Source organism: Euphorbia lathyris, chromosome 6 (assembly GCF_963576675.1).
Source record: "Euphorbia lathyris chromosome 6, ddEupLath1.1, whole genome shotgun sequence".
NCBI classification, from domain to species: domain Eukaryota; kingdom Viridiplantae; phylum Streptophyta; class Magnoliopsida; order Malpighiales; family Euphorbiaceae; genus Euphorbia; species Euphorbia lathyris.
In genome coordinates, this window is record NC_088915.1 from 64584340 (window position 1) to 64656428 (window position 72089).

The 72089-nt window shown below is 37.4% G+C and overlaps 2 pseudogenes; one reads left to right on the top strand and one right to left on the bottom strand.

Moving 5' to 3' along the window:
- Positions 1 to 20115: 20115 nt before the first annotated feature.
- Positions 20116 to 22578, top strand: LOC136233721 (rop guanine nucleotide exchange factor 7-like; annotated as a pseudogene).
- LOC136233347 (ethylene-responsive transcription factor ERN1-like) lies at positions 21920 to 22842 on the bottom strand (annotated as a pseudogene).
- Between the last annotated feature and the right edge of the window lie 49247 nt (positions 22843 to 72089).

A 72089-nucleotide genomic window follows, 5' to 3' on the forward strand; every position in this document is an offset into this window, starting at 1 on the left:
TCGCGATCCAATTTTTTTAAGTGCATTTTGGAAAAAATTATTCGAACTGAGTGGCGCCAGGCTTAAGTATAGCACCGCTTATCACCCGCAGACAGACGGACAATCTGAAGTGGTCAATCGCGGCCTCGAACAATATTTAAGGGCTTTTTGTTCTCACAAACCGCAATCCTGGTTCAATTACCTTGCCTGGGCTGAATTTTCTTACAATTCGAATTTTAATGCAAGCATTGGCATAAGTCCGTTTCAGGCACTATACGGTCGCGAGCCGCCCCTCATTCCTCGGTATCACACTTGACAGTCATCCATTCAAGTTGTTGATGAAGCTCTCCTAGACCGTGACGCCTTGCTGGAAGAATTAAAAGACTCTATTCGCACCGCGCAACATCGGATGAAGCAGAAAGCTGATAGTCACAGACGTGAGGTTGAATTTGAAGTGGGCACTCTTGTCTGGGTAAAACTCCAACCTTATAAACAGAAATCCTTGGCTTTAAGGTTGAGCAACAAACTGGCCCCGCGCTACTATGGACCCAACAAAGTTCTTGAAAGAATTGGAGCGGTCGCGTATCGTCTCGAATTACCCCTGAATACCAAAGTCCATGATGTTTTTCATGTCTCTCGGCTTAAATTGTTTCGCGGTGAATCACATGGCGACGATGTTCACGAACCAGTACCTATCGAGCTGTTTCCATCCCAACCAGTGCCTTTGGTGGTGTGTGCAGTTCGTCCTATGACTAATGGTGACGATTCGGATCAGGAAATTCTGGTTCAGTGGGAAGGGACAGCCTTGGAAGATGCTACGTGGGCTCCATTGTCATCATTTATTCGGGATTATCCTCATTTTGAAATCAACCTTGAGGACCAGGTGTTGGTCGAAGGGGAGAGAAATGATACAACTCCACTTGGAAGTTCCGTGGAGATTAATATTAGCGAAGAGGACGGCAACAGGGAAGAACCGCCGGACCCCAATCAGTCTGTGCGCCGATCAGCAAGGGCAAGGAAGACTCCCGCGTGGCAAAAAGACTTTGTCCAATAGGAATATGTTTTATTAGTTTATAAGTTATTCTATTTTAGTTAAATAGCTTTTCCTTCTTCTATTTGGTTACTTTAGCTTTTCCTAATTACAGTAGCAATAGGATTATTTAGCTTTTCCTAATTACAGTAGCAATAGGATTATATTTTCTATTTAAAGGCATCACATGTAAACGTTTTCAATTAAGCAAGTTATTAATACAATTTCAGTTTGCTCTTTGCTAGAAAAAGAGTTTGGTGTTTTGTTCGTTTCACCCCGGGGTTTGGTGTTTTGTTCGATCCCCGATTGATCGATTCCCATAGTTAGGGTCGTATCAGCTTTGTGCATTCGTATTCCTACCTTTCCACCAAGGGAGACTACTCTCTGGTTCTCCATGTCCATTCTGGTGCATCCCTCAACAGATCAAGCTTGAATTATATTGCATTACTATTAGTTGAAAGTTGAAATAAGAAACAAATTAAGACATTATTTAAGCCAAACACCATGGGTATCGGCATCCTTTGGTACCCAATCCGCTATTAAAGTTCATAACTTGTTTCATTTTGCAGCCACTAAAATCGTATTGCGTAGCATAATTCCATTAGCATCCTTTAACATATGCTAAAGATGCACGATATAAGTCTCCCTCAACTATCAAGTAGTCCAAATAATAAATATCAACACTGAACTAATTGAAATCTCTAGAATTTAATAGAAAAATTTAGGAAAAAGCTAATAAGATATTTACATCAATAATTGCATCCGGAAGATGCATAATAATAATAAAAAAAACAAAAAAAAACCACATAATTTCTGTGGTTCATGTGATAGTGTCAACCGACATATATTATCACTATAAATAGGAGGTTGGTTTGTTTTTCCAAGTGAAGTGAGAATATATACAAATAAGAATTGAAATAAAGTGTGAGGAGAATAGTGAGAAATTAATTAAGTGGTGAGTGTGAGCTAGTGGGTTGTAAAATTTTATTCAATCTAGTCCTCTACTTTTGGTTAACACCAAATTATTTCAAAACAGCTTCTTCAAGATTCTCTTCAAACAGAAGAAATATCTCAAAAGTGTTTCAAATATATAACATTGTATAATGATTTTTCGTGGTGGCACGCAAACAATTTCATGTGGAATCTCTTATTGAGGACAACTACTAAATTCATTTAGCAGAGGCTATAACATTAGGTACTTTAAGTATTTACTCAATAATTTGTACATAACATTTCAGAACTAGCAGAAGCTATAACATTTCAGAACTAGCAGAAGCATAAATAGCTTCCAGGAACACAAGTAAATGCAGAGTCATTAAGGAACATAATATAATGAAAATAGATACAATAGCAAGTTATAAAGAACCGCAACAACATTGTACATTGTACAGGACATAAATATGCAGAAAAGACAAATAGAGAGAGAGACTGTTTTCTAGGGGAACAAAGTCTGCAAATCAAATGCTTGGATTAAGAAGGAAAAAACGAGTAGCAAAACAGGCAAAATGAAGGCCATATAAAACAAAGCCAAACAAATGCACAATTATATGAGTGCCATTTGATTTAAATATGTTTTTGAGCAACAGATATTGAGGGATCTTATAAGACTAAGCACTGTGTTACGTAAAAAAGAGAGGACTAATAAATTATTTAGTTTTTTTTTAAGAAATGTTAGTAACACATTTAAATATATTAGACATAATTGATGTTTATATTAAATAATGGTTAAACCAAACTTCTCAAATTTCTGGCTATTTTAGGGATAAAATTGATCTTGTTTGAAAATATTAGGGTTAAATTTCTAAATTTGCATCATTTTGTATGTTAAAACCAAATCTACATTTTCTCAAAAATATTAAAATTCTCCGTGCTAAACATAAAAATTCATCGGTAATTTCATTATTTACAAAACTACAAAATAGTGATTTGCAATAATTATTTCTTATCATTCTCTTTCTAGTTCTAATTCCGACTTCAAAATTTAAACCCAATGCACATAAATTATTAATTTGAGAATGTTTGATTAATTGGTTTTTGTTCTCATATCTTTTCTGGTAATGAATTCGAATCCACACTCTCTCATCTCTAAAACTAAAAGTGTACCAATTGAGTTATGATCTTTTGATAAAATATTCCATTTATAAAAAAAATAAAAACCTAAATTGATAGGTTAATTATCAGAACCCTTTTTATTAAATTGTTTTACAAATTAGTGTCTATTTTAATGAATTGAAATTTGAAAAACATCAAGAGTTTTCTTTTTTCTCCCATGTAATAAATTATAAATTATTAATAAAATTGTTCTAAAGATAATCCAATTATTCAGTTAAACTTCTTTAAGCAAATCATCTTCCAATTACAGAAAAATGAAATTTAATATGAGCAGACAATTAATTTTTTTTTTTGGTAGGAAGCAGACAATTAATTTAATAAAACTGTACAACACACTTTATTTGCATGTGCGAAATTGAGTTCGATTAGTTTCCAAACAGTCACAGAGTATATACTTTGAGTTTATTTGAATTTCATCATATAATTTTAATAGAAAAGAGGAAAACCAAATGAAGACTCTTCAAAAGCATCGGCATGCTCATTCTTCTAAGGGTATTGTTATATAACGCAACTTTTTTTTATCTACCGCACCCTTTTGACATTTATGCCCTCCTCATTTATTTTTTTCAAAAACTCAAATTTTTTTTTCTCTCTTTCTCTCCCAAGCCTAAAAACCCAAATTTGACGAAAATGGAACCGAGCATTCCCGAAGACCATGATTTTGAACACGAGGTAAGCTTACGATATAAATTTAAATTTAAATTTAAAATTCGTTTTTTAAATTTTTTAATTTTTTTTAAGGAATAAGCCTAAACGGGCGGCGCATGCCGCTCGTCCGCAGGCCGAACGGATGAACTACCCGTTCGGCCTGCGGACGAGCAGCATGAGCCGCTCGTTCCACCTGCGGAACGAGCGGCGCGCTGCGCTCGTTCCGCCGTGGGACGGGCAGATCACTTTGCCCGGTGGAACGAGCAGGTTGCCCATTTAGGCCAATTTTGGCCCGTTTTTTGCTTTTTAACGGGGCAGCTTGTCCGTTTAGCCTATACAAGGCCCAAACAAGCTCGGAATTGTAATTTTTTATATTTTTTAATTTTTACACGTATTGTTAATACCTATTATGCACCCGAATGCTATTTTTTATATTTTTGCGCGTATTGTTAATACATATTATGCATTTTTATATATTCAGGAACCGTTAGAAGATTGGCAACCCGACGGCATTGATTACAGTTCCCGTTTTATAACGGACACTATTTTCCCTTTGTGTGAAGATGTTGTTATTTGGGCAAAACAAGTAGCTATTCGAATTGTGTTTGAGATTATAATATCTTCGCATAAACATGGTGGAAAGCAAAAACAATTGAGATGTTCACAGGGTGAACGCTACAGAGGGAGAACAGATGATGCAGAGCTAATACTAAAAACTAAAACTAAAGCGTGCAGGTGTAAATTTGAGATTAAAGCCTATCAACGGTCAGACCTTACTGGTTGGGGGATAAAGGCTAAGGCTGGATTAACTGGTCAGCACAATCATTCGTTACGTGTGTATCCAAAGGGAAGCCGGCAGATGAGCGGACTCAGTACCGCATCTAAATTAATTGTTCGTGATATGAGTTCGGCTCAAGCAAAGCCTTGTGCAATTTTAGCAGCCGTTAAAGAAAAGCATCCCGAAGACAACCCAACAATTAAACACGTCTACAACTATAGGGATAAGTTGAGGAAGGATGGGTTCGAAGATAGAGACTTGGCTAGTCAGTTCTATCATATTGCTCTCGAGAACAAGTATGCTCATTATACGCAAGCTGATCCTCATTCTGGCGTGATTACACATGTGTTTATGGCACATCCAGAATCAGTAGATTTATTCAGGACCTATTACTGGCACATCGGCATTGATTCAACATACAAAACCAACAAGTACAAAATTCCATTTGTTGAAATTGTTGGGATGACGCCTTGCATTAACAATTTCAAGATCGCATATGCCATCATTAAAGATGAGACTGAAGGAAGCTACTATTGGGTCCTGCAGCGGCTGGGGGTTTTGATTGGGTTTGATCTCAACCCGACTATTATCGTCAGTAATAGGGAGTTGGGATTGTTGAAGCCGATCCTGGTGGTTTTCCCACATACAGCACACTTGCTATGCACCTGGCATATAAACAAGGATGTAGGAGATCAGGTGTACAGAATTACGAGATACAAATCATTTGCCAGTAAATTCAAGAATGGAAAATAGAGAACAATCATTCGATCTTTATCCATTGCGGAGTACGAGCAAAATGTGAGCAAGATGAAGGATTCGATGAGTAGGTACCAAACTCTTATCTCGTACGTTGAGGATACGTGGTTGGTGCATAAGGAGAAGTTTGTTGTTGCTTGGACGAAAGATTTCCTACATTTTGGCAACACAACTTCTTATCGTGTGGAGAGTGAACATGCGAGTCTAAAGCAATGGCTCAATACAGCCACCGGATCTCTAGATACGGTATGGTGGAAGGTTCACAAGTAGATAGAATCCCAGACAACTAATATCAGGTATTTTCAATACGTTCTACTAGAAGATGTTTATATTCTTATCAGGTATTTGTAATCTCAGTCAACTGATAGTATGTTTATCTTCTTATCAGGTACATGCTTGAGCAGTCTAGGCTTCGTAAAGGAGTATTTTACTCCGGATTCCCCCTTAACTACCTGGTATGCAAAGTCTCCCACTACTGCATGCAACTGCTAAATGTTGAGTTAGTTCGCATGAGAAGTTTGAGCCATGAAGTGAATGCGCTTTGTGGTTGTGTATTGAGAACCTCTCATCAGATACCATGTGCATGCGAGATCAAACAAGCTTATGAGATTAACGAGATGATCAGTATTGAGAGGGTTCATATGTTCTGGAGAACACTTTTAATTAATTATGGTCAGACTCATGAAACTGAAGGGTGTCATGATCAGACGGAGGATCAGAGATATTTTAAATCATTGGTCGACCAGGTCTCTAAAGGTGACCCAGCCTTACTGCGGAACATTTCAATACGTATACATGATCAACTACACCCTGATGAAGTATGTTACACCGAACCTGATGTCAAAATTAACGTTCGAGGATGACCCAAGGCGAGTAAATCCACAAAACGTACGCCTAGTGCCTGGGAGTACAATGAAACTCGGCATGGACGTGCTCGTTTTAGTAGTTCGTCTATGAGCCATGGTAGAAGTGGTAGGAGAAAATCTTCATCATCTGTCCATAATTTTGCATCCTCAGGTAATACAGTTTTGCAATATCTAATTCATTTACACTTAACATAAGTTCTGTGCGGTTTACAATATCTTATTTCACTCAATGCAGATGGAAATACGTATGAAGTTAATGATTTCGTACATTCTGACAAAATAATTGGGATCATTAAGTCCTACATTGAAACATATTACAACGTAATCGGTGATGGAAATTGTGGCTTCCATGTTGTTTCTACCTACATTTTTGGCACCGAAGAGTCGTGGCAATTTGTTAGGCATAACCTTAGGAATGAATTAATTGCGAACCGTTTTTGGTATGAAAATGTGTTACTTGACGATGTTGATGCAGCAATTAATAGGATAAGTTGGGACGGTGGAGGTTGTTCGCAGGAGTATTGGATGCTCGTTTATGATGACTTGTTTTCGATTCATACATTGTACAATGCTGCTGTAATGTTTTTCAGTTTCATGGGTGGAATTACACCTAGCTTTTGTGGTACTGTGTTACCATTGTATGCCGCATCCACTACTACAAGACCAGACCGAGAGATATGCATAGCTCATTTGGGTAATCACTGTCGCCACTATATTCGTTTAAATTTATCTCCTAATTTTCCAGTCCCCCCTATACTGGCATGGTGGTCTAAACACCATGATCATAGCGTTGAAGGGTGGGATCGCTTGTATGCTGATAGGAGAGCACAATGGACAAGATAGGTTAACCTTAGATGCAATTAGCTGTTATTGTGTATATTTCAGGTCGAGTCTGAATTGAGTCTGTATTGATTCTGTAATGTTCTGGATGGATCCAGTTAGCTCTATATATGTTACAGGTTGATTTTGATTGGATTATGTAATGTTCTGGATGGTTACAGTTACAGTTTTGATACAGTTTTATTGAGTCGAGTTACAGGTTGAGTCTGAATTAAGTCTGTATTGATTCTGTAATGTTCTGGATGGATCCAGTTAGCTCTATATATGTTATAGGTTGATTCTGATTGGATTCTGTAATGATTCTGTAATGTTCTTCGGTTTCAGTTATCATACATAAACATATTTCATACACATACACATACTCAATCATTTCTAGCAGTATAACTCATAGGTGTAAGAGTAGTGTCAATCTCAATGAACATTCAAAGCTTTAGAGCATGCCTAATCAGCCACATGCTTAATGATCATTCATACATAAACTCTATGAGTCCTAGCTTCCTAAACAGTTGTATCTAACCAATCAGTTCATACCAATCATTTCATCATCACCCACAACATCATATATATATGTAATCGTACAGTTCAAACCCACATAACAATATATATACTAAATCCGACTAGTTTCCTAAATAAATGAGTTATAGGTTCCAAAACAGTACATCAAACATACACAATCACTTCTAAAGGCATGACCAATCAGTTCAAACCAACATAACATTAATATATATTCAGTAAGTTAAAGAAATCTTCCCATATGCTAAAGGTATGAACCGATTAACAATCTCTTCAGTCAGCCTTCCCATGTACTGAAGCATTCTTACTATCCCTGCAAATAGTGTTCAAATAAAAAGAAATCAAATGAGTTCATACCATCTACTGTATCAGGCACTATCTTGCCCTAGATTAAAAAAGATAAAGACCCAAGCTTTACAGCAGTGAATCTAAATACAATAAAATCACTATAGCTAAGCGAGAGATCTAAACCTTTCAACTATAGGTCTGAAAATCACAAAATCATTATACCAGTTGTTGAAATCGACATACACCAAAGTAAATCGGATGAGGAAAAGATAGAGTAAGGAACAATGATACTCTAATACAGCTAGGAACGAAGAAAATATGGCTTACCAGTATCGTGTTTCGAGCTCACCCAGTGATTGCATGTTCAAATCAGCCATGGAGATAGAGAGGGATGAAAGGGATGACGCTTGCATAACCTAAACTGGGGTTTGGGATTGAGAGAGGGTTTATATATCAGCTGAAATTTCAGTCAAATGATATAGAGCGCCTAAAATTTGTTATGGCCGCGTAAGTGAAATTTCATTTGCCGCTTTTTTGTTTTCGGCATACAATGACATTCATTTATTAGAAGTGTCATCTGTTGAGCGCATCAAATTTAACGAAAACGCGTGTTTTCTTTGGATGGCAGGATTCTGTAATCGTAATGTCATCTAAGAATCGAGCGCATTTTTTATTTTGCCTTAAGATGACATACAGTTAAAATACTGTCACGAAAAATATTCAAACGACACGAAAACAAATATCTGTCATGTATCTTGTGTCATGTGAAAGGGAAAATGGCATAGTGCAGGTTGATTCTGATTGAATTATGTATTGATTCTGCAATGTTCTGGATGGATCCAGTTAGCTATATATATGTTATAGGTTGATTCTGGTTGGATTCTGTAATGTTCTGGATGGTTAAACAGTAATAAACAACGTACTTATATAATTAAAGTACTAAAATACCAAGTACATAATACATATATTATTCGTACAACTATAATAAAAAGTACTAAAACACAATCACAAATCACTTGGCCGAATGCCAAGCATCCAAAATCTTCGGGGTCTTCACGATCCAGTCATCCTCTCCAGCACTCCTCGAGCGCTTGCTGCTACCTAAAATTATAGTAAACTCATTTCAGAATCTTCGTATATTTTCTACTAATCACGAATAAATCACATATTAATAACTAAATTTAAAGTTCTCACCCGAAGACGACCCTGATGTAGAAGCAAAACGTCCGTCACGACCCCTCAGTATGGTCTAAGGAGGTACTCGCATAGAAGACGCACTCTGAGGAGGCATAGAGTCATCTCTGTCCATCTCCACAGCATTCCCCATCTCCTCACGTCTAACACGCTCGTCGTGTTCAGCTTGTGCCCTCTGGACATCACCCAATAATATATGCTCCGGGCAGAGGCAGTCACAACAAGTGACCTTATATGTCTGTGTCGAGAACGGGCCTCAGCAATATCAGCATGTAAAAAAAAAATAATTACATATATAAGCAAATAACGCATTTTTTTAATATACTCAATTTATCGTTTTTTCAGTTTTTTTAATTATTCGGGCTTGCCAACGGGCGGCCCAAATTAATTTATTTTAAAAAAAATATTTCGGGCCCCGTTTGGCCTAAACAGAGCGCCGCAACCGTTTGGCCGCGGGGCCAAATGATCAGCGCGTTTTGTTTGGCCGTAGGGCCAAACGGATGTGTCGCTCGTTCCACCATTAGGTGGAACGAGCGCGGCACCTAGTTCCACCGTAAGGTGGAACTAGGTACCGCGCTCGTTCCACCTAATGGTGGAACGAGTGCGCCATGCTTTGCCACCACGGGCAAACGGACAGTTCGTCCGTTCCACCCATGGTGGCAACGGCATCGGGAATCTGTTTAGTTAAAAAAATGGATTTCATGATTTCGGATAAAATTTTTTTTAAAAAAACTTACCGGAACATTCATGAAGCCTTTTGCCCTTCATTCCTTTGGCGGCATGTCGTTTTAGGTCGGGTTTTTTGAAAAGCTAAAAAAACTAGAGAGGATTTGAGAGTTTTTGGTTTTTAATTTGAAATTGTGAGGAGGGCATAAACGTCAAAAGGGTGCGGTGGAAAGTATAACCTTTGCAGTATATAGCAGTTCACTTGTTATAATATCAATAGAAAATTAACAAATATATTGTATATTTTTATAATAAAAAACTAGGGGATCTTTTTTTCTACCGATTTGGGCCATTCCTTCATCATCCCCGTGATTTGGCCAGAACGTAAAGTTCGGGAGTTCCAATGTCAGTAAAAAAAAAGATTTTAATTAATGACTCAAAGACTTTAATTGGTAATTATAATGTGTTTATGAATTTTTATGTTCATTATTCATTAATAATTGATAGGGCTAAAATATATAAACAAAATCAGTCTAATTTAAATAACTAATTTAATATTTAAATTAATTTTCAATGGAATTAAGGGCTAAAATAAAATTGAAAGAAAATTAGAGATTTTTTTTTTTGTTTATTTAAGGTAAAATTGATAGTTTTGTTTGATATTCTAATTATAATATTATATATATACTATTATTATTATGAGTATTGTAGAAGACAGTATTGCACTAAATACAAAAGTTTTCGTAAAAGCTGGACCTTATTTCTGGAATTGTATTTTCTCATGTGGGCCTTTTTAATGTGTTGTTTTTTATTTTTAGTTTTTTTCATAATGTATTTATATTTATAATTATATGAAGCATGGATTATTATTATTTTATTATTATTATTATTATTAGATCAAGCAAATAACAATAAGAATAAAAAAGAATGCATATACACTTAGGCCCCGTTTTGGAGGAAAATATTGTGTTCTGGAAAATATTATGGAGGGAAAATATTTTTCAGGAAAATAAAATATTTTTCTGTGTTTGGCAACAATACTGGAAAATATTTTCCAACCACTAAATATAGATTTTCTGTATTTTTTTATATTTTCAATGGTATATATAAAGCATAAAAAAAAAGAGATTCACATGTATTAAGCACAAATTAAGCACCAAAAACACACATAAACTGTAAGGTACCGTTTGGTTCGTAGAATTGAATGGAATGGAATGGAATAGAGTTGCTATTCCAAAGGAATAGAATAGCAAATAATAGACTAAAAATTTCTTAGAAATAACTATTCCTATGTTTGCTTGGTGGAATAAGATATAATAAATATATAAATTTTCATTTAAAAGACAACATTACCCTCAAATCTATTACTATAAGTGGTACATTATTGTGTTTTTTTTTTCATTTTTTCTTCATTTTTTCGTGTTTGCACGTTTAGTTTTTCGGTTTTTCCGGTTTTCCCTTTTTCTTTTTTTTCGCGTTTTTTATTTTTCGCAATTTGTTACTTTTTCGTGTTATTCACATTTTTTTCACGTTTTCACGTTTTTTGTATTTTTCACGTTTTGTATATTTCGTGTTGTTCATGTTTTGTGCCTTTTCAAGTGTTTGTTTGTTTTTTTGCGTTTTTGTTTTTTTCGCTTTGTTCACCTTTTCATGTTTTTTGCGGGTTTTTTTCATATTCTCGTATTTTGTAACGTTTTCACGTTATTCATGTTTTTCGTGTTTCATATTTTTCGCATTTTTATATTTTTTAACGTTTTCCTCATTTTTCTCTAAACGCGTATGTTTTGTGGAAAATGTTTTACCCTTTTGAAAATGATAAAACATTTTCCCTTATTTCTTCTTTCATTTTCGATTGACTTAACACTTACTTTCTTTTGACTTATTTTCCTGCCTAAACAAACACCGGAAAATTGAAAAATATTTTCCTGTATAATGATCGCGTCGGGTAGATATGGTGGAGCCTCAACAACAAAATGAACGTAGTTTTGCATGTTGGAAGCCCAACAAGCTTGACGAATGCGAGAAGTCTCAACAAGAGACAAGATATGTTCTAGACAGGATGTGTTTCATGTAGGACGCAGTTTCGTGCAGAACATGGTTTGGTGTAAGAATATATTCCATGCAGGACATATTGTTGTACAAAATGTGTTTTATGCAGGTAATTTGAACCCTATGAAGCTCGAGTCAGGCGACTGCATTAAGCAATCGAGTATGATGATTAAGAAGTTAACAAGCAAAAGTTTTAGCAAACTGGGAACATATCCAACCAAGTAAGAGGCATTCTACTAGTGAGCTGAAAAGTGAGACGACCAGGAGATCTTATTAGATCCTATTAAGGAAAATAATCAGTGGGTACGAGCTTAATCAGAGATTTGACGGAGGCAGAGCGTAAGACCATCGATGAAAAAACCCCGGGGTTTTTAATGCTGGGGTTTTAATGTTGGGTTTCAAGTTCGACCTTGAACTCTTCCCTAGGGAGATGGCGAAGTAACCCAAAACGATGTCATTTGGACGGAGAACCAAGGGTGGTAATTTGTATATAATTTGATGTTATAATATCTTCTTGATGAATTATTTTCTTTATTATGGAAGTTTTGTGAATGTTGGTGTTCGTACTTTAACCGTGTAATTCATGCATTAATAGTGTATTGAAATACCAACATTGACAAAACTATTTCAAAATAATATGGTGTGCTAGTGTTTGTTTTGCAAGATGCTATTAACAAAGCGATCGTGAAGTTGTGTTAGTGGACAATCGTCGAGAATGTGATCAAAGCAGCAATCAAGAGCATGTCTTGAGTCCACTGGCTATTGAGAAGTGGATTTGTATTTGGGAATTGTGATGTCAGTTGGAATTTGATTCGATGGTTGGGAATTCGGTTCAATCGTGGTTGACAAATTTTTGTATGAGAATTTGTTGTGGGAGCAAGTTGGTATTCAGGTTTGTCATCGGTGTTCCAAGCCCCTTTCTCCCCTATCGCTGGGGACAACGATACCCGAAGTGGGGGAGAAGGAATGGACCCGTAAGGGCCATTAATATAAGTATAATCTCTATAAGAACCATAAATATAAGTATATAATCGTATAAGATATATGGAATACTCGGATAAAGGATATTAGAAACACTGGTACGCTAGAAGAAATTTTTCACATTTTTCAAACTTCGATGAATTTTCTTTTTCTATTATTGTGGAAGTGAAATCTTTCAAGTTCAGTGGGTAGAGTTCTGCATCAGTTGAAGATTTGCCAAGTTGCGGAATGGTGGTTGAAATTGAGTCAAGTTTTCAAGGGTAAGGGTCGGAGAACTCGAAGCAAGCGGAGTTTAGTGGGGGGAAATGAAGCAGCGGTTGATTTATGCGGAACCGTGGTTGTTATTCTTGGTGAAGTGAAGTTCTCCTTTCGAATCCATCAACGAGGACGTTGATAATCCAAATGGGGGAGAGTGTCACGGGCGGAGATTTGACCGTAGGCAAATCTCAGCCTATGGCTTGGACCAAGGTGTAAATATTGGCATAGCAAAGGCATTGCAGAAGGTTTGCGTCAGAATTGTGCAATATCAAGCCATCGGCGAGGAATTGCGGCAGCGGCGGGAAGATCGGGCCCGTGGACTATGTCCACGCCAATTCTCCCAAATGGGGAAACTTTCCCCGCATGATCCAAAGGCTATAGGCTTAATATATTCTATAAGGGACCTCCATAAAAGATTAGAACAAACAGGGGCCTCTAGACGTACCTTTGAATAGGTTGTGATGTGTGGGGCATATGTGTGTCCGGCGGTAACATGACCCGAGTTGGTATAAGAAACACTATAGGAGGGGACAGGATCTCAGGCGTCGGATCTCCGCCAACCCCTGGGCCAGTTGTCGGGACTGGTTTAAGTGATCCACCCTAGTCCACTAGGGACTAGGAGAGTTGGGCACCCGGCCTTCGGGAAGGGAGGCGGATGTCTCCGTTCGGGTGGAATCCCGACGGAAATTTTGGGTGGGCCCATAGTGCGAGTTGCTTATATATCGAGGTTTAACCACGATAAACCCCTCCGAGACGGATTACAGATATATGAATTGACGGGATGCCTACGGTTAAAAGGGGATAGACCCCTCCGGATGGTGTTTGGCTGGCCGAGACTCAGGAAAACCTCGGCGCCACACGGGGCATTGGCTAGGCCTTCGGATGTGCCCCGTGACACTAATCTGGTTGGGATGTTTGATAGCCCCGTCTCCTCCTCCACTTTTAATTAAGAAAATAGGTAAATAAAAAGGCAAACAACGAAAGGATAGAATAAAATCAAAAGCAAATGGAGATAGTACATCTTTTTGTTGAGGTGGATCCAAAAGTAAATTATCAGGTACTAAATTTTAATTTTAATTTTTTAGACATTTAAATATGATATGCATACTTGTTTAATTTTCAATTAATATGTGTACTTAAATTTATTTCATTAGTTCGTCTCAAATGATAATATCTAGCTTCAATTACCCTCATTATGCACAATTAATATCAACGAATGTGCAACTTCAAGTGCCAACATCTATGCAATTGACATTCACTCTTTCGAATCTGATAATATAATTTGTTTATTTTTAGGTTTCCCTTTTTTTTCATTTCCATCTCTTTTAATTCGATTACAAATTTGTCTTTTTTAGATCTCCAATGAAAGTAGTTATGATTTACCTCCATTGTTTACGTCTATGCTTCCAAACATTAACTCAAATTCATCTAGATAATTAACATGTTATACTATTTTAACTAAAATACCTATCTTTTGTTATTGTTATTATAACTACTATTATTATAATTACTATATATACTTTTTTTCCTATAAGGTTTGGAGCTCGTTTGCAAATATTCCTCCTCAAAGTTAAGATTGGACGGTTAGAGATTAAATGCAATTTTAATTATAGTAGAATGTAATTTCGTAAACTAATTTTTTAAACGAATTGGCATAATCCAAATTTCAAATTATGCATAAAATTAAACACTAGACTTTAAATAATTTGATATTTTTCGAACCATCTCAATTGTGTTTTGATCAATTATTAAACCTAACAAAGATTATATCCAAACTGAGTTTATCAAAACATATCTAATTAACTTTTCCAGAGACTAATTCTTAACTAGAAATTAATGAAATTAGCTAAGTATATGATAGTACATTGGGTAATAGTTTCATTTTTTTTACAACAGTGGTAAAAAAAAGTACAACACACTGTATTTTTTGTGCCAAATGGAGACTTTCTTTTTACAAAAGAATATCTTTAGGATATCATATACATTGATATTAACAAAAAAAAGTAACTTTTGAGGATAGTGTTGATTTTATATGCCAATTGGAGATTTTCTTTTACAAAATAATATCTTCGGATATCATATACATGATATTAACCAAAAATTAATTAATTTTCAGGATTTTATTGATTTTGAAAATCAGATTTGGTATGTTTGCAAACAGTAACAAAGTATATAAATATGCATGTATTAGAATATGTTAATTTAAATTTCATTAAATAATTTGAATACCAAAAAGAAAACGAAATGAAGAGTCTTCAAATTCTTACCATCCTCATCCTGCTCCTTTTGATGATCACTAAAGGTATATAAACCTTATACTTGTTTGCTATAATTCAAATGCTAGGCATCTTAGCGATTGGCTCTTTTTTTTTAATTCAAGACAAAATTGATGGTTTGTTTTGATATTCTAATTGTAATTTTCATCTATTATTATTATTATTATTTAATATTTATTCAATTTTTGGTTGGTCATTTTCCAAAAAACACCACATATATGCTAAAAATAATAAAAATCAATGTAAGGTTTATTTACCAATTTTTAAAAATCCATTAGTAATTATTTTCTACTACTTGTTTTATGTTTTTTCTTTCTTTACTGCGCTACATAAAATATTTTTATTTTAGTGAATGAAAGGAGCATTGAAGAAGCAACCCCAACGAAGCTTTGTGTAAGATTTGAACGGATCCATAAATCTACAGAGAAGGCTTGCATTGATTTGTGCTTGGCTAAATATGGTGTGTCTAGCGGCTACTTTGTTGTTTCTGGAATTTGCAATTGTATTTTTCCATGTGGACATTATTAATGTGTGTTTTATTCTTTTATTAGAAAAAACCATATTTTATATTTATAATAATTATATGAAGCATAAATTATGATTATTATTGTCATTATTATTATTATTATTATTATTATTATTATTATTACTACTAGAAATAGGCCCGTGCAATGCACGGTTTTCATATTTTCTTAGTTAATTTTTTCAATTAAATTTATTATATTCAATTAAATTTATAAAATTATAATGTTTCTCTCCCATTCTAAAAAGACAGTACATGTTTTTATTTAGTCTGCCTTTCATTATAGATCAACATTATTTTATTGACTTAATTTTTCAATTTTTTTTATATTCACTTATTTTATGTACATTGTTATTGCATATTATGGAAATTTTAAGTAGAGATTATATAATTCTTCAAAAAAAAAAAGTAGAGATATAAAAAATTCATGTTTAAAAAATTATCCTTATATTTTTTTAAAACTCCATTAAAAAAAACCCACCATATACCGTTAACGTTAAGCCCTATAGTAATCTTTTGGAATTTTTATATAAAAATCATAAATACATATAATATACAATTAAATCATATCAAACTTAATTATAAATGTCACTTTTTATATTATAAATAAAGTATGGTTTTATATCCTAATTAAAAAATTCTAGACCTCAATTCATAAATCACAAACCTTATAAACATTATTTTTAAAATATTTTAAAAATAATAATTTACTTAAGTTGGCATAATTAAAATTATTACTTAACATAGTTATACATAATTTTTAAAAGATTAATTTCTATATAAATTTTCTTATTATTTATTTTTCCCAAGCTTTTTCAATCATATATATAAAAGATCAACCATTTTCGTGAGCTTATTTATAGTTGCTTATATTAGTCCAAAAATAGAATCCCTTGGAAATTAGGGATCGAACAACAGTTTGTGCCAGCATTAGCTTCGTCCTGCCAGCATTTAACATAACAATCATAATAAAAGCCTTAGCTTCTTCCTGCCAGCATATTAAATAATTCTCATAATCATATTAAACATAATAATCATAATAAAAGCCTTAGCTTCTTCCTGCCAGCATTTTCCACTCATAGATAACATCAATTGAAGATACCTAATCAGAATATATCATTGGACAAAGGTAGTAGTATGCAAGTGTTTACATGTAAATGACCTCATTAATATCCTATCCAATAGTTTCTCAACATTTGCACAACCTAAAAATATATAGCATATGGATATACGCTACAATTGATTTAGAGTCCATCTTTATCTACTTAAGCAGGTAATTTCCTTTCTACTTAACTTACCCTAGAATGTGTTGTTTTCTACTGACCTTAGTGCTTTATTTTTATTTTTTCTTTATCAAACCTCAGTGCTTTAATATATTTGGATAATTAATGATATATGCCTACTGGTTACTGCCTCTAGTTATAAAGTTTCATATAGTCACGTGTTGTTGTTGTTCCATTGGCGCAACGGTAAACGTTGTTGTCGTGTGACCAAGAGGTCACGGGTTTGAGTCTTAGAAGCAGCCTCTTGCCAAATAAATTGACAGAGGAAGGCTTGCCCCCAGTACACCCTTGTGGTGGGACCCCTCTCCGGACCCTCGCTCAGCGGGGACGCGTAGTGCACCGGGCCGCCATTATAAGGCAAGGCAAAGAAGCAGTCCAAACCTCTAATGATGCCTTTGTTGGCCATGGCAGAGCAAGTATGCCCAAAATAATAATTATAAAAATGCTTGGAATATGATTGACGTAATATTACTTATTTTAATTTTAATAAAAAGAGAAAATATAAGAAAAATACATAGTAAGTAAAAGCTCTTATTCTTTAATTTCATGACAATTGTGTAAATATTTACAATTTTACATATTAAAACCTTATGAATATGTAAAATATTTACTTCAAAAAAAATGTTGAGTGTGGATGACATAAAATCCTACAGCATTTAACTGTTCAATTTTTAATAGTATAAATTATGAAAAAAACACTTCAATTTTTCATTAAGAACTTCTTGTACTCATTTGATTTTATTGATGCCACTATTAAAAAATGATTAATAAAAAAGTAATTATTTATTATTATTAGGTGTGGAATGGAAATTCGAAGCTATATTCCATTTTTTATTATTATAAATTGGGGATGGAGCAAAAAGCCCAAACCATATTCCATTATATATATATATATATATATATATATATAAGATTTAATTAATTGTAAAGATAAATTAATTAAATAATTAACACCATATTATTCGGAAATTAAATATTAATAAAAGAACTTCAATGTGATTGATAATTTGTAATATAGAGTGATGTGATTAATTGATGTCATGGGAAATTAGACTATATTTGTACACGTCAATTTTCTTTAATAAAAAAAATCAAATATAGCTAATTTTTCATCAACCATGTTTAAAATGCTTACACTACAAGAAAGTTGACTTTTTGTGGCGAAAAAATAGTGGGGAAATATGTTTCACACAGAAAATAATAAATTTGTGGGGATTTATAAATTCGCCACGAAATAATACATATTTGTGGGGAGTAAAATATGTCGCCACAAAATTTTATATATTTGTGGGGAGTAATATATTTCGCCACAAAATTTTACATATTTGTGGGGAGTTTATAATTTCACCACAAAGTTTAAAATATTTGTGGGGAAATTGAAATTTCGCCACTGAAAATATAATACAATAGTGGGGAGAATTGACATTCCCCACAAAAATATAAAATATTAGTGGGGAGTTTATAAATTCCCCATTAAAAATACTTATCTTAATTATCTGTTATTATTATTAGTTTAAAATAATTAGTAAATATTATTATTATATTAAAAAATTATGTAGATAGAAAATTAAAAAATAAATATTTCAGTATAATTTTTTTAAAACTTATAATATTAATTTTATTATTATATATATATATATCATATTAAATTACAAAATTATTTACAATTTTAATTTTATTAAGAAATTTTTAATTTAATTTACTTTATTTATTAATTAACAATATAAATATACTTTGTTAAACAAATATAAATATTTTTTTAAACAAATATAAATATACTTTTAATAATATTGCGGGTTTGACGGTTCATGGACCATGGGTGCTCACCCCGTCCTTGTTCTGTCTCGTCCCAATTTCTATCAAAAAATAAATATACTTTTAATAACATAATTTAATTTTTTTGTGTTACCTACTTATTATTGTATTTTCTAAAAATATACATATATATTTTCTTCACATAAATATATCTAATAATGATTACATATTATAGATCATTTTTTATGAAAAACTTAGTTTTACGAGTAGTTTGAGAAAATAAACAAAAATAACGGGTACAATTTGAATGTAAATAAGTTCACTTCACTATAATGCGTGGAATTTTTTTTATTTGACTTGATAATTAACTAAGAAAATTATACTATGCAATGATATTTTTGACAAAAAAATATAATTTATACGTTTTTTTAAATCAAATATAATTTATACTTAAAAACAATATTAATGAAAAAAATAGTTAAACCAACCATATTTAACAATTACACAATGCTAGTTCTTTTACCATTTTTTTTAACATGCTTTAAAAATAAAATGTAATTTAATATTTAGTGTAATATAAAAATAAAATTTCATAAAAAAAAATCAAAAAATAACTTAATATTTGCGCCCAAATGTTGAAGCAGGGAAGAATTACATTCCCCAAATATTGAAATTGAAAACCCTATTTCCCCTTTTTCCACCGCCTCCTTTATCCCGCTTGTTTTCTAATTTTCCCATTTTCATTTCCCGCTTCACTTTCTCCCTTCCCCCTTTCTACTTGCCCTCTTCTCCGTCTTTCAATTAGTCCAACAAAATCCCGAATTCCCCATTCATATTCTCTTCTCAGATGACCCACCTGCCTTGACTGCACCACCGTTACCACCACTTGGGTTCATCGGCTCCCTCCTCCTTGTTGGCTAGCCCCCGCTCGCTTTCCTTTTTTTGAGGCTTCCCGCAACACAATCACAACTGTAGTCCCTGGTCGACCTTTATTGAAGCCATTAGCCATTTCAAGCTCGATCCCTCCTCTCTCCGTTAAGATAGCCGAGTCAATTTCATTCATGTAAGTACGAACCCTAATTTTATGGAATTGAAACTTTAAATGGGATTTTGAGATGAAATATGGAATGCTGGGTGATTCGAGTAAACATATGCCTAAGAAACAATTGTTGTTACCTTGATTTGTGTTTTCATCTACTCTATAGTCGGTCTCCAACCCGAATCCAGTTTTCATTATATTTCATTAATTTGATGCGTTGTAGTTAGGAAGTTCTAAGAATTGCATTTATACTATCAATTCGATGCATTTAAAGTTTCAAAATGGTTATTTTGTATTGTCTTTTATTTTTAAAGTTTCTACATGGTAATCTCTGTGGTATGTATGCTGTTTTTTAGATAGTGCATTGTTTGAATTTTCAATTGGGATGCAATTTTTGATCTTTGGTTAATCAATGTCTAGTTACTATATTTGGGCAACTGTGGAGACTTGAGCCCTTACCTGTAGAGAAGAAATCAATGTGGAAAAGAGAGATGGAATGGCTTTTCTGTGTTTCTGATCACATTGTTGAATTAATTCCCTCTTGACAAACATTTCCTGATGGAAGTAAGCTTGAGGTAAGCTTAAATTCACAATTAGATAGATATAATTTGTGCAAGTCCTTTGAAAAAACTTAGAATTTTCCTTCTGAATATAGTTAACTCAGCTACTTGGTTGCTTATGATTGTAACTTTTCAGCTTTATTTCAAGATGTTAGTCTGGTATGTAGCCTTTCTGTATTGTCGGGTTGGCCATTTCTGATACGACTACACGTTTTACACTATTGTCATTTTTCTAGAATTTATATCATATAGAACCATATGGAAGATGTATATAACATTACACGATTTTGACACTATAACCCGAAATTGCTACCCTCAGAAAGCTTAACCTGATCAATAGTCTTTTTGCTATTGTTGACAAATTTGGTTCAATTATTGGGAGAGAACTTATTTGGGAAAAGCTAATAGTGTTCTGTATTTGTTAGGTGAGGAGTTGCAGTCGAATGTCAGTTCTTTTCATTAATCTTCCAGCTCTGAGTAAATTGGATAATATGCTTCTGGTAAGATTTAGAATTTGATTGTTTGTCTATTGACATTTTCAAATCGAGTGATCATTCATTCTGACAGGGTTGCTCTTCTTTGATTTTCAATTGACATGATGTGTTGGAGAGTTTCACATATACAAAATTTTGGTATGTTGATCAAGGGATTGCAGGCCCAGAAGCGGATGGTTCAACCTCATTCTGCAAAGCACTCCAGAGGCAAGACGAGGAATGGTGGCTGCTTGTGCCCCGTATTCCTACTGGTGGCCTTACTGAGAATTCAAGAAAGTAGTTGAACCATACTCATGAATGCACGAATCAAATACTGAAAGCTGCAATGGCAATCAACAACATTGCTTTGTCCGAAATGGATGTTCCTGACTCATACTTGGAGTCACTTCCAATGGTCTGCTTCTTTGAATGTTCGAACACAATTACATATTCATGTTTTTGTTATATGATATTGAGTTCTATTTCTTTGTTTTCAGAATGGGAGAGCTTGCCTAAGGGAGCTCATATACCGCTATTTCTTTGATATATCACTGTTACAATGCATACTGTAACCTAAATTTTTTTCCCTGAATTGCATTGACAAGCGTATTTTACACAGAGTAGCAGTTCGGTCGGAATCCACAAGCAAAGGTCAGCTATGGAGGTTTGTGTCCATTCCCTCTCTCTCTTCCCGACCTCGGCTTTTCTTTGGTTTTTCTAGCGATTTCTGCTCCATTGCTTGGGTTTGAGATGCTTACTGTGTTTCTTTTGTTGGAGATTGGTGTTTTACTGTGATTAATTGTTTTGAGATGCATATGGGTTTGTTTACTGTATTTGTTTGATTTTCTCTTTGTTTATATGCTTCTAGAGATTTCATAATCTTCTTGTTTTTGATTTTATAGTTTCTATCCTAGGGTTTCTGTTTCTCTGCATTTTGGATTGTTGAACTTGTTATAATTATGAGATGAAGAGCAAAACTAAGCTTTGTTTTGAAAATTGGCCTGAGTTGTTTATTTTTCTTTAGATAAGTCTCTCGAACTTTGGAAGGGAAATGTGAAAAGGTCAACATGTTCTATTAGTTTGTTGTATGCTCCTATTATGCAATTTACTTATTAGTTATTTTCTTCTACTTCTAATGTATGAATAGTTACCTGTGTTTTCTTCTTTGCTATCTAGCTTAGTTACCTCACTCTGGAATGCCATTAAATGCATAAAGAGAAGCTGAGAATTTCCTCTCATATTTCATCCTCTTCATTGCTGTTCTAAGCATTGAAGGCTCATCTCCATAGACATTCCCACATCGTCTACAAATTGGAAATCTACAGCTCCTATATTGTTCTCTTCTCCTCCTTCTCCCTCCACTTCTGCTTCCAAATCCATTTCTATTTTCTCTTATTTCTGATTTAAACATGACTCAAAGATGTTTGCCATCACATCAATGGCAGTTAACTAGTACTACTGTTAATGTAATGATCGTTTAAGAAAGCATAATCTACTTGACCATTGAGAAAATCAGAGAATTGGGTATCCGAAAAATCGGTTGCTTCTTCTCTATATTCCTCAATTTGATGCTTTTGTTGCTCCTTAACAGGCAAAGAAGGAGAAGAACAAGATGAAGAAGAGTTATTGTTGTTGTTTCGTGCTTTAAGTCTTGGGAGAAGAAAGAGTTGCAGAAGAAGCTGCAGAAGAAGAAGAAGGCCAGAAGTTGCAGCTTTATCATAAGCTCTTGCTGCTTCTTCTGCAGTATCAAAAGTACCTAACCATACTCTTATTTTCTGTATTGTGTCCCTAATCTCAGCCACCCATCTGCCTGAGGGCCGCCGGACACCGACGAATTGCTTCTGTGGAATCCGTGCTCTCGCCGGAGTCCGCCAAGGACAGCTACCTCGGCTGCTTCTTTGACCATCTCATCCCAACCTAGAGTGAGTTCTTCTGTGGAGGTGTTGTTGTCACTAGTCTTTCTTTTCCTTCCCATGTTTTAGTTTAGTTTAGTTTTTGAGGTGTTAAGGTTGTTATTTCAGTTATGTTTTTGATAGCATTTATTCCAGGAGTTCTATCACCTCTACTTCAAATCTGGAGGTTCTGATCTTCCTAGGATATTTGGGATGATGGCTTCTCTTCTAAATTCAAAGGGTATTCATTCATTTCCTTGTTTCTGCTTTATTTCATCCCCGCTGTTCTATTCTCTTCATCGGTTTATGTATTACTATTGGTCATTTCTTTCAATCTTGCTTGGTTACCGATCTTTCTGTCATCTGGTATCACTCAAATTGGTCTAAGCTAAGTTGTCTTGTTCAACTGGCAATATGTCCACATATTCCATTTTACTTTATTGATTATTATAGATCGACCTCTCATTTATACTTTGGTTCTTTGTCATCAAGGTCCGTAATCAGACCTCATGCTTGGAAACTTATCTGCAGCTTAAATGGACACAGGTGATCCACTTAACCTCATGCTTTTAAGTAATTAATGTTGAAAAAGTAAATAAATGTTGAGGAGGCTTGTACTTGGATAACAAGTGGTATTGAATTTTAGGTTCAATTTGAGTGGCGGCAAGAATACAAGAGCATTGTTCGGTATTTGCTTGGTAAGTTCCACTCTCTAGACTGGCAAATTTCATTGTATCTTTCTTAATTTCATTTATACAATTAATAGCTTAATTATCTTTAGGAGTTTAGAGCTCATTTTTACGGGTATTTATGCAGTGCATGTCTGCCACAACACAAATTACAAAGGGCGAAACAAGGAAGACAAGGTGACTCGATGCTTATCAAATAATTAACAAAGGTTTGGTTTTCTAATTCTGAGTTTTTTGCCTCTTTTCTTGCATGATTATTAGCTGTATTAAATAAGAGAAGAATGAGTCAATGAAGCATAGCTTTTCAATCCTCTGTTTCTGCATGTTTTTACTACTTTTCCCTGTTCCTTAGAGTCAATGTTAATGCCATGACTAAACAAAGGTAATGTGGACTTATGTTATTCATTTTGTGTCTTAAAGTTATGATGGTACACTTGTACTTAAAATCTTTTTTCCTGATGCAGAGAATGCCTTGAGGATTGTAAAGAAGTTGTGCAATCTCTAATTTATGCTGCAATAAGAATTTCTGAGATTCCGGAACTACGAGACCTTCAAAAAGTGTTCACTGAATGATACCAGAACAGTCTCGAACCGTTTACTAATAAGCAGGTGCAATAGATTAGATTAGATTAGATTAGATTAGATTAGATTAGATTAGATTAGATTCTCTAGTCCAATAAAGATTAGTAGTTTCATATTTCATTTGCAGCTGACTTGTTAAATGAAACATGCAGTTTGATGAGAGTTTTGTGCCGGTTTCTGCTACAAAGGGACGAAGCTTGAGCTCCTTGATGAAATAGCAGCAGAATTCAATCTGAATTGGAATTCTAAATTCTTGCAAAATGCTCACTTCACATGTAAGCCTCATTCTCTACGTTCCTTGATGCTTTGTGATACTTCTCTTCAGTAGTGTTTCCGTGTTCATTTCCGTGCAACATAGACTTAGTGTTATTTTTAAGGGATAATGTACCAAAATAGACCTAAGGTTTTCGGGGAAGTACCAATTTAGGCTCAACGTTCAAAATAGCACCAATATACATAATATTGGTGCTATTTTGAACGTTGAGCCTAAATTGGTACTTCCCCAAAAACCTTAGGCCTATTTTGGTACATTATCCCTATTTATAATGCAAAGATTAGTTGGAGGGAGAGATTATTTAGCTAGTGAAGATATGATGGCTGAGGAAGATGGCAGCAAAGAAATTTGAAACCAATTACAAATGGTTAGCTTGATGTATGTAAACATTAATGTTTGCACATAAGGGATTTAATATTCAGATTGTTAATTCACTTTGCAGTTGTAAAAGCAAAATGTAACTTTCTTTTTGTCTGGTTGCTTCTTGTGCTAGTATGTATTTCAGCAACTAAAATATACAATTTCCTATTGATCACACGAGCTTTAGATTTCTGTTTGGCTTCATTTGATAATAATAATTTCTGGATGATTTTTGTGCTGGAAATATAGTAAATCATGTAGCCTTTATTCTGAAAAGTTATTCTTTTATGGTTTAACAAGTCATAACATTGTCTTGTATGGTACATTTTGTCTTGCATTTTACATTTAGGATGTTGAAATACTTTCAATTAATATACATTTGACTGGAATCACAACTATTGCTTTATTTTTCTTATGTGAATAGATGGAATTCATGTAGCTTACCTGCACATGGAATTTCAGTTTTACACCCTTTTACTTCTCAATGAGTGTAAATTGATTTACTATTTACTCTCTCTATATATATATCGAGTTCCCTTCAATCCAAATAAATTAATCAAAACTAGAAAATATTATGTATTATTTGTTGGGATATAAATATTTGCAAAATTGTGAATTTGTAAGGAAAATTTCCCCACAAAAAGCTACATATTATTTGTGGGGATATAAATATCTCCCCACAGTTTTTCTTGTGAATTTGTGGGGATATAAATATTTCCCCACAGAACAGCAGTACGATTAGTGGGGATAACTAATCGCCACAGAAAAAAAAACATTTTGTGGTGACTTGTGAGTTCGCCACAGAAAAGAATACATTTTGTGGCGAACTAGGATTTCGCCACAAATGTGTATCTATTGTGGCGAATTAAATTTTCGCCAAACTTACTTTTAATGTCGCTCTAACAGTGGCGATCATGTGGCGAAATTTTTTTCGCCACAAAAGGGTTTTAGTGGCGAAATTTTGATATTCTGTGGGGAATATTTTCCCCACAATAAATCTGTTTTCTTGTAGTGTTATATGACATAAGATAAAGAATCAGCATTCATTCACTTTAGATAGAATTAAACTATATACTTTAGAGTTTATGAGCAAGTCATTCCCTGCTGCAGCAAAAGTAATGCCAATCTCCCATAACACCAACTGAAAATTAAATGAACTGTTGATAGAAAGATAAATTTAACAGAAATAAAAAAGGGGGAAAATCTGTTATTATCCAATAGGCTGATTACTAATTTCTGGCTTAGGTCATTCATAATCCCTTGTATCAATTTTGTAAATTATACTTAATTAAGACTGAATTAATTGATAAAAGTGTTTTAATAGATAATGTAAAAGATATATAAAACTTAAATTAACATACATCTGTAGAATAATTTCATGTCTTTTTATGGAATATCCACCAATGCATCGTAGTGGCTTCTGATGGAGTTAACATGCTCAATAAAAAAAATGTCTTAGCGGTAATATGGCCTTGAAAATAGACATCACAAAGGCTTTCGATACAACTGGATTGGGCTTTTCTACTTGAAGTGCTTGAGGCCTTTGGGTTCTCTCTTCCTTTTCGGGATTGGATACGAAGCATTCTAGCATCTGTCGAATCTCAATTATGACTAATTCTGTCACTCATAGCTACTTCTCATGCTCTTATAGGGTAAGACTATCTCCTATCTTGTTTAGTATTTCTGAAGGCTACCTCATTAGGCTCCTCTCTTCCCTAGTTGATTAAGGACTATTGATCCCCATGGCTTATTCAGGCACATACATGTTCTCTACTCATCTTCTGTATGCGGATGACATCCTTCTATTCTGCAAACCCTCCCTCAGTAATGCCAGACTTTTATATCCAATCCTTCCAAAGTATGGTTTAATGTCAGGTCAGATAGTTAATTGGCAGAAATCGGAAATATTATTTGGCCAATCGATCACGCCACGTCGTCGATTGCAACTTGCTTTAGTAACAAAAATACAGATTGGGTCCTTACCGTTCAACTATCTTGGTGTCCTTCTCTTGAGGGGAGCCCTAAAATCTTCTTATCTTTGCTGCCTTCGGATAAAATATCCAACACATTATCCAAATGGAAGGGACATAAACTCTCTACGGCGGGCATGTTGACCATGGTTAAGGTTGTTATCACTGGGGCCTTAATTCACTAGTTTATTGTTTATAAAATGGCCAGCGAGCCTTCTCAAACGCCTTAACACGCACATGAGGAATTTTATCTGGTATGGTTCTATCTATGAGCATAAATTGGTGGCTCCCCTTGGAGAGATTGTGTGAAATCGCTCACGGAGGGAGGTTTAGGTGTTAAACGGTTGCATACTTTCAACTTGGCATTATCGGGCAAGCTGGCTTGGGGTTAATTTGTTGCAGCTCCCTAGGGAGTCGCCTACTTTAGTCTCGGTTCATTGGACTGTCAGGTCTATCTAGAACAATGACAAATTCATCCGTTTCGTGCTCGGTTAAACTGGCCTATGGTCTTTTGCAGAAACATTCCTTCTAGCGGATTGGTAGGACCTCCAGACTCAATTTCTGAACTTCAAAATGGATTAATCCATGAGTTTTTATACAAACACAATTAGCGCCTACCCGCAATCTTGTGGAGGGGGTGAATGATTTTCTGCATGGATCGAATTGGATAAACCTACCTCCACTACCGCAACACTTGATTCAATCAATTGATTTGTTTCTCAAAGCGGAGAGGAGTTAGATCTGTGCATATGGAAGACTGTTGAGAACGGCATTGTCACGGTGCAGTTATTCTATCAGTGGTTGCAGACACCGCCGGTTAGGCCTGATTTTTTCCTATTCATTTTGTAGGTCTTGATTCCGCCATTGAGGTCTCTCGCGCTGGTGAGCTTTCAAAGGCTATTTACCAACCCATGACTTGCTTTGTCAACACGGTATTACTATTTTCTTCCACTACTACTTCTGTCAGTGCCAAAATGAATCTATCCAGCACTTTTTTAGGGAGTGTGAATTTGGTAGACAAATTTGGTTGAGCATTGGATTATTGTTCAGGTGGAGGATGGAATTGAACATGAACTTTGTTGATTTCTTGCAGCATGCAGCAATGCAACGTTTCAGTGCTCAAATTTATTCACTGTGGATCAGTGCGTTGGTTCAGGGAGTTTGGGTAATTTGGTTAGCTAGAAATGATTTCATATTCGAGAACGTTGCCCCTTACATTCACCGCTCGCTCCGTCTTTTATGGTCATAGATTCAGAGAGCTAATCATCCATAGAAGGCTGCAGTCATGTCTACATCATGCCTTGAGGATACTAACGGTCTGTTGGGAAGCCCCACCTCGGGATTGGATCAAAGTAAACATAGATGCATCAGCCACTTCATGCTCGGGAGGTTGCATATGGGTCTTTAGGAAGCTGCATTGTCGGATCCTTTGCTTTTCCCTCGTCATTTACTTTCGCACACTTAGCGGAACTAGAGGCTGCTTTGCACGTGGTTAAATTAGCTCATTCCAAAGGTTGGATGTCAGTTTGGCTAGAAAGCGACTTAACATACGTCGTCTCATTGCTCAGGTCGCGCAAAGGGAAATTTCCATGGCAAAACTTTGAAAATTTGGGAAGTTTTCTCACTTTCACAACATTAATGCATCTCGTAGTTTCGCATGTCTACCGTGAAGGCAACATGGTCGGGGATGCACTCGCTAACTTGGTTCGGATTAGCACTACGGCTTCCTGGTGGGACTCCTATCCGAGTTCTTTTAACGGTTTAGTTAGTGAAAATTGTTTAGGCCGTTTGACGTATCATTTTTCATAATCTTTCTGTTTTCACACTTTTTATTTTGTTCTCCATTTATATATGAATTGAGCTCGGATAAAGGGTTCCATGGGGGTGCTAACCTGGTTGGGATGTCTGATAGCCCCGTCTCCTTCGCCACTTTTAATTAAGAAATTAGGTAAATAAAAAGGCAAACAATGAAAGGATAGAATAAAATCAAAAGCAAATGGTGATAGTGCATCTTTTTGTTGAGGTGGATCCAAAAGTAAATCATTAGGTACTAAATTTTTGATGACTAGTGGAGAATTTCCGACAGGTTTCCGTCTCTGTGGGGGCATCGTTGGGTTCGACGAGGGGAAGCTCCGATGCCAAAGTCAGTATAGAAGAACAAGAGAGCAAACTGAATTGACAAAGGGTAAGTGAATGTGTACCTTGATAGCTTGTGATGCAAGCTATATATAGTAGTGAAGTTGTAACCATTAGTAACTAGAAAGTCTCCATTAATGTTCCATTAAAGGCGGTTACTGGTTTCCTTTAATTATGCCGGTTAGCTTATTGATAGCTTATTAATGGTCTTTATTGCGGGATAGGCTCAGCTGTTTCAATAGCGGATTGAATGGTTATGGAGATTCACCTCACAGGTTCGCCCGCGGATCTCTTGTGGTGAGGTGTTGGTGATCCGCCTGTTGGATCCCTTTGCTCAATACGCCGTGATACTCCGGTATCAGGTGATCAACACATGGCGTCATAGGCGAATATCCCTTTTGATCATTGGGATAATATCTCAATGTTATCAGAAGCCCCCCTAAAGTTCCTTTAAAGTCCTTTAGGGCTTTTGAGCTTTTTCGCGTGCCGTCATGATTACCTGCATTAATGGTCACTCTTTTCGATGCCAACTGATGGGTGACACGTGTTGTGGGCGCGCCGCTCGAGAAAAGAGAAAACGCCTTCTTCCTTCCTCTCTTTCTCTTCCATTTTTCTTTGCGCTTTCTTTGCCCAGAGTTTTTCCCGGAGTTTCAGAGTCCTCCAAGCTTTTACTTTCATGTAAGTTCATCTTTTTTCATTCTATTTTTTTTGAATGTTTAGGAGCTCTTCTTCATCCTCCGAATCGACCTTCGAACTTTTTAATTTGACCTCTTCCTCTGAAATCGTAGTTAGCTGGACTACTTCTTCATCGGAAAATTCCTATTCCTCCGAAGATACAGTTAGCTCTAATTTAGCTGAGTTGCGTAACTCGGCGCGAAATAGTGGTCGAACTCGCTCAAGTAGAATTCGAAACCTTTCCGTCCCCGTTACTGGTACTGCTCCGGCAATAGATTTTAGGCGATTTTCCGGGATGGTGTCTTCTTCTTCTACCCCGTCTAGGAAAAAGTCGCATCGTACGGAGTCTACTCCATCTCGCATGAGCGCCGCGGATCTAGCGGATCTGGTGAGTCGCTTTCCGTGGATAAATAATTATGAGACCCAGTTGGCGGCTGCCCATCAATGACCTGCCTGTCCGCCAAGCGGATATCTATCTGTATATAGTAGTCATGTAGAAAGAGGGTTCCGACTTCCTCTTCCAAAGATGATGGCGGACATCCTTGCTTACTTTGACATCACTGCCAGCCAATTACATCCAAATGGCTGGTTAGATCTGGTTTTAGATTGTTACTTAGCTTCAAACTTAGGGGTAGTGTGCACCCCTCGTGTCTTTCGATCGTTTCATAAACCGTCAAAGCGAAAGTCTGAGTCTTTCCTCACTTTTGCAAAGTTTCGAACATATTCGCCGTTTAGCGGTAAGATGTCCAACGTCCATCTTTGGGACGAAAAATTCTTCTATGTAAAGATAAAAAAGGGTGAGTCTTTAGGCTTTCCATCATTCTGGAATGCCAAACCTCTGCATATGGCGGGAAACATGCGCATATTGACAGATAGTGATGAGGTAGTGGCGGATGCTTGGACATACGCTGACGCCTTGGACTTCATGATGAATGACATTCCTTTGATTCGCCAAGAAGGGGACAAGTTCATTTACTCAAAGTTTGCACAATTTGATCAAGGTAACTTTGTTTTTTCCTTGAACCTTGATTACCTTATTGTTCTCTTTGTCAGGGGTTTATCTAAGGCCAATCACGCTCTTATAGAGATGCGCAAGAAACTGAAGGAGGATGAGGCTCGAAAGAAAGGGCAGGCAACGGATCCCCAAAAGAGTGCAGGGAAACGTTCTGCTGATAAAATGGCCGATCCGCCTCTGAAGAAGAGGAAGCCTACCGCTTCTGGCAGACAAAAGTTTATGGTGGATGCCATGAAATCCGCAATGCCCTTGGCAGAGAAGGAACAAGTAAACTGTTTTGACCTTTTCCTTTTTGCCGTATTTTGAATATAAGTTCTAACCTTCCCATTTTTATGCAGTTGGCAAAGCCTGACCTGGGTGGTTATTGGTTCGCCAAACATGGTATCAAGGGATCTTTGGAGAATGAGTCTGTCATCAATGACCTGGACGAGGCTCTTGGTCAGTTGGGCGAGGTGCAAAAGAGCCAGAACCAGATCCCAGGATCAGCCCATGTTCAAATGGGAAAAACGGAGCTTCTAACAGTAAGTTCCCTCTGTCCTTTTGCTATTTTTGGATGAATGAGTGATCTCCTTTGGGGAGAGTTTTACTATTGTTCTTTCGTTTGAATGGACCGTTTGTATTGACAGATGTACACTCGTTTGCGTGCCATGGAGGCGGAGCTCCTTCAAGGTGTGGCGGATAAGGCCACTATAGAAAAGTTGGAGAAAGAAGTTGCTGATGCTAACGCGAATGCCGCGTCCGCCATTGCCCTCAAGGATGCCGAGATCCAGAAGCTGAAGGAAAAGATCGAAGCAGATGCTAAGGAGCATGAGGATGCTTTAGCAGACGCTGAATTCATGGCAGGGGAGCAAGCTTTCTTTTATGGCGAATGGATCATGGCGTATGTCCAACTGGCGTATCCTGAGATTGATTTTACAGATCCGGAGTTCGCCATTCCCGACCCAGATGTCGTCCTCAAATATCGCAAAATCCCGGACGTCAAGGATTACATCCGTGATCACGTTCGAAAATGGATGAAGGGATCCACCGAAGAAAGCAAACCCCTGGCCAACCTTAAACCCGTGGACCTCGATGAAATGCCCTCGAAGACAAGTGACCAGAGTGAGGAGCTAGTAACCAATAGCACTATTCCTCTAGGAGGAATTATCTCTGTTGAGCATGAAGCCCCACTGGAGGGCGTATCTGGTGTTGTAGAGAAGGAAGCCCCTTTGGAGGGCGCATCGGGGAAAACAAATGCTAAGGAGGATGCTCCTATTAATGTGTAGCTTTGTTTGTAAAACTTAAGTACAATTTGTTAATCCTTGCTATTATTTATTTTACTTCTAAGATTTGTTTTGAAGTAGGTGGCCAGCCGTACTCCATTTTGTGAACATTTGTGAAGGTTTGAAGTTGTTTTATTCCTTTAGAGGAAGTTAAGCTGCCTTAGCGATCGTCTTGCTACCTATCTTTGAGGTGAATCGATCCGCCCTTAGGACTTGTGAACCATTCTTTGGTAAGGATGTAAGAGAGTGTAAAGGTCTCGCGTCCGAGAGATGTTTTAACTCTATCTCTAATGGTGGTCATTTAAGAATTGATCCGCCCATGAGATTGACCTCCTATCTTTGAGGAGAAAAAGTAGCTATGTGATAGCAATACTTTTTGGTGTGGGAAGCGTTGGGTGCCCCCCTTCTTTTTTAGACTGTAATATTTATATTGTTGCAAGAAAATACTTAAAAATAATATTGACAATAGAACAATTGCTTTTCATTGATGGGAGATACGCTTTTTTACAGCAAGCGGGTCTTGTATGTGAGCCTCATTAAAACCTTTAATAAGAAAAACCTCATGGGAAAAAAGCTTACTAAAGGGAAAAGAGTACTCAAGACCTTGTTTACATTCTATTTTCTGGCGAAATATTTGCGGAGATTTTGGAGATTCCATGTACGCGGTAGTGTATTTCCCTCCATGTCTTGAATTTTAAATGTGGCGAACCCAATCTTGTCCACTATTCGATACGGAACTGTCCAGGAGAGTCCTAGCTTCCCCTTTCCTTCTTTAGATTGGATTTTGTCTGCCTTGCGGAGCACGAGGTCTCCCACATTCAAGTCTACAAGCTTGGCATTTTTGTCCTGATAAGCTGCGATCCGCTGCTTGTATGCCGCCATGCGTACATGTGCCTTTTCTCGCCTTTCTTCCACTTGATCAAGACTTTCTTTCAGTCTTTGACTGTTTTCATCCTCGCAATAGAATGCAACTCTGTCACTTGGGACCTGTATTTCGACTGGGATTACAGCTTCCACGCCATGAGAGAGGGCGAATGGCATTTTGCCTGTAGCCGTTCTGGGAGTAGTGCGATACGCCCATAGGACGCTCATTAATTGATCCGCCCATTTCTTGTCATGCTCCCCCAATCTCTTCTTTATTCCCTTTACGATCGTCCGATTTGTGACTTCAGTCATACCGTTGGATTGAGGATAGTAAACGGAGGCGAATCTGTTCTGAATGCCCAATTGTGCATAGAAAGTTTTGAACTCTCCACAGTTGAATTGCGTTCCATTGTCAGTGATAATTGTGTGGGGAACTCCATACCTTCCCATGATATTGTCTTTGACGAACTCCACCATTCGTTCAGCATTGATGGAGGAGACAGCCTCAGCCTCTACCCATTTGGTGAAATGATCCACAGCCACGACGACATACTTCCTCTATCTTCTGGTAGGAGGGAAGGGTCCAACTATGTCGATTCCCCAGACCGCAAAGGGTCGACCTTCGATGATGGGCCTTTGAAGATGCTTTGCAGTGTGCGATTCATTTGCGTGAATCTGACAATTATGGCAAGACTCACAAACTTTTGGGCATCGAGTTCTACTGTAGGCCAATAAAATCCGGCTAACCTGGATTTCTTCAAAATGGAGGCAGATGCCTCACGAGCTCCACACGCACCCTCATGCAACTCTCGGAGGATTTGTTGTCCCTCTTCTGGCACGATGCACTTCAGCCAGGGGTGGCTAAAAGACTTCCTGTATAGGCAATCATTTACCATGGAGAAATATGCCGCCTTTCTTACTATCCGCCGAGCTTCTTCCTTGTCCAAAGGCAATGCTCCATCTGTTAGATAATGGCGAATTGTCAATCGCCAATCGTTCTCCACAGGCATGAGTATGGATACTATCTCCGAGGCGAATGTCGGGGCTGTTTTAACCTCAAACGGGCATTGTACATCCGCCCAATGCTCTTTGCTTGAAGCCATTTTGGCTAGGTGATCCGCTTCTGCGTTGGATCCTCGGGGCACATGGATTAATTCCCATTTAGTGTCTTTGGCTTCGAGGTGATTTAGCAGTTTCTTAACTTCTTCAACATATTTGGCAAGAATATCATCTTTGACCTCGAAATTTTTGATCACCTGGTTCACCATCAGTTTGGAATCGCTGTAGATCACGATCCGCTCGGGAGTGATCTCCTTTAACAGGCGTAGTCCCAATATCAAGGCCTCATATTGAGCTGCGTTGTTGGTTGCGAGGAAATCCAATTTTGCGGCATAGTGTAGCTTTATATATTGGGGACCTTTGATCACGATTCCTATACCTGCGCCTTCTGCCGAGGAAGCCCCATCGGTGTACATCGTCCATTCCTCGACTTTAGCCTTGGGAAGATTCACTCCCTCTTCGGTGAATTCATTCACAAAGTCTGCCAAGACTTGGCTTTTCAGGGCTGATCGGCTTTCATAACGAACATCGAACTCGCCTAGGCGGATTGCCCATTCCATCAACCTTCCTAAAATTTCTGGCTTTTGCAATACTTTCCTCATTGGTATACTTGTACGAACTATGACAGTATGAGCTTGAAAATAAGGCCTGAGGTGTATGGAGGTGGTGACGACGGCCAGTGCCATTTTATCCAGCTTGGAATATCGGGTATCAGCATCTTTTAATACCTTTCTCACGTAATAGATAGGATATTGTTGGACCTCTTCTTCCCTTATCATGACTGTGCAAACGGCCTTATCTGTAACTGAAACATACATATAGAGATTCTCACCTTTCAATGGGCGACTCATAAGGGGTGGTTCTGTGAGAAACCATTTGATCCCCTGGAAGGCTTTCTCGCAATCCTCACTCCATTCAAACGCCTTTTGCTTCTTGATTACTTCATAAAAGGGTTGGCACCATCGGGCTGAACATGAGATGAACCTGCCCAAGGCTACGATACGCCCATTAAGACGTTGCACTTCCCTAATATTCTGTGGCGCTTTCATCTCCAAAACTTCTTTGATTTTATCAGGGTTTGGGCTCACTCCCTTTTGGCTAATCATGAATCCCAAGAACTTTCCATATGTTGCCCCAAAGGTACATTTCTCCGGGTTCAACTTAATGTTGTGATGTCGGAGTACGCCCAGTACCTCCTTTATGTCATCCGCATGCTTCTCTACAGTGGTACTTTTGATGATCATATCATCCACATAGACAGAAAAGTTATCACCTTTGCTTCCGTCGAATATTTTGTTCATCATTCGTTGATAGGTTGCACCCGCGTTTTTAAGCCCAAAGGGCATGACTTTGAAGCAATAGGTGGCTTGGTGAGTTACGAATGAAGTTTTGATTCTATCCGAAGGCTCCATTGGGATCTGGTGATAACTCGACTTCACGTCAGTGAAAGAGTACATGGCGTGTCCCGCGGTCCCATCTACTAGGATATCAATACATGGTAGGGGATAGTTGTCTTTGGGACAAGCTTTGTTAAGATCTGTGAAGTCAATACACATGTGGTATGATCCGTCTGCTTTTTTGACTAGAACCACATTCGCCAGCCACTGTGTATAAAGTACCTATTCGATGGAGTCCGCCCGTTTAAGCTTGGCGATCTCTTCTTCTATCACCTTCTGCCTTTCAGGGCCATGGTTTCTCCGTTTTTGCGCCACTGGTATCGCATCCTTGTCGATATTGAGTTTGTGAGTGATCACATCTGGACTAATCCCCGAAAGAATCTCATCCTTCCACGCAAAAACATCTTCTGATTCATGGAGAACCTTTGTGATAGCTTCTTTTATTTCTCCTTTTAGCCCTTTAGCCATTCGTACCTGCTTTTCATCCGCCATGAGGTACATCTCTGTTTCACCCAAGGCCATTGTGACAAGTTCTTCCTCGTCTTCATCTTTTGACTAGGGGCGAATCATTAACGATGCCGAATACGTTTCCTGAGCCACTTTTTGGCTTCTTCTGATCATTACACCTCCCTTGGCCGTGGGGATGTAAAGAGTTAAGTGGCGTATGGAGATAAGAGCTGCTGCCTCGAAGATAAAGGGTCGCCCAAGGATGATATTGTAAGCTAGCTGGCCATCCAGGATAGAGAATTCCAGATCGCCGTTCCAGATTTGATCTTCATCTGCTAACTCACAGTCTAACGTTACCTGGCCCTTTGTTTGGATGGTGTGCCCTGTTACTCCCAGGATGTCCACTATGGTGGTTTCCACTTGGACTGGGTCGACCATAAGCTTGGCAAATGCTCCTCTTGTGATGACATTGCACGAACTCCCTGTATCGATCATCACTCTTTTCATTTCCCAGCCTTCCACCATCATAGTAACGACCATAGCGTCCGCATGAGGAGAAATCTCCGGGCCGACATCTGCAAAAGGGCGATTAAGTGATGCCCTGTCTAGAGCGGTGGTTTTTGCCTTTTTCAACACAGGTTGGTACCCAGGTCCGCCTGCTATGACATTGATGGTCCCTTTTGCCTTCTTCTTCTTATCATCTCTGGATCTATCACCATCTCCCTTCTTGCCATCATTTTGGACGAACCGGTCCAACTTTCCTCTTTCGATAAGCCTTTCTATCTCTCTGGCTAACTCCCATCATGCGTCTGTATCATGGCCATTTTTCCTGTGGTATTTGCAATAATTTTTGGGATTTTTCCCAGTGTTGGTGTACTCCCCCCCTTTTGGTTCGGTATGAAATGCTCCACTTGTGCTGGCTATTCTCAATCCACATTAGCACTTCGCTTTTAGAAGCATTGAGTGGTGTAAAAGACGACACAAATGCCGATTTGTTCTTAGAGCCCTTTCGCCGGCTTCTAGAGGATGAATCCTGGTGCTTGTCCTTCTCTCTATCTCGATGGCGAGATTCGCCTTTGTCCTTCCTAGGCGGAGACAGTGACTCTCGGCGAATGTCATCTACCTCCATAAAGTCCTTGCATATTTCGATTAATTCTGCCATATCTCGGGGCTTCTTCCGAATTAAATCTTCTTGCAAGCTTTTGCACGTGGTGTTTTTCACTAGAGCTTCTACTGCCATGGAGACATCCACATCGACAATTTGTATACACAATTTATTGAAATTGTCGACATATTCTCGGAGGGTTTCATTCGTCTTCTGCTTCAACTCAAAAAGCTTTCGTGATTTGACCACTGGAGGAATACATCCGGCGAATTTAGCACAAAACTCCCTACTCAATTGATCCCAGCTGTCGATTGATCTTAGAGGTAAAGATTGGAACCAATCATAAGCGGGGCCTCCTAGGGTGGTGATAAACATCCGGCATAAGACCGCCTCAGTTGCACGGTTAAGGGTGAGCAACATTCGATACTTTCTTGCATGGGCCTCCGGGTTGTCCGTACCCATGTAAAAGGGTATATTAGGTATTTTAAAATGCCTCTCCGTTTCTTCAGCTTCGATCCATGCTGTAAAGGGCGAATCACGATTAGTGAATGGATTACGTCGGGCATTCTCTTCATTAATGCGGAGCACTGCAGCTCTAACACGATCATCAAAATTTTCTAGACCCGCCCTGGGGCGTCCTCTTCATGGCGATCTACTCGGAGAAGATGAAGAGCTGGAGCCGGACGACGGATCTGATGGTGAACGCCCACCTCCACCACCCTGTCCTCCAAGAGGAGCTTGGTCATTATCACCTCCGTGGTCACCTGAAGGAACGTGTCTATCCTCTCCTTGGTTACGTGGCGGCGGCGGCCTATCTGGACTCGGAGTCTCTACTGGCCTATTGCTTTGTCTACGACCAGTAGATGGGGGTGATCTACCCCTATAGGACGATCTCTGTCTCGGGGGCGAAGGTGATTTCGACCGTCTACTTTTCCCCTTTCTCCGCTTTTTGTGCCTTCGACCCTCTGATCCGCCCTCAGGGAGACTTGACCGCCGGCGACTTGGGATACCTGATCCGCCCAGATTTATCCCCTGGCCTGCGGATCCTCCAGGGAGAGTTTGGTTATCCCTTCGACTTCCTCCTGCGACATCAGGAAATAATTCCCGAATGATTGGCCGTTCACCAAGCGGTAATGTGGTGGTCACCAAGGAGTCCGTAGTGTGAACTTGGAGAAATGAAGAGTTATGGGCATTAGATTCTATAGCCGCCTGTGGCCACTGAGATACCGTAGATGTGGGTGCCATGCTCCAAAGCGGAGGAATGATCATAAATGACCGTAAGCGATTACCCATCTCAGGTCCAAACTCTCTTCCTATTGCTTCCGCACATATGTTGATGAACGCGTCCGGCGCCACACTCCCTTCAGCTTGCATCGTAGGAGCACTTGAATCAACGCGACCAGCACTGGTTACAGGTTGGCTTGATGGTGTTACCAATGGTGTCTCAACCCCCGAGGTGGGGTTCTGTTCTTCATTCGTCATATCTTTTTAACGTGAACGAAAACCCTTTATTTGATTAAGAGTTCCACGATCACCGCACCAATTGATGACTAGTGGAGAATTTCCGACAGGTTTCCGTCCCTGTGGGGGCGTCGTTGGGTTCGACGAGGGGAAGCTCCGATGCCAAAGTCAGTATAGAAGAACAAGAGAGCAAACTGAATTGACAAAGGGTAAGTGAATGTGTACCTTGATAGCTTATGATGCAAGCTATATATAGTAGTGAAGTTGTAACCATTAGTAACTAGAAAGTCTCCATTAATGCTCCATTAATGGCGGTTACTGGTTTTCTTTAAGTATGCCGGTTAGCTTATTGATAGCTTATTAATGGTCTTTATTGCGGGATAGGCTCAGCTGTTTCAATAGCGGATTGAATGGTTATGGAGATTCGCCTCACAGGTTCGCCCGCGGATCTTTTGTGGTGAGGTGTTGGTGATCCGCCTGTCGGATCCCTTTGCTCAATACACCGTGATACTCCGGTATCAGGTGATCAACACGTGGCGTCATAAGCGAATATCCCTTTTGATCCTTGGGATAATATCTCAATGTTATCAATTTTAATTTTGTTTTTTTAGATATTTAAATATGATATGCATGCTTGTTTAATTTTCAATTAATATGTTTGCTTAAATTTATTTCACTAGTTCATCTCAAATGATAATATCTAGCTTCAATTACCCTCATTATGCATAATTAATGTAAAGTAGTCATCTATGCAATTGACATTCACTCTTTCGAATCCGATAATATAATTTGTTTATTTTTAGGCTTCCCTTTTTTTCGTTTCCATCTCTTTTAATTCGATTACAAATTTGTTCCTTTTTTAGATCTCCAATGAAAGTAGTCATGATTTACTTCCATTGTTTACGTCTATGCTTCCAAATATTAACTCAAATTCATCTAGATAATTAACATGTTATACTATTTTAACTAAAATACCTATCTTTTGTTATTGTTATTATAACTACTACTATTATTATTACTTTATATACTTTTTTCCCTATAAGGTTTGGAGCTCGTTTGCAAATATTCCTCCTCAAAATTAAGATTGGACGATTAGAGATTAAATGCAATTTTAATTATAGTAGAATGTAATTTCGTAAAATAATTAGCATAATCCAAATTTCAAATTATGCAAACACTAGACTTTAAATAATTTGATTTTTTCGAACCATCTCAATTGTGTTTTGATCAATTATTAAACCTAACAAAGATTATATCCAAACTGAGTTTATCAAAACATATCTAATTAACTTTTCCAGAGACTAATTCTTAACTAGAAATTAATGAAATTAGCTATGTATATGATAGTACATTGGGTAATAGTTTCATTTTTTTTACAACAATGGTAAAAAAAGTACAGCACACTGTATTTTTTATGCCAAATGGAGACTTTCTTTTTACAAGAGAATATCTTTAGGATATCATATACATTGATATTAACAAAACAAAAAGTAACTTTTCAGGATATTGTTGATTTTATATGCCAATTGGAGATTTTCTTTTTACAAAATAATATCTTCGGATATCATATACATGATATTAACCAAAAATAAATTAATTTTCAGGATTTTATTGATTTTGAAAATCAGATTTGGTATGTTTGCAAACAGTAACAGAGTATATAAATATGCATGTATTAGAATATGTTAATTTAAATTTCATCAAATAATTTGAATACCAAAAAGAAAATGAAATGAAACGTCTTCAAATTCTTACCATCCTCATCCTGCTCCTTTTGATGATCACTAAAGGTATATAAACCTTATACTTGTTTGCTATAATTCAAATGCTAGGCATCTTAGCGATTAGCTTTTTTTTTTATTCAAGGAAAATTTGATGGTTTGTTTTGATATTCTAATTGTAATTTTCATCTATTATTATTATTATTTAATATTTATTCAATTTTTGGTTGGTCATTTTCCAAAAAACACCACATATATGCTAAAAATAATAAAAATCAATGTAAGGTTTATTTACCAATTTTTAAAAATCCATTAGTAATTATTTTCTACTAGTTGTTTTATGTTTTTTCTTTCTTTATTGCGTTACATAAAATATTTTTATTTTAGTGAATGAAAGGAGCATTGAAGAAGCAACCCCAACGAAGCTTTGCGTAAGAGTTGAACGTATCCATAAATCTACAGAGAAGGCTTGCATTGATTTGTGGTTGGCTAAATATGGTGGTTCTAGCGGCTACTTTGTTGTTTCTGGATTTTGCAATTGTATTTTTCCATGTGGACATTATTAATGTGTGTTTTATTCTTTTATTAGAAAAAACCATATTTTATATTTATAATAATTATATGAAGCATAAATTATGATTATTATTGTCATTATTATTATTATTACTACTAGAAATAGGCCCGTGCAATGCACGGTTTTCATATTTTCTTAGTTAATTTTTTCAATTAAATATATTATATTGAATAAAATTTATAAAATTATAATGTTTCTCTCCCATTCTAAAAAGACAGTACATGTTTTTATTTAGCCTGCCTTTCATTATAGATCAACATTATTTTATTGACTTAATTTTTTATTTTTTTTTATATTCACTTATTTTATGTACATTGTTATTGCATATTATGGAAATTTTAAGTAGAGATATATAATTCTTCAAAAAAAAAAATAGAGATATAAAACATTCATGTTTAAAAAATTATCCTTATATTTTTTTAAAACTCCATTTAAAAAAACCCACCATATACCGTTAACGTTAAGCCCTATAGTAATCTTTTGGAATTTTTATATAAAAATCATAAATACATATAATATACAATTAAATCATATCAAACTTAATTATAAATATCACTTTTTTATATTATAAATAAAGTATGGTTTTATATATCCTAATTAAAAAATTCTAGACCTCAATTCATAAATCACAAACCTTATAAACTGATGCGGGGCATCTTTCCCTAGGATCGGGTCCGTACGAGGGAAGTCGGAGGAAGGACCAAGCAAGAGCAACAAGCAGGTAAAGAGGAAACAGGGCCACATAACAGCTCAACAGCTCAGGCACGCCCCGCGTACCTTATAGCACGCTCCGCGTACTTGAGTGTCTGATCCGAAGAAGAGTTCAACAGCCAAGGCACGCCCCGCGTGGAATTGGACATGCCCCGCGTAGAGTGGGTACTGATCCAGAGAGGAGCTCAACAGCCAAGGCACGCCCCGCGTGGAATTGGGCACGCCCCGTGTATAATGAGTACTGATCCGGAGAAGAGCTCAACAGCCAAGGCACGCCCCGCGTGCCTTCAGCTTAAGGAACTTGCTCCTTACTCCAGCTTCCTCCTTATTTACAATCCTGCCACTCCTTATTTACACCTTTGCCACTCCCTTATTACAACCATGTCACTCCCTATTTACCAACCATGCCACCCCTTGTTAATTAACCCATTTACCGCTTATCTTTATATTTTATTTAGTTATGTAATTTGCCCTTTATGTAATTTGGCAATTAGGGTTTTTGAGATGATATAAATTCATCTCTTTCTCTTTGTAATGTTTTAACTTTTTATCAATCAAATATTAAACTTCTTCAAGAAGCTTGTTAAGATTTTCACCTTCAACAATGGGGATTTCATATTCCTATGGATTTAATCCATGAAACTTGAGATTCACTCCTTCTAGTTTAGCTAGAGAAGAACATCTTTGTTAGTTTACGATTAAAACTAACACGTCACGAATTCAGATAAAACCGATCTGTATCAGTTGGTATCAGAGCTGATCGTTTTCCTTGAATGGAGACTTCTTTCGACAATGATTCAACCGAGTTATTCACAAGCCTTAAAGGAACGTCATGAAGCCGAGACAATGGAGATGGAGCTCCAATATGCCGAAATGTTGAGAAAGACAAGAGAGAACTTGGAGCAAGAAGAAATGGAAAGACTCCAAAGAAGAACCCGAAATAGCCAGAAGCGACAACGTCGAGCCCAATGGAAAAAGGATGAAGCAACTTCCATTTTGCCTCCTAAGGATTCATCCCAAATCTGTCCTCTATTGCACAAGGAAAAGGTAAATCCAAAGCTTTCAATTCTTGATATGGAAGTTGTGGGTATGCCTACTCTTAGTGAAGATTTGGTTGTTTGTGGTGTTGTTAGTAATTTAAATTCTCATTGTGGAGTTGTTGATAATGAATTTGTGAATGAGGATTTAAATGTATGTGTGGATAAGGAGGAAGGGATGCTTGTGTGTGAGAACATGGGGAAGGTTGAATTTGTGTGTGGTCATAATGAGGAAACCCATGTTGCAAGAGATACTCCCCAAGTGTTTGATGAAATGCCCCTTAGGCATAGCCACATATGTATGCTTACGGACATTAATGATATTTGTCTTCAAGAGGGGGAGAAGGAGTTTGGGCGTATTAATCTCTTTGAGGAGAAAGATGAAATTAGTTTATGTGTGGAGATTGATGGCTATGGTGATAGGAGAGATGTTGGTGGTTCTACCATGTTGGGTTGTAGCATGTCTTTTGAGTCGGACGACTTGGCACGTGAATTAGTTGGTTCGAATTATGAAGAGGAGTGGGAGGAAACGAAAGGTCGTGGGAAAAGACGGATCGTGGATGAAGATGGAAATGAATTTGAATACAACCATAAAGAAGAGGGGTTAGAATAGGAGATTGATGAAGAGGAGAACCAATCCGAGAATGAGCTAGTAAGACATGAGGAGTGTGATTATAATGAAGGCGAATTCGAGGATGAGGTTGAAGAGAGAGAGCACGCTTCCGAAGATAAGATATGTGAGGATGGTGAACTTTGTCATAGTGCATATGAGTTTGATTATGATGAAGATGGTAGAGTTTACCATGGGGAGGATGAACATCGAAGCATTGAGTGGAACCAATATGGTGCCGCTTATGAGGAAGACGAAGATGGGGTCTACTATGATGAGAATGGGCGTCGGCGTGTTGAGTGGGATCGACACGGGGCTCCTTATGAAGATAACGAAGGTAGATTCTATTGTGATGATGAGTTGGAGGAGGTTGAATGGAACTACAACAAAGATATATATGAGTATGATGGAGGTAGGTTCCATCATGATGATGAGTTGGGACATGTAGAATGGAACCAAAACGAAGAAGCTTATGATGATGATGAAGGTCGGTTCCAAGATGAATATGAGTCGGGAAATATTGGGTGGAACCGAAACGAAGATACTTATGAGCATGATGATGGTCGGTTCCGAGATGACTATGAGTCGGAAAATATTGGGTGGGACCGAAATGAAGATGCTTATGATGATGAAGAAAATCGGTTCCAAGATGAGGATGAGGCGAGAAGTGTTGAGTGGAGCCAAGTTGAAGACACCTATGAAGTTGATGATGATGGCAATGAGCACAATGTGTATTTGGTGACTAGGGTACCAATGCCTAGTTGTAATGACCCTAACTTAAATTATATTTATGTATTATTTGGCACTCAATTAAAATACATATTGCATATATATAAATATAAATATATATATTATTTGAGTTAAAGGTTATTTAAAAAAAAATAGTTTGAACAGTATCTTTATTCTTTTAAAATTCAAATTTCTATTCTACCTCTACCACTCCTAAAACCTACCCATATATATAGTTTATAAGAAAGAGAAAAGAGAAAACCCGCCGCCCCTGTCTTTCCTATATTTCTACTGTATCAATTTCATCCCCTTTCCTTCTTGAAGATCCTATTTCATCCAAGCACTTGTGATTGGACTCCATTCTTTTCAATATACAAGTAAGTCCTCCTTAGATTCTAGTTTATTTAAATTATTGTTGGCATCACCATTACTATTTACTACTATTTTAATAATAAATACTTTCTATCTTGCTTTTCAACCTATGATGATTTCTTGTTCCACCTATTTACCAAATAGATTTAATTGTTGAAATGATATATTAAACTATTGGTTTTATTCTTATTTTCTACATCACTTCCTTCTTCCCAATATAATATTGCTATATAAGCTTAGTTTGTTAATTTTGTTTTAAAACTTTAATTAAGTCCTACGAATTCTATAGATTTTATACTGTTTTTTTTTTTTTAGTTTTCTAGGTTCGCAAATCTGGTTTATTTTTGTTGGTTTAATTTTATTCCTAACTATTTATAAAATACATATTCCTTTACAATTATTATTTTTAAGCTAATAATTGTAAAACGACCTATTATAGTCCCTCCCTAAAATGTTAATTGTCCCCGTTAGTTTAGATATGATAAGATTAGTTTGCTCATTCCCCATTGTTATTGAACCAATAGGAAATCCTGATATTCTTCCTGTCGATTGAGAGACGAGCTGTCGGGATTTGACATCGGCTTAAGTTCCAGGTGAGTGGTAATTATAGTACATGACGCTATTTGGTTGAATTATCAGACTTGAAACTTGAAACGGTTTATCAAAAATTGGCATCTGAATATATATTTTGTTTTATAAAATCGTATATCTTGAACTTTATGTTTACTAAATATCCTTAGTGTTATAGAGCATATATTCTGGGAACAGGCCTTTATAGTTGATTTGTTTTATTATCAGTTTCAATGAAGTTATTGGAATTTGATTTGATCTGATCTGTACTTTCTGATACGCGATTCATCGCAGTTATTACTTTTATTTTAGAAATCCGATAATTTGTTAAATCAGTTATGATTTTCCGATTTATATATGTATACTATATGTTTTCAAACTGGTACAAGTGCTCAGTATATCTGTATCTGTTATCTGGCCTCTCACCGATCTTCATAACATTAGGATTTTGCATTTGTCTTCGAGTCATGATGTCAGTTGTCAGTTTTGTCGTCAGTTGTGTCAACATTAGAATCATGCATAAGATCGGTGAAGGCAATTATCTGTTATCTGTATCTGTTATTGGTAGCACGCTTACCATTTATCTGGCCCTAGTGGTGTGCAGTATCACCATTCTGTTACACTGTACCATGTGTTTTAAAGCTTTTGTCTTATTTCCTGATTATACTAATATTTGATATTTTGAAAGGTTTCAGTGTTATGTTTGACAATTGATTATCAGCATTTTGAAATTGATTATCTTATATTGCCCCTTTAGTTAAACTAATTTTGAAATACTATATTTTGAACTATATTCGTCATGATTTAAAAGTATCAGCTTGCCTGCCTGTTCCCTTTCTGTTGTGTGCTGTAGCTACTACTCACTGAGGTTTTCGCTCGTATAGACGAAAATCTCATACCACGTTGAATCTTTCTTTTTCAGATTAAGGTCCCTGTTCGTGAGGTAACCCTTGGATTGATGTTGAAGGAAGTTGCCTAATAAATTAGCTTTATATTATCTTTGGAGAATTTTGATTATTGAGGTTTAGACTTGCACATTTGATTCTTTTGAGGTTTATTCATGTAATTGAGACGAGTTTGATATTCTGTTAGTAAATTTTGGAATTTCTATTAGTTCAAAATTAAGGCTAGCATAGATTAAAGTTAATTTAATTTATGCGCCGGTCATGGCCTGGGTTGGGTCGTGACAAAGGTGGTATCAGAGCCTAGGTTTAGGTTCTTATAGACTTACTGTATAGGATTCACGTGTTCTGTTCGTATCCCTTATCTTGCATATCTATCTGGGTCTTCTTATTTACTCATTTTCAATACCTCATTTGCTAAAGTGTCTAACTCTACTGCATGAATAGGTAATCATGCCTCCTAAAGGAAGAAAAAGAGGCAAGAATACGGTTAATGTTAGTACTAGGAGTAGGGTGACCGTTGAGAATTCATCCCAACTTGATGGGGGAGCTTCACACCCTATTGGAGGACCAGCTCCAGCATCTGAACCAATTTTGCAACCAGCTGGAGGGTCATCTCAGCCCACGCGTACAGCTTCAACCTCTCAACCTACTCAAATATCTAACACTGATTTGGCTGCTGGATTGCAAGGGGTCTTTCAAGCAGTTGAAAGGCTAACAAATGTGGTAGGTGAAAACAGACAACCAAGAACTACATGATCTGCTATACCTAATGATAGAGTTCAATTACAGGATCTCAGTGACTTCTTGAGGTTACAACCTCCAAAGTTTTCTGGTGAGGATTCTGTAACAGATCCTATGGATTTTCTGGATGCTATGGACAGATGTTATGAGGTCTTGGGATGCACCAGTGCTAGGATGGTATTGTTAGCAGGGAATCAGTTACAAGGAGTGGCGCGTAGTTGGTATCTTTCGAAGAGAGGGAATGGACTTGATAACGCTTTCCTTTGGCCACAGTTTTGTGATTCTTTCTTAGAGAGGTTCCTTCCTCCCAGTGTTAAGGAAGCTAAAGCTTTAGAGTTTGAAGTGCTGAAACAGGGTGGTATGACTTGTGAGTGAATATGAAATGATATTCACTCGACTTGCTCGTTTCGGTGAGAATCTTATTCCAACTGAGGAGAGGAAGGCAAGGAGGTTTGAGAGGGGACTTCGGGACAGACTGTTAGACCGAATTGCTCCTTTACGATTGTCTAGCTTTGAGGAAGTGGTGGATCGATCCAGGCAGATGGAGATGTTTGATGATCAGCGTAGGGCTCGTGATCAGAACAAACGGGCTCGATATGACAACCAGAGTGGTCAGCATAGTAGGGGAAGTAACTATTCAGTATCTCATAGGTCCCATTCCTTACCTGGTCAAGGAGGGCAATACTCCAAGAATAATCAGAGATATGGTCAGAGAGCTCAATCCACTGGTACTCAGAATAGTCAAAGTTCCTCTAGATCGTCATTCCCTACTTGTCAGCTTTGCAGTAAATTCCATGGTAACTCTCCATGCCATCGAGCAACTGGGGCTTGTTTTGGTTGTGGTCAGGTGGGACATAGAAGAAAAGATTGCCCAAGCAGTAACACAACACTAGCTGTGAGTCAGGATACAGTTTCTGCTCCTTTTATCGGTACCCAGCCATCGTCTCAGTATAGTGGTAGAGGCCAGAGTTCAGGAGGTCGAGGTCAGGGTGGTCGAGGTCCCAATTCAGCTCCTAATCATGCAACAACAGGTCGAGGTCAGTCTAGAGCCTTTGCTCTGACACAGCAGGATGCTCAGGCATCTAATGCAGTGGTGACATGTACCATTTCTGTATGTTCATTTGATGCTAGAGTTTTGATTGATCCTGGTGCTACACATTCCTTTGTTTCTCCTTGTTTTTCTATGAAATTTGGTGTACTACCCACTATGTTAGATTGTCCGTTATCTGTGGCAATGCCTATAGGAGATGTCCTTGACATAAATCTAACTTTTAAGAATTGCTTAGTAAAAGTAGGGGAAAGGGAACTCTTAGCTGATCTCGTATTACTTGAAATGTTAGATTTTGATGTGCTTTTGGGAATGGATTGGTTAGCCTCATATCATGCCTCTTTAAACTGTTATAGCAAGTTAGTAACTTTCAAAATTCATGGGGAGATAGAATTTCAATTTCAAGGAGATCGTAGCATGGCCCCTCATAGTCTTATTTCTGCTATTGCTGCAAGAAGATTGTTGTATAAGAACTGTGAAGGGTTTCTAGCTTATGTTAAGGATACTCAAGCCAAGGGTATCGAGTTGGAGAATGTTGATGTGGTGAATGAGTTTATTGACGTCTTTCCTGAAGATTTGACAGGTTTGCCACCTGAGAGAGTAATCGATTTTTGTGTTGACTTAGCACCCGAAACAAGACCCATATCTATGCCTCCTTACGAATGGCTCCTGCTGAACTAAAGGAGTTGAAGGAACAATTACAAGACTTGCTTGACAAAGGGTTCATCCGCCCTAGTGTTTCTCCTTGGGGTGCTCCTGTGTTGTTTGTGAAGAAGAAGGATGTGTCAATGAGGTTGTGCATTGATTATCGACAGTTGAACAAGGTCACAATACGTAACAAATACCCTCTTCCTCAAATCGATGATCTATTTGATCAGCTCCAGGGTGCAAAGTACTTTTCTAAGATCGATCTGAGGTCCGGTTATCATCAGTTGAGGGTTAAAAATGTTGACATACCTAAGACAGCTTTCAGGACTAGGTATGGTCACTATGAATTTCTGGTGATGCCTTTTGGTCTCACTAATGCTCCTGCAGCTTTTATGGATCTAATGAATAGGGTGTTTAAGCCCTTCCTTGATCGTTTTGTGATAGTGTTCATAGATGACATTCTTGTGTATTCTAAAAGTAAAGAAGAACATGAACAACATTTGAGGCTTGTTCTTCAGACCCTAAGAGAGAACCAGTTGTATGCCAAGTTCTCAAAATGTGAATTCTGGTTGGATAGCGTCGCATTCTTAGGACACGTAGTATCCAAAGATGGGGTGAGTGTTGATCAGAAGAAGGTTGATGATGTTCTTCATTGGCCAAGGCCTAGTTCAGTGTCGGAGATTCGAAGTTTCCTTGGGTTAGCGGGTTACTATCAACGTTTTGTGCAAGACTTTTCTCGAATAGCTTCTCCTTTAACCAAGTTAACCCAGAAGAATGTGAAGTTTCAGTGGTCAGAAGCGCGCGAGAAGAGTTTTGAAGAATTGAAAGTTCGTTTGACTTCAGCACCAGTGTTAGCCCTTCCATCTGGATCGGGGGGCTACACAGTATTTTGTGATGCTTCAAGGGTTGGTCTGGGTTGTGTATTGATGCAACATGGTCATGTGATTGCGTATGCTTCTCGCCAATTAAAGCAACATGAACAGAATTATCCAACTCATGATTTGGAAATGGCAGCGATGATCTTTGCCCGGAAGATATGGAGACATTACTTGTATGGAGAGACATGTGAAATTTTCACTGACCATAAAAGTCTCAAATAAATCTTTGATCAGTGTGATTTGAATTTGAGGCAGAGAAGATGGGTGGAGTTTCTCAAGGATTATGATTGCACAATTCAGTACCATCCAGGGAAAGCAAACGTTGTAGCAGATGCTTTAAGTAGGAAATCTCTGGGTAGCTTAGCTCATCTTTCCGTAGTGAGGAGACCTTTGATTGGTGATATTCATGAGTTGATTGATCAAGGAGTAGAATTTGAGGCAACATCTGAAGCGTTGGTAGCTCATTTTCATGTTAGACCAAATGTATTAGATAGAATCAAGGCAGCCCAACAAGAAGATCCTCAACTGGGTAAAGTTAAGGATGATGTTTGTCAGGGTAAGGTTCAAGACTTCGTGATTGGTGATGATGGAGTTCTTCGTTATGGGGCTAGACTGTGTGTTCCTAATGTTGATGATTTAAAAAGGGAAATTTTGGAGGAAGCACACTGTTCAGCTTATACCGTTCATCCTGGTTCCACTAAGATGTATAGAGATTTAAGGGAGTTATACTGGTGGAGTGGAATAAAGAGAGATGTTGTAGACTTTGTTGCTAAATGCCTTACTTGTCAACAAGTCAAGGCAGAACATCAGAGACCGTCTGGGTTGCTCCAACCATTACCCATTCCTGAGTGGAAGTGGGAGAATATTGCTATGGACTTCGTGGTAGGATTGCCTCGCACTAGAGGAGGGTACGATTCCATTTGGGTGATAGTCGACCGTTTAACTAAGTCTGCTCATTTTCTTCATGTGAAGATAACTTATGATTTTTCTAAGCTTGCTCAGTTATACATTGATGAGATTGTTAGACTTCATGGAGTCCCAGTCTTTATTGTGTCGGATCGTGGTGCCCAATTCACTTCTCGATTCTGGAAGAAATTTCAAGAAGCACTTGGTACAAAACTTCAGTTTAGCACCGCTTTTCATCCTCAGACGGACGGACAGTCAGAGAGGACTATTCAGACTTTAGAGGATATGCTCCGAGCTTGTATTTTTTATTTTGGCCAAAATTGGGATCATCATTTGCCTTTGGTAGAGTTTGCTTATAACAACAGCTATCAAGCTAGCATTGAGATGGCACCTTATGAAGCTTTGTATGGTCGTAAGTGTCGATCGCCGATTTGTTGGGATGAGGTTGGAGAAAGGAGACTCACTAGACCCGAGTTGATACAGTTGACTTCAGATAAAATTCGTGATAGACTCTTAACAGCTCAAAGTAGGCAAAAGAGTTATGTTGATCCAAGGCGCAAGAATGTAGAATTTCAGATTGGCGATCATGTGTTTCTGAAGGTCTCTCTGATGAAAGGAATCATGCGGTTTGGCAAGAAAGGAAAATTGAGTCCGTGTTATGTGGGTCCATTTGAGATTCTTGAAAGGATTGGTGCAGTTGCATATCGGTTAGCTCTTCCGCCTGATTTCTCTAAGGTTCACCCGGTATTCCATATATCGATGCTTAAGAAATATATTCCAGATAATTCTCATGTCTTACAACCTCAAACTATACAAGTTAGAGATGATTTGTCATATGACGAGCAACCAATAAAGATCTTAGATAGCCAAGTCCGCAAGCTGCGATCTAAAGAAGTTCCTTTAGTCAAAATTCTTTGGCAAAACCACTCAAGTAGTGAAGCCACTTGGGAGACCGAATCAGAGATGCGAACTAGATACCCTCATTTATTTGACATTACAGGTTAGTGTTCTTATAATTTAAATTCGGGGACCGAATTCCTTTTAGGGGGGAAGAGTGTAATGACCCTAACTTAAATTATATTTATGTATTATTTGGCACTCAATTAAAATACATATTGCATATATATAAATATAAATATATATATTATTTGAGTTAAAGGTTATTTAAAAAAAAAATAGTTTGAACAGTATCTTTATTCTTTTAAAATTCAAATTTCTATTCTACCTCTACCACTCCTAAAACCTACCCATATATATAGTTTATAAGAAAGAGAAAAGAGAAAACCCGCCGCCCCTGTCTTTCCTATATTTCTACTGTATCAATTTCATCCCCTTTCCTTCTTGAAGATCCTATTTCATCCAAGCACTTGTGATTGGACTCCATTCTTTTTAATATACAAGTAAATCCTCCTTAGATTCTAGTTTATTTAAATTATTGTTGGCATCACCATTACTATTTACTACTATTTTAATAATAAATACTTTCTATCTTGCTTTTCAACCTATGATGATTTCTTGTTCCACCTATTTACCAAATAGATTTAATTATTGAAATGATATATTAAACTATTGGTTTTATTCTCATTTTCTACATCACTTCCTTCTTCCCAATATAATATTGCTATATAAGCTTAGTTTGTTAATTTTGTTTTAAAACTTTAATTAAGTCCTACGAATTCTATAGATTTTATACTGTTTTTTTTAGTTTTCTGGGTTCGCAAATCTGGTTTATTTTTGTTGGTTTAATTTTGTTCCTAACTATTTATAAAATACATATTCCTTTACAATTATTTTTTTAAGCTAATAATTGTAAAACGACCTATTATAGTCCCTCCTTAAAATGTTAATTGTCCCCGTTAGTTTAGATATGATAAGATTAGTTTGCTCATTCCCCGTTGTTATTGAACCAATAGGAAATCCTGATATTCTTCCTGTCGATTGAGAGACGAGCTGTCGGGATTTGACATCGCATTAAGTTCCAGGTGAGTGGTAATTATAGTACATGACGCTATTTGGTTGAATTATCAGACTTGAAACTTGAAACGGTTTCTCAAAAATTGGCATCTGAATATATATTTTGTTTTATAAAATCGTACATCTTGAACTTTATGTTTACTAAATATCCTTAGTGTTATAGAGCGTATATTCTGGGAACAGGCCTTTATAGTTGATTTGTTTTATTATCAGTTTCAAGGAAGTTATTGGAATTTGATTTGATATGATCTGTACTTTCTGATACGCGATTCATCGCAGTTATTACTTTTATTTTAGAAATCCGATAATTTGTTAAATCAGTTATGATTTTCTGATTTATATATGTATACTATATGTTTTCAAACTGGTACAAGTGCTCAGTATATCTGTATCTGTTATCTGGCCTCTCACCGATCTTCATAACATTAGGATTTTGCATTTGTCTTCGAGTCATGATGTCAGTTGTCAGTTTTGTCGTCAGTTGTGTCAACATTAGAATCATGCATAAGATCGGTGAAGGCAATTATCTGTTATCTGTATCTGTTATTGGTAGCGCGCTTACCATATATCTGGCCCTGGTGGTGTGCAGTATCACCACTCTGTTACACTGTACCATGTGTTTTAAAGCTTTTGTCTTATTTCCTGATTATACTAATATTTGATATTTTGAAAGGTTTCAGTGTTATGTTTGACAATTGATTGTCATCATTTTGAAATTGATTATCTTATATTGCCCCTTTAGTTAAACTGATTTTGAAATACTATATTTTGAACTATATTCGTCATGATTTAAAAGTATCAGCTTGCCTGTCTGTTCCCTTTCTGTTGTGTGCTGTAGCTACTACTCACTGAGGTTTTCGCTCGTATAGACGAAAATCTCATACCACGTTGAATCTTTCTTTTTCAGATTAAGGTCCCTGTTCGTGAGGTAACCCTTGGATTGATGTTGAAGGCAGTTGCCTAATAAATTAGCTTTATATTATCTTTGGAGAATTTTGATTATTGAGGTTTAGACTTGCACATTTGATTCTTTTGAGGTTTATTCATGTAATTGAGACGAGTTTGATATTCTGTTAGTAAATTTTGGAATTTCTATTAGTTCAAAATTAAGGCTAGCATAGATTAAAGTTAATTTAATTTATCCGCCGGTCATGGCCTGGGTTGGGTCGTGACACTAGTGAAGAGGAGCCTAGTCAACGCCATCGATTATTTAGAACTCGATGCTTAGTTCCTGAGAAGAAGTGTGAGATGGTGATCGACGGAGGAAGCCAAGTGAATATCATTAGTCGGTCCGCCATGAGCAAGTTTGGGTTGGCTCCCGAGCCACATCCTAGACCTTATCGCCTTGGTTGGGTCAACGAGGTGGAAAAGCTTGAAGTTGCTCATTGGTGTAAAGTTCCTTTCATTATTGGAGCTTATGGGGATGAAGCTATGTGTGATGTTTGTTGGGGTTTAGTGTCCTATAGTCAATTGTTGCAGGATAGAAACTTAATGTAAATGAATTGTTCTTTATATCATTTGTTTTAATGAGATATATGTTTTATAACTATATAAAGGCAATCCCTTTTAAGCACTAAATAAAGTCTAATAAAAGGAAATCCGTAAGTTTGTTTAAAGTGATTATAACGTGTTCATACAAGCGTGAAGTGAGACAAAACTTTATAATAAACTAATAAACTTAAAACCACCCCAAGTCAAGTGATATGTTTAGGATTGATATATCACTGTTGAGACTTGTATGTAACAATGTCTTCTGTCCGACAGAAAGCTGATCTCACAAGCTTCATATATATAGATATCTGGACAGTTACATAGATCCGATGAAACGTCGTTCATTAGGATTGGGGATCCGACTTGAGATAACAGGATGGGTAGATTCATCCTTGTCACATGTTCATCTCATTGGTATTAATAGGTATAGCTAATCCTCATACTCAAAGGAATGTTAATTGGTCATCCTAAATTACTGAATGTGAGACTTTGATCCTGTGGTCCCACGATCCTTAACAGAGATGACTCTGGGGTGTGAACTGCAAAGGTTGGGTGTCACAGGAGGTAATGTCAGGATAGTTATACATTGGATTGAGCATTTATCACTCCCGATTAATGGGAGATACATCCAAGGATCGCTTATGGAAGACTCGACTCTAAATCCTTACAAGGTGATAGCTTAAGAGTAGAAATACAGATTTCACTTAACCTATCTATTTGAGTTGACTCGGCCTGTACAAGTAAAACGAACGTCTCGCTATATGTGACTTGACATCACCCATAGTCATAAGATTCAGTTCAAGGATGTAGTTGATAAAGGATCGAATTATACTGTAACTAATACGGAAGGGTTAACGACAGAATCAACCTGTCTTCTTAACGGACTCTGGGGGAATGATTACAGACTTGCCTATAACATACTCAGTACATCATTCTGTTATGCAAGGATTAAATATAATTCTTGAAGAAATTAATTTAATAGTTGCATACGGCCAGAAGTAGTAAGAACCTAATGGATCACATATAAGACTTGGAACCAAAAGAGAGACGGATATGATTAATAGATGGAAGCCCAATTGAGCCCAGTAAGGCCCATTTATATAGAGGGGGCCGAAATTTATATATAGTAAATAAGGAATTATTTTAATTCCATTAATCCTAATTTGATTAGGTTTGTGAATTAAATTAATTAAGAGATAATTAAGTTAGGAGTTTTAATTAGATTAATATACTCCTATTATTATCCAATTAGGTTATTTATTATTATCCTAAATGTATTTGATATATTATAAGATAATAATTAGGAATCCTATTCCGAATGGAATTCCTATTAAGTAACCTATTCCTATCTAACTAGGGTTTAGATACAAGCGACTATATATACCCCCTCCTTATGAGAATTTCGACCAAGCTAATCCCCTCCCCTTATTGTGATTTTCGAAACCTACATTAAGTGAGAGAGATTGAATTCGCATCCCCTAGTTCGTGGACAAGAATTCATACGGCTTCCGTCAATTGATTAATCTCATCCATCTCCTTTTCTCTTTGATCTTGTGTTGGTTAATTAGAGGCAATATAATTTGGTTGCATCTCATAAGGGTTGATTCTAACTTAATCTCACCGTGTTCACGAAAGAAGGAAAAACAATCAAAAGGGAGAAATTCGTTTTTTCTTCGCCTACATCAGGTCAGTTCACTATTTCGCAGATTCCCGGAGATTGAACCGTCGGATCGTCGCGATTTTTGGACAGTAGCTTCTAGACATGTTCTTCCACGTTTCTACCGAAGGGATTGTCGTTCGGAGGTCTGGAAGGTCTGTTTCGGATAGGGGCAGTTTGGTAAACAGTTTACATCTCCTTTGAAGTTGTGGGCACTTCGTTTGCAACGGTAGATTGATCATCGAAAGGTATTTCTTCTTATCCCTCTTTATATGAAATAACGATTAACGGATCCTATGGTTAAAAGGAAGTAGGCTAAAATTTTTATATTTCCGCTGCTATACCTTAGCCTTAATCTCCTTCAATGTTGTGGAGATGGGTGCTTGTGATGTGCTACTTGGTAGGCCATGGCAATTTGATTGTGATGCCTCACATGCGGGAAGAAGCAACACCTACACCATACACAAAGGCGGAATCCGATATGTCCTTTCACCTTTGAAGAATTATCCTAGTAAGAAAACGGAGACCACTTTGGAAGATTGTCCAACTCGGGAGTTGAATGTGAATGGGTGCATTGGTGGAACAGATAAGACATTGAATCATCTTGACTTGGGTTCCATGGAGGAATTAGCTAGCCACTCTCCTAATGAAGTCAAATCCAAAGAGGAGAATGAGGTTGAGAGGAGGAAGACCACCTTGAGAGCTTATCCAACTTGGGAGTTGAGTGAGAATGGATGCCTTGGTGACACGGAAGAAATGTCGGTTCGCAAAGACTTGGGTTTGGTGGATGGTTTACCTAACCTTTCTCTTAATGAAGCTAAAACTAAGGAAGAGAATGTGATTGAGCAGGGAAAGAGCAAAGTTGGAAGTGAGGAAGTCGAGCCGATGTCCGAGGGTGACAAGCACGTGTCTTCCAACTAGCCACCTAAAGGGCTTCTTAAAGGGCTTCCACCTTTGAGAAGGCTACCATGAGACATAGCATGGGATCTGGGAGATAGTGCATCTAGCTCTACATATGGTAAGTTGAGCTCTAGAGAGGAGGAGGAAGGTTGCTCTATGAAGCCTATTGATAGCACCGAGATGCCTAGCACATGCCACATGCAAAAGAATCGAGTCACTCATTGGGTAAAATCTGAACTTATTCTTTTGTGCTTTGTTGAAATATATGTGTTGGAAGCTTGGTTGTGTATGTTGAGGGAGAACCTATGAGGAGCCAATGATGGATGATCTTGTCATGAGGAATGGGAGTTTTATGTTGAGGGATGATCTTTCCTATGATGAGCCCATGAGGAGTGATCTTGTCATAAGGAATGGGAGTTTTGTGTTAAGGGAGGATCTTTCCTATGATGAGCCCATGAGAGGTGATCTTGTTGAGAGGAGTGTGAGCTTCATGTTGAGGGAGAACATTCCCTATGATGAGCCCATGAGAGATGATCTTGTTGTGAGGAGTGTGGACTCTATGTTGAGTAAGAGCCTTCCCTATGATAAGCCTATGAGAGGCAAGCTTGTTGTGAGGGATGTGAACTTTATGTTGAGGGAGAACATTTCCTATGATGGGACCATGAGGGTTGATCTTGTTGTGGGCTTTGGTGATTGTTTGTTGAAGGGGAATGGCTTCCCGTGGAATATAGAGAAGATGGAAGGAAGTCAAGACTTGGTAAATCGGGAATTCACTATGTTGTGCCTTATTGACATGTATGTGTGTGGGTATATGTGGTGCTTATTGAGGAAGCATCAACCTTATATGGAGTCAATGAGAAGCAATCTTGTGATGAAGAGAGTGGGGTTTATGAAGTCTTTAGTGAATGGGGATAGCCGCCCGATAGGTGTTGAGAAGGTAGAAGAAATTCAAGACTTGGGGATTGATGGCCAAGTCAGTAAAGTGGCAAGTCTTGAAGTTCTGGGATTGTTAACCCAAGGTGAGGGAGGAGCTACTATGTGTGTGCTTGGGTTCACTATGATGTGGGTTGGGCCTATTCAATTCAAAATCATGCTTGGGTTGCGGAGATTACTCAAGGGATCGCTCCAATTTGGGTTGATATATGGCACCGATACATGACATTCGAGGCTGACTATGAGCAAGTGGAGGTTAAGCCTAGCATCCGGGTTGATGGCGTGAGGTATATAGAGGTCCGGGCATATTCGACTCAAAGCCATATTGGGGTTTTGAAGATCATGTGTGGGAGTGAGCGTAATTGGGTTTATATATGTCATCGGGACCTTCCATTTGAGGTAGCCAAGAGCGGAAGAAGATTGTGTTGACTCCTCAAGTTCGTGATGGGGAGATCAAGAGGATCCATGGGTGGTCCGTGCAACCAAATGAGGGACGTTGGAAGATCATCCAAGCAGTTATGGGGAAGTGGTTTGACAAGCTTTGCCAAGACATACCATTCGATGTTGGTAGAGCATCCGAGATTGGTGGAGATTGGGAGATGAGTACCACGGAAAATGAAGTCTGGGGTGAGGCACTTATGGAGATATGGGGAAAAGCTCGTGAGGAGAAGGTGAGTCCGACAATATGTGGAGTGGACTTCTTGAATTCATCTCGAACAACACTTTTGTTCGATTTGAGGGCTTGGGTTCATTCACAACGAACACGTCTCATCAATCTGTGGCAAGCAACTTGGGGTCAAGTTCTTTTTAAGAGAGAGTGTATGATGCGGGGCATCTTTCCCTAGGACCGGGTCCGTACGAGTGAAGTCGGAGGAAGGACCAAGCACGAGCAACAAGCGGGTAAAGAGGCCAAAACAGGGCCACATAACAGCTCAACAGCTCAGGCACGCCCTGCGTACCTTATAGCACGCTCCGCGTACTTGAGTGTCTGATCCGGAGAAGAGTTCAATAGCCAAGGCACGCCCCGCGTGGAATTGGGCACGCCCCGCATATAATGAGTACTGATCCAGAGAAGAGCTCAACAGCCAAGGCACGCCCCGCGTGGAATTAGGCACGCCCCGCGTGCCTTCAGCTTAAGGAACTTGCTCCTTACTCCAGCTTCCTCCTTATTTACAATCCTACCACTCCTTATTTACACCGTTGCCACTCCCTTATTACAATCATGCCTCTCCCTATTTACCAACTATGCCACCCCTTGTTAATTAACTCATTTACCCCTTATCTTTATATTTTATTTAGTTATGTAATTTGTCCTTTATGTAATTTGGCAATTAGGGTTTTTGAGATGATATAAATTCATCTATTTCTCTTTGTAATGTTTTAACTTTTTATCAATCAAATATTAAACTTCTTCAAGAAGCTTGTTAAGGTTTTCACCTTCAACAATGGAGATTTCATATTCCTATGGATTTAGTCTATGAAACTTGAGATTCACTCCTTCTAGTTTAGCTAGAGAAGAACATCTTTGTTAATTTACGATTAAAACTAACACGTCACGAATTCAGATAAAACCGATCTGTATCATAAACATTATTTTTAAAATATTTTAAAAATAATAATTTACTTAGTTTGGCATAATTAAAATTATTACTTAACATAATTATACATAATTTTTAAAGATTAATTTCTATATAAATTTTCTTATTATTTATTTTTTCCAAGCTTTTTCAATCATATATATAAAAGATCAACCATTTTCGTGAACTTATTTATAGTTGCTTATATTAGTCCAAAATAGAATCCCTTGGAAATTAGGGATCGAACAACAGTTTGTGCCAGCATTAGCTTCGTCCTGCCAGCATTTAACATAACAATCATAATAAAAGCCTTAGCTTCTTCCTGCCAGCATATTAAATAATTCTCATAATCATATTAAACATAATAATCATAATAAAAGCCTTAGCTTCTTCCTGCCAGCATTTTCCACTCATAGATAACATCAATTGAAGATACCTAATCAGAATATATCATTGGACAAAGGTAGTAGTATGCAAGTGTTTACATGTAAATGACCTCATTAATATCCTATCCAATAGTTTCTCAACATTTGCACAACCTAAAAATATATAGCATATGGATATACGCTACAATTGATTTAGAGTCCATCTTTATCTACTTAAGCAGGTAATTTCCTTTCTACTTAACTTACCCTAGAATGTGTTGTTTTCTACTGACCTTAGTGCTTTATTTTTATTTTTTCTTTATCAAACCTCAGTGCTTTAATATATTAGGATAATTAATGATATATGCCTACTGGTTACTACCTCTAGTTATAGAGTTTCATATAGTCACGTGTTGTTGTTGTTCCTTGGCGCAACGGTAAACGTTGTTGTCGTGTGATCAAGAGGTCACGGGTTCGAGTCTTAGGAGCAGCCTCTTGCCAAATAAATTGGCAAGAGAAGGCTTGCCCCTAGTACACCTTTGTGGTGGGACCCCTCCCCAGACCCTCGCTTAGCGGGGACGCGTAGTACACCGGGCCGCCCTTTTATATTGTAAGGCAAGGCATCTATGCAATGGCTGGTGAATAGAGCAAGTATGCCCAAAATAATGATTATAAAAATGCTTGGAATATCCTATAAATGAAGAAGATAGTGTTCACCTCGTGAATAGATCAAGTCGAGGGAAGTGCAGATAAAGATGATAAAGATACGTATAGAGAGAGGAAGAGAGATGGGTTAGCAGGGATGGACAGTTGAGAGATTGAGGGAGTGATGGAGTATGATTAGCGTAATATTACTTATTTTAATTTTAATAAAAAAAGAAAATATAAGAAAAATACACAGTAAGTAAAAGCTCTCATTCTTTAATTTCGTGACAATTGTGTAAATATTGAAAATTTTACATATTAAAACCTTATAAATATGTAAAATATTTACTTCAAAAAAAATGTTGAGTGTGGATGACATAAAATCCTACAGCATTTGATTGTTCAATTTTTAATATTATAAATTATGAAAAAAACATTTCAATTTTTCATTAAGAACTTCTTGTACTCATTTGATTTTATTGATGCCACTATTAAAAAATGATTAATAAAAAAGTAATTATTTATTATTATTAGGTGTGGAATGGAAATTCGAAGCTATATTCCATTTTTTTTATTATAAATTGGGGATGGAGCAAAAAGCCCAAACCATATTCCATTATATATATATAAGATTTAATTAATTGTGAAGATAAATTAATTAAATAATTAACACCATATTATTCGGAAATTAAATATTAATAAAAGAACTTCAATGTGATTGATAATTTGTAATGTAGAGTGATGTGATTAATTGATGTCATGGGAAATTAGACTATATTTGTACACGTCAATTTTCTTTAATAAAAGAAATCAAATATAACTAATTTTTCATCAACCATGTTTAAAATGCTTATATGAAATAAGATAAAGAATCAGCATTCATTCACTTTAGATAGAATTAAACTATATACTTTAGAGTTTATGAGCAAGTCATTCCCTGCTGCACTAAAAGTAATGCCAATCTCTCATAACACCAACTGAAAATTAAATGAATTGTTGATAGAAAGATAAATTTAACAGAAATAAAAAAGGGGGAAAATCTCTTATTATCCAATAGGCTGATTACTAATTTCTGGCTTAGGTCATTCATAATCCCTTGTATCAATTTTGTAAATTATACTTAATTAAGGTTGAATTAATTGATAAAAGTGTTTTAATAGATAATGTAAAAGATATATAAAACTTAAATTAACATACATCTGTAGAATAATTTCATGTCTTTTTATGGAATATCCACTGATGCATCGTAGTGGCTTCTGATGGAGTTAACATGCTCAATAAAAAAAATGTCTTAGCGGTAATATGGCCTTGAAAATAGACATCACAAAGGCTTTCGATACAACTGGATTGGGCTTTTCTACTTGAAGTGCTTAAGGCCTTTGGGTTCTCTCTTCCTTTTCGGGATTGGATACTAAGCATTCTAGCATCTGTCGAATCTCAATTATGACTAATTCTGGCACTCATAGCTACTTCTCATGCTCTTATAGGGTAAGAGTATCTCCTATCTTGTTTAGTATTTTTGAAGACTACCTCATTAGGCTCCTCTCTTCCCTAGTTGATCAAGGACTATTGATCCCCATGGCTTATTCAGGCACATACATGTTCTCTACTCATCTTCTGTATGCCGATGACATCCTCCTATTCTGCAAACCCTCCCTCAGTAACGCCAGACTTTTATATCCAATCCTTCCAAAGTATGGTTTAATGTCAGGTCAGATAGTTAATTGGTAGAAATCAGAAATATTATTTGGCCAATCGATCACGCCACGTCGTCGACTGCAACTTGCTTTAGTAACAAAAATACAGATTGGGTCCTTACCGTTCAACTATCTTGGTGTCCTTCTCTTCAGGGGAGCACTAAAATCTTCTTATCTTTGTTGCCTTCGGATAAAATATCCAACACATTATCCAAATGGAAGGGACATAAACTCTCTACGGCGGGCATGTTGACCATGGTTAAGGTTGTTATCACTGGGGCCTTAATTCACTAGTTTATTGTTTATAAAATGGCCAGCGAGCCTTCTCAAACGCCTTAACATGCACATGATATCTGGTGTGGTTCTATCTATGAGCATAAATTGGTGGCTCCCCTTGGAGAGATTGTGTGAAATCGCTCACGGAGGGAGGTTTAGGTGTTAAACGGTTGCATACTTTCAACTTGGCATTATCGGGCAAGCTGGCTTGGGGTTAATTTGTTGCAGCTCCCTAGGGAGTGTTGGAGAGAAAAGAAGAATATAAGAAGTGAAAGAAATATAGGAGGAAGCTTTTCTTTAATTTTATTTCTCTTTAACTTGTGCTTCTTCACTTTCAGCCTATACAAGATAACTATTTATAGTACATGAAAATGTAACTATTACAAACCTAATAAATAACTCTTAATGACTAGTTAAGAGTGTAACTTAATATCACATAACTTTTCATAAGTTATTCTAAAACAACTTAAGTAACTCTAATAGTTACAAGTTAATTTATTTTGCTAACAATCAAAATAAAGACTATTAATTATAAATTTATTATTTCAACACACCCCCTTAAACTTATAATTTTTTTTATCTTTTAGTAACACCAAGAACATCTCTTAATCTGCTGAAATCTTCGAACTTCAAAGCTTTTGTAAAAATATCAGCAACTTGATCTTTGGATGGTACATGCTTGAGCTGAATTTCCTTCCTTCCAATGCATTCTCTAATAAAGCGATACTTGGTGTCAATGTGTTTGCTTCTATCATGGAAGACCAGATTTTTAGCCAATGCAATAGCTGACTTATTATCAACAAAAACATCAGTTGCTCCATCTAGAACAAACTTCAAACTTTTTAACATCCTTCTCAACCATATTGCATGACAAACACAAGAAGCTGCTGCAACATACTCTACTTCACACGTTGAAAGTGTAACAATTGCTTGTTTCTTAGAACTCCAAGCAAAAACAGCAGTTCCCATAAAGAAAACAAAACCAGTTGTACTTTTTCTATCATCAATATCTCCTCCCCAATCACTATCACTGAATCCATACAATCTGAAATTGTTTTGAGAAGAGTAAAATAAACCATAATCTAATGTACCTTTGATGTATCGAAGTTTCCGCTTTGCTGCCTCCATATGAGCTAAAGTTGGAACCTCCATGTAACGACTAATGAGTCCAACTCCATATAAGATATCTGGTCTTGTACATGTCAAAAATCTCAGCCTTCCAACCAACCTTCTAAACAAAGTTTGATTCACTTTTTCTTCAACATCATGCTTTGACAACTTATTTCGACAATCCACTGGCGTAGAAGCTGAATTGCTTTTATCCATATTGAATTCTTTTAAAATAGTTTCCGCATAAGACTTTTGAGACAAGAAAACACCTTCATCACTTTGTTTAACTTCAATGCCCAAATAATATGACATCAGCCCTAAATCAGTAATCTCAAAATTGTTTGTCATCAACTTCTTAAATTCTTCAATCATCTTTTGATGACATCCTGTGAAGATCAAATCATCAACATATAAGCACACATACATCATTTTTCCATTCTCATTTTCCTTAACATACAAAGCATGCTCGTATGGACATTTTGTGAAGCCATTCTTCTGAAAATAGTCATCGATGCAAGAATACCATGCCCTTGGAGCTTGTTTAAGGCCATACAAAGCCTTTTTTAAATTTAGCACCTTGTCTTCTTGACCTTTGACAATGTAACCCAATGGTTGATTCACATAAACTTCTTCTTCAAGAGTTCCATTTAAGAACGCTGATTTGACACCATTTGATGAATTTTCCATCCTTGTTGAGCTGCCAAGGAAATAACTTAGCGAATTGTCTCGATTCGAGCAACTGGAGCAAAAACTTCATCATAATCAATTCCGGCCTTTTGAGAAAAACCTTTTGCAACAAGGCGAGCTTTATACTTCTCCACTTCTCCTTTGGCATTTTTCTTTATTTTGAAAATCCACTTCACTGCTACTGCTTTTTTTTCTTTTGGAAGTGTTGTCAATTCCCAAGTGTCATTCTTTTTTATGGAATTCATCTCTACATCCATGGCTTGTCTCCATTTCTTTTCTTGAACAGCATCTTCAAATTGTACAGGTTCTGTATCAGCAAACAAACAGAATAAAGTAGGGTTATCTATTTCTTCAGTTTCTTCATAAATCTCCCTCAAGCTTCTCATTCGAGGCTGCCTTTCTGATGAGCTTTTTGGGGATGAGTCTGTTACATTTGTTTGAGATGTGGAAGGTGAATTTGGTGGTGTGACAACTACATCTTCATTCTGACCTGAAAAATCAACATCAAATACAGGAAGAAAATCGTAATTTTCATCTTGTGGAACCTCCCAATTCCAGGAGCTTTCTTCTTCAAACTTCGCATCTCTACTTATCACAACTTTTCCATTCCGAGGATTATAAAATTTATAACCTTTGGAATTTTTTGCATAGCCAATAAACACCATCTTCTCACTTTTATCATCTAATTTGCTTCTCAATTCGTCAGCTACATGAACATAACCAACACAACCAAATACTTTTAAATGAGAAATATTTGGTTTTTTTCCACACCATGCTTCATTTGGGGTCTTTCGCAAAAGCTTCTTTGAAGGACTTCTATTATTCAAATAAATTGCACATGTTACAGCTTCTGCCCAAAACTCTTTTGGCATACCTGTGCACTTCATCATGCTTCGAGTCATGTTAAGAATGGTTCTATTTTTTCGTTCCACGACACCATTTTGTTGAGGGGATCTTGGAACAGTAAGAAATCAACAAACACCATTATAATCATAGAACTGATTGAACTTCTCAGATTTGAATTCTCCTCCTCGATCAGTTCGTAATGATTGAATCTTGAAGCCGCTTTCATTCTCAACTAGTGCTTTGAACTTCTTAAACACTTCAAATGCTTCAGATTTTGCCTTCAAAAAATAAACCCATGTTTTACGAGTAAAATCATCAATAAATAATAAAAAATATCGACTCCCTGCATGTGAACTCGGATTAATAGGTCCACAAATATCTGTATGCACCAATTCAAGTGGCTTTGATGTGCTTGACAAAGACTCCTTTGGAAAACTAGTTCTGGATTGCTTACCGTACATACACCCTTCACAGATCTGATTAGGATTGTTTATAGAAGGTAATCCATCCACCATTTGTTGCTTGCACATTTGCTCCAATCCACCAAAATTCAAGTGACCCATTCTGAGATGCCATAGCCATGCAGAATCTGATGAAGCTTTCAAACACATAGGACGATCACTGTTGATTTTCAATTTGAACATTTTGTTTGAAGACATTGGAACTTTTGCAATCATTTTTCTTTTTCCATCTCTCATAACCAGCCCATTTTTATTCATCTCCACCTCATAACCTTTCTCCAAAAGTTGTCCAATACTCAAAATATTGGATTTCAAAGCTGGAACATAATAGACATGAGAAATAAATTGATGATCTCCATTCTTCAATTTGATAAGAATATCACCACTGCCCATAACTGGAACTGTTGTTTTGTCACCGAAAGAAATATTTCCTTTCTTAGATTCATCAAGTTTATAAAAAAGTTCTTTATTTGCAGTCATATGATTGCTTGCTCCTGAGTCTAGATACCAAGACTCCTTGCACCTTTCTTCATCTTCACTACATGTCAGCAACAAAGTTGAATCTTCATCATCAACCTCGACTAAATTGGCTTGTGCATCTTTATAAGAATCAGATTCACATTCTGCAGCATAATGCCCAAATTCTTGACAATTGTAACATTGCACATGAGATTTATCACGACCACGCCAATTATTTCCACGACCTTGAAAATTATTGACTCTGCCACGTCCTCTTGCATTCCATTGCTGATTATTTGTTGCTTCATTATTGTAGAAATTTCTGCCACCTCTACCTCTTCCATTATATCCACGATTCCAGCCATGACCTCTACCTCTTGATCTTCCTCTTCCTCTTCCATATCCACCTACAAATGACTTCTTTTCTTCTTTATCATTCAAATCAAGTTTCGCTTGCAACACCTGAGCGATGGGTTCTTCTCTGTTCTTTAATCTCTCCTCATGGGCTTGTAACGAACCCAAGAGTTGATCTACAGACATAGTCTCCAGATCCTTTGATTCTTCAATAGCAGTCACCACATAATCAAATTTCTGAGTCAAAGAACGAAGGATTTTTTCTATCACAAGAACATCCTCCATTTTTTCTCCATATCTCTTCAACTGATTCACAATTACCAAGGTTCTATTAAAGAACTCATCAATTTTCTCTGACTCCTTCATCTTGAGTTTCTCATACTCACTTCTCAAGGTTTGCAAACGCACCTTGACTACTTTATCTTTCCCCTTAAAGGAATTTTCAAGAATCTCCCATGCCTCCTTCGCTGTTGTTGCAGTAGAAACTTTCACGAACATATTCTCATCCAGACACATATGGATTAGCGAGAGTGCTTGTTGGTCTTTCTTCCTTGTATTCTTCAAAGTCACCTTTTGAGCATTCGTCAATTCCGCCTCATTCTCTGGCTGATCATAACCGGTTTCTACCGTTTCCCATGCATCTTGAGAACCCAATAAAGCCTTCATTCTAATGCACCAGTTATCATAGTTATCTTTTAAGAGTTGTGGATATTTGTATGGAATCGTTCCATTCAACATTTCTGATACCACTTTGTTGGAGAGAAAAGAAGAATATAAGAAGTGAAAGAAATATAGGAGGAAGCTTTTCTTTAATTTTATTTCTCTTTAACTTGTGCTTCTTCACTTTCAGCCTATACAAGATAACTATTTATAGTACATGAAAATGTAACTATTACAAACCTAATAAATAACTCTTAATGACTAGTTAAGAGTGTAACTTAATATCACATAACTTTTCATAAGTTATTCTAAAACAACTTAAGTAACTCTAATAGTTACAAGTTAATTTATTTTGCTAACAATCAAAATAAAGACTATTAATTATAAATTTATTATTTCAACAGGGAGTCGCCTACTTTAGTCTCGGTTCATTGGACTGTCAGGTCTATCTAGAACAATGACAAATTCATCGGTTTCGTGCTCGGTTAAACTGGCCTATGGTCTTTTGCAGAAACATTCCTTCTAGCGGATTGGTAGGACCTCCAGACTCAATTTCTGAACTTCAAAATGGATTAATCCATGAGTTTTTATACAAACACAATTAGCGCCTACCCGCAATCTTGTGGAGGGGGTGAATGATTTTCTGCATGGATCGAATTGGATAAACCTACCTCCACTACCGCAACACTTGATTCAATCAATTGATTTGTTTCTCAAAGCGGAGAGGAGTTAGATCTGTGCATATGGAAGACTGTTGAGAACGGCATTGTCACGGTGCAGTTATTCTATCAGTGGTTGCAGACACCGCCGGTTAGGCCTGATTTTTTCCTATTCATTTTGTAGGTCTTGATTCCGCCATTGAGGTCTCTCGCGCTGGTGAGCTTTCAAAGGCTATTTACCAACCCATGACTTGCTTTGTCAACACGGTATTACTATTTTCTTCCACTACTACTTCTGTCAGTGCCAAAATGAATCTATCCAGCACTTTTTTAGGGAGTGTGAATTTGGTAGACAAATTTGGTTGAGCATTGGATTATTGTTCAGGTGGAGGATGGAATTGAACATGAACTTTGTTGATTTCTTGCAGCATGCAGCAATGCAACGTTTCAGTGCTCAAATTTATTCACTGTGGATCAGTGCGTTGGTTCAGGGAGTTTGGGTAATTTGGTTAGCTAGAAATGATTTCATATTCGAGAACGTTGCCCCTTACATTCACCGCTCGCTCCGTCTTTTATGGTCATAGATTCAGAGAGCTAATCATAGAAGGCTGCAGTCATGTCTACATCATGCCTTGAGGATACTAACGGTCTGTTGGGAAGCCCCACCTCGGGATTGGATCAAAGTAAACATAGATGCATCAGCCACTTCATGCTCGGGAAGTTGCATATGGGTCTTTAGGAAGCTGCATTGTCGGATCCTTTGCTTTTCCCTCGTCATTTACTTTCGCACACTTAGCGAAACTAGAGGCTGCTTTGCACGTGGTTAAATTAGCTCATTCCAAAGGTTGGATGTCAGTTCGGCTAGAAAGCGACTTAACATACGTCATCTCATTGCTGAGGTCGCGCAAAGGGAAATTTCCATGGCAAAACTTTGAAAATTTGCGAAGTTTGCTCACTTTCACAACATTAATGCATCTCGTAGTTTCGCATGTCTACCGTGAAGGCAACATGGTCGGGGATGCACTCGCTAACTTGGTTCGGATTAGCACTACGACTTCCTGGTGGGACTCATATCCGAGTTCTTTTGACGGTTTAGTTAGTGAAAATTGTTTAAGCCGTTTGACGTATCATTTTTCATAATCTTTCTGTTTTCACACTTTTTATTTTGTTCTCCATTTATATATGAATTGAGCTCGGATAAAGGGTTCCATGGGGGTGCTAACCTGGTTGAGATGTCTGATAGCCCCGTCTCCTCCTTCAAAAGCAAATGGTGATAGTGCATCTTTTTGTTGAGGTGGATCCAAAAGTAAATCATCAGGTACTAAATTTTAATTTTGTATTTTTAGATATTTAAATATGATATGCATGCTTGTTTAATTTTCAATCAATATGTTTACTTAAATTTGTTTCATTAGTTCGTCTCAAATGATAATATCTAGCTTCAATTACCCTCATTATGCATAATTAATGTAAGCGAATGTGCAACTTCAAAGTGCCAACATCTATGCAATTGACATTCACTCTTTCGAATCCGATAATATAATTTGTTTATTTTTAGGCTTCCCTTTTTTTCGTCTCCATCTCTTTTAATTCGATTACAAATTTGTTCCTTTTTTAGATCTCCAATGAAAGTAGTCATGATTTACTTCCATTGTTTACGTCTATGCTTCCAAATATTAACTCAAATTCATCTGGATAATTAACATGTTATACTATTTTAACTAAAATACCTATCTTTTGTTATTGTTATTATAACTACTACTATTATTATTACTTTATATACTTTTTTCCCTATAAGGTTTGGAGCTCGTTTGCAAATATTTCTCCTCAAAATTAAGATTAGACGGTTAAAGATTAAATGCAATTTTAATTATAGTAGAATGTAATTTCGTAAACTAATTAGCATAATCCAAATTTCAAATTATGCATAAAATTAAACACTAGACTTTAAATAATTTGATATTTTTCGAACCATCTCAATTGTGTTTTGATCAATTATTAAACCTAACAAAGATTATATCCAAACTGAGTTTATCAAAACATATCTAATTAACTTTTCCAGAGACTAATTCTTACTTAGAAATTAATGAAATTAGCTAAGTATATGATAGTACATTGAGTAATAGTTTCATTTTTTTTACAATAGTGGTAAAAAAAGTACAACACACTGTATTTTTTGTGCCAAATGGAGACTTTCTTTTTACAAGAAAATATCTTTAGGATATCATATACATTGATATTAACAAAAAAAAAAGTTACTTTTCAGGATATTGTTGATTTTATATGCCAATTGGAGATTTTTTTTTTACAAAATAATATCTTCGGATATCATATACATGATATTAACCAAAAATAAATTAATTTTCAGGATTTTATTGATTTTGAAAATCAGATTTGGTATGTTTGCAAACAGTAGCAGAGTATATAAATATGCATGTATTAGAATATGTTAATTTAAATTTCATCAAATAATTTGAATACCAAAAAGAAAACGAAATGAAGACTCTTCAAATTCTTACCATCCTTATCCTGCTCCTTTTGATAATCACTAAAGGTATATAAACCTTATACTTGTTTGCTATAATTCAAATGCTAGGCATCTTAGCGATTAGTTTTTTTTTTAATTCAAGGCAAAATTGATGGTTTGTTTTGATATTCTAATTGTAATTTTCATCTATTATTATTATTATTTAATATTTATTCAATTTTTGGTTGGTCATTTTCCAAAGAACACCACATATATGCTAAAAATAATAAAAATCAATGTAAGGTTTATTTACCAATTTTTAAAAATCCATTAGTAATTGATAACATCAAGATATTATCCATGGTATCAAAGTGGATATTTACCAAAACGGCGGCGTATTGGGAACACCGGGGAAGCAGTGGCGTATCAAGCAAGTCATCTATGTGGCGGATCTCCTAGTTTCCGCCACACGCTATCTGTAGTTAAACCTACGCGGGATCCGCCTACGCGTCTCGATCCGCCCGCCCGAGCCGATTCCCAATAAAGACAATTAATGAACCGTTAATGAGCTAACGACCACAGTTAAGAGAGATCCGTAACCGCCATTAATGAGGCATTAATGGAGACTTTCTAGTTACTGGAAGTTACGATCACATGACTATAAATAGCTTGCACCCCTAGCTATTGAGGTACACATTCACTCTCTTCCTTAAACCCTACCTTTGTCAATATAGTTTATTCTCCTTTTACCATACTAACTTTGGCATCGGAGCTTCCCCCCGTCGAACCCAACGACGCCCCCACAGGGAAGAGAGTTGATCGGAAATCCATCCCTAGTTATCAATTGGTGCGGTGAACGTGGAATCCTAACATAATAAGGATTTCGTTCACATTTTAAACATGACAAACGGAGGGTCTAATCCCTCCACGGGAACAGAAACACCATCCATAACACCATTAACTAATGTCACTACGAACGCTGGTCGCGTTGACCCTGATGCACCAACCGTGCATGGCGAAGGGAGCATGTCACCTGACTCCTTCATTGAAATTTGTGCGGGATCCGTCGGAAGAGAGCATGGACCCGCCATGGAAAGTCGGCTAAGGTCTTACTTGACGATTCCTCCATTCACCCTCCGTCGTCCCCATCCGGTTCCTACGCCATCACAATGGCAGAATACTCTCATAGGACCCAATGCTCGTGACTCGTCGTTTTTTGTTTCTCACACGGCGGACTCCACAGTTGTTAATCCAGTGCTCGCCAACACCCAACCGCCGTTGAATCGAAGGCTGTTTTTGGAGATACCAGAAGGGAGTCAAAGGAATGATTCGACTCTTCCTAGGGACACCGCAAACCCTGGGATCACCATTGGCAGTCAGGAGGGTCGTAGGCACAAGAAGCGTAAAAAAAACACGTGGAAAGGAGCGATCTCAATCCCCTTCTCGCCCTAGGCGTAGATCACAAAGACGAGGTAGATCTCCTCCAACATTTGATTGAAGGAGAAATGAGCAGCAAGCTGGATTACCACGACAGGATAGACAAAATCCGCCACCAAATCAAGAAGAAAATAGGCGAGCTCCTCCTGGCAGACGGGGTGGAGGTGGTAGAAGGTCACCATCCGACCCATCATCCGATTCCAGCTCTTCGTCTTCTCAAAGTAGACCTCCAAACAGAAGACGTCCTTGGGAGAATCGACGTACTATGGAGGAGCAAATCAGAGCCGAGGTACGCCGTCAGAACGAAGAGAATTCCAGGCATAACCCATTCGCCAACCGTGATTCGCCTTTCACTGCGTGGATCGAGGTTGAGGAAACCGAGCGGCACTTTAAGATTCCTAACATCCAAGTCTATTCAGGTGAGGATAATCATGAGGCCCGTACAAGAAAGTATCGCATGTTGCTTGGCCTTAATCGAGCCAGTGAGGCGGTGCTATGTCAGATGTTCATCACTACGCTCAAGGGTCCTGCTTACGATTGGTTCCAGTCCCTTCCCCCAGGATCGATAGACAGCTGGGATCAGTTAAGTCGAGAATTTTGTGCGAAATTCGTCGGATGCATTCCTCCAATGGTTAAATCGCGAAAGCTCTTTGAGTTAAAACAAAAAGAGAATGAACCCCTTCGGGAGTATGTCGATAATTTCAACAAATTGTGTATCCGCATTGTTGATGTAGATATCTCCATGGCAGTAGAAGCGCTGGTGAAAAACACAACGTGTAAAATCTTACAAGAGGATTTAATCAGAAACAAACCGAGGAATATGGCGGAACTAATAGAAAGGTGCAAGGACTTTATGGAGGTTGATGACATCCGTAGAGAGTCTATATCTCCACCCAAGAGAGACAAAGGCGAATCTCATCGACGGGACAAGGAAAAGCTCCCTGATTCGTCATCCCGAGGTAGGCGAAGAGGATCTAGAAACAAACCTGCATACATACCATCGTTTACACCGTTAAATGCCTCCAAAATTGAAGTGCTAATGTGGATCGATAACAGCCAGCACAAGCGGAGCATTTCATACCCCGAACCGAAGGGAGGGAAGTACACCAACACAGGGAAAAATCATAAAAATTATTGCAAGTACCACCGGAGAAATGGTCATGAGACGGATGCAAGCTGGGAGTTGGCCAGGGAGATAGAAAGGCTTATCGAAAGGGGAAAGTTGGACCGGTTCGTCCAAAATGATAACAAGAAAGGCGATGATGATAAACCAAGAGATGATCCGAGAAAGAAGGCGAAAGGAGTCATCAACGTCATAGCGGACGAACCAGGATATCAACCCGCGCTAAAGAAGCCAAAAACCATTGCTCTCGAAAGGATGTCGCTCAATCGCCCTTTCGCAGATGTAGGCCCAGAGGTTCCTCCTCACGCAGATGCTCTGGTCATCACCATGATGGTGGAAGGATGGGAAATGAAAAGAGTAATGATCGACACTGGTAGTTCATGCAACGTCATTACAAGAGGGGCATTCGCCAAGCTCAAGATCGATCCTATCCAGGTGGAGACCACCATTATAGACATCCTGGGAGTAACAGGGCACACAATCCAGATGAAAGGGCATGTAATGTTGGAATGCGAGTTGGCAGATGAAGATCAAGTCTGGAAGGGAGATCTAGAGTTCTTCATTATGGATGGTCAGTTGGCTTATAATGTCATCTTGGGGCGGCCGTTCATCTCAGAGGCAACTGCCATGGGGGGGGGGTAATGGTCAAAGGGAATCAAAGAGTTGCTCAGGAGACATATTCGGCATCCTTGACGATTCGCCCGCAGTCCAAGGATGATGAAGAGGAGGAACTTGTCACAATGGCTTTGGGAGATACAGAGATGTTTCTTATGACAAATGGAAAACAGGTACGAATCTCCAGAGGG